General features: G+C 44.8%; 1 protein-coding gene across 1 annotated transcript; it reads left to right on the top strand.

Annotated features, from left to right (window-relative positions):
- Positions 1 to 9,822: 9,822 nt before the first annotated feature.
- Positions 9,823 to 41,845, top strand: INO80D (INO80 complex subunit D). The gene is made up of 11 exons (XM_066576082.1): positions 9,823 to 10,117; positions 27,743 to 27,831; positions 27,944 to 28,190; positions 30,347 to 31,086; positions 32,041 to 32,149; positions 32,510 to 32,734; positions 33,375 to 33,484; positions 33,830 to 33,963; positions 35,684 to 35,901; positions 38,740 to 38,897; positions 40,187 to 41,845. Exons 3-11 carry the CDS (start codon positions 27,973 to 27,975, stop codon positions 41,353 to 41,355), a joined length of 3,081 nt encoding a protein of 1,026 aa, XP_066432179.1. The 5' UTR covers positions 9,823 to 10,117; positions 27,743 to 27,831; positions 27,944 to 27,972; the 3' UTR covers positions 41,356 to 41,845.
- The last annotated feature ends 16,380 nt before the right edge of the window (positions 41,846 to 58,225 follow it).

Below are 58,225 nucleotides of genomic sequence, written 5' to 3'. Positions count from 1 at the left end.
CACTCACAGGACAACAGGGAAGAGACCATACAAGCTGTTGGGAGTAATGCCCAATATATACAGGATGACTGTTGGCTAAACGATCTGTACAAGCTGATGATGCCCCTGCTAGGTGTTCGCGCCCGTGTAGAATATTTAGACAGGCAGATCATCGCTGAGTATCGCTCAGTGCTTCACATTCCTATGTGAGCGGGGAGCGTTTATACGCAGCGAGAAGTGAGCGACAAACTAAAAGTAAAGGAATAAATCGTGCACGATGGCTTTGCATTTAGACACAGCGATTATTGCACATCATCTTTGTGCAACAATCGTTATGTTCAAATGGCCCTTAAGAACTCTGGTCAAACTCCGTGTACCAAGCAGATTAACCCCTTCCCGCCCCATGATGTATGTGTAAGTCATGAATAGAACGGGTTCCATGAAATGCCGTCCATTTACAGAATATGGATGGCATAGGCCCAATAGCTGAGCCTGTTCCATCTGCAGCGGAAACTAGCTGTGACCAACAGCAGGGATCAAAGAACAGACTCTGTTCTTTGGCATACCATAATTCTAATGGCCTGCAAAAAAAAGTTGTTATTCATAAGTTATCGCGTAGTGAACACTGTAAAAAAAGAAAAAAAAGCAGAACTCATACATTCTTTCACTGTATCCCCCACAAAAAAATTAAATAGAAATGAAAGCTATACATTATATAAACCAAAGTAACGTACCAATAAACACTACACCTCACCACATAATAGACTAGCTCTTCTATTGCTCTGTTGACAGAAAAAGGAAAACTTAATGGCTTTTGAGAAGTGGAGATCAAGGAGATGACCCCTGCTCCCCCCGAAAAAATAAATAATTGGGGGTAAGGATTGCTTCAGCTCCGGAGCTGAATACTTTGTGTACACAAGTGTCTCTAAGGCCGGATCCACAGAAACGCATTGGCGCAGCGTATTGAGCACAGAAAATTTACATGCGCAATACACAGGCAATAGAACCCAATGATTTCAATGTTTTTGTTCACATACCGTATATACTCGAGTATAAGCTGACTTTCAGAACATTTTTTTTATGCCTCAAAAGCCCCCCCTCGGCTTATACTCGAGTCGCGAGTTTCTCCCATTCCTTTCAATAGGGCCGCAGCTGCTGCTGGCGGCCCCATTGAGAGCAAAGGACTGCCGGCACCACTGCAGTGATTTTAAGGCAAGGGCTTTATATATAATCCCATCCCTAGCGTGTGTTAAAAAAAAAATTATATATATACACATACATACATACTCACCTGTCCGCTGCTGCTGGGGCTCAGGCGCATCTAGCTACTTGGGTCCCATCACTGTAATGAAGTTCTTTCAGCAGTCAGGGATTTAGAATCCCTTCCTGCTGAAAGGGCTACGTCTGTTTTGCTGAGCGCTCAGCCAATTACAGGCAGCGCTCAGCCATTCAATGAATGGCCGAGCACTGCCTGTGATTGGCTGAGCACTGTGACCAATCACAGGCAGCGCTCAGCTGTCATTCAATGAATGGCTGAGTGCTGCTTGTGATTGGCTAAGCGCTCAGCCAATCAGACGCAGCCCTTTCAGCAGGCAGGGATTTTAAATCCCTGCTTGCTGAAACAACTTCATTACAGTGACAGGACCCAAGTGGTTAGACACGCCTGAGCCCCGGCAGTGAGGTAAGTATAGATTTTTTTTTTCACATGCTCGGGATGATTTTCAGGGAAAGGCTTATATTTAAAACCCTTCCCTGAAAATCACTGCAGGGGTTGCCGGCAGCAGACACGACCTCCATTGAAAGCAATGGTGCAGGGACTATGCATTTTCCACCCTAGGCTTATACTTGAGGCACCTAATTTTCCCAGTTTTTTTGTGGTAAAATTAGGTGCCTCGGCTAATACTAGAGTATATACGGCAAGCGTATTTTGGGAACACATTTTGTTTGCTCAAAAAAAAAAATTACACAGCATGCTCTATTTCCTGCCTATTTACCCAGGGTAAGAGGCCATGTTGAACTAATTACACCAATTGCCCATTGCAATGATTGAGAGCATGGTTGCGTGTTTTTACGCAGTCAAATGCCCACAATGTGCAAGTGCAAAAAGTACGGTAAAACACGCATATGGGCAACGGAATGTGGAATCCGGCGTGCCCGTGCACGAGGCCTAAATGTGCTTAAGCCCGTGTGACATTGGCCTAAGGACGCTTTCACCAGTGAAATAATTCCGTAATATGTTTTGTAAGACGCTCAAAATTCTGCACCAAAATCCACATGTGGAACTGAGGGTTTTGAAGCAAAATTCAACACCAGCATATTAACCCTTTCCAGCCCAATTGCCCTGCCCCCCCACTCCCCAGCTCTTACTTATCTTTGGGTGGGAAAGCATGTTGTGGATTCCTTGGAATTACTCAGCAAAGACACATGATGAACTGACATGATGATTTTATTAGCATTTTTTTGTAAATTAAATGCGAGTTTTACATTGGGAAGATCATTTAAGGGGATCACTTGATTTCAAAAGCCCTCCACAGAAAACATTCTAAGATACGTTTTATTCAATACTAAAAACAGGGCTAATTGACAGACAATACATAACATATATCATCAAAAAAAAATTCCTTGGGGCTCAATAGCACAGAAGACCTCTGCGACGTGAGCACGCCGGAGCGGGACAGAAGAGGGCAGACTGCGCAAGCGCGTCTAATCCAGGCAGAAGAAGGCTTTGGTCGGCGCCATGCAGACGGGGACGCCAGCACCGGAGGGGGTAAATATATAACTTCTGTATGGCCAATATTTAATGCACGATGTATATTACAAAGTGCATTAATATGGCCATACAGAAGTGTATAACCCCACTTGCTTTCGCGGGACAACCCCTTTAAGATATCTAGCCAATATATATATACATATATATTTAAAGCCGCTTTCACACGGGTGACAAAATCACGCGATTTTTGCCGTGATGCGATAGCACGAGAAAACGCACGTATGTGAAGCCTAAGCTTTCCAAGGGGTTTCTTCACATGAGTGCTATTTTCTCTGATCTATCTTATGAGGGGAAAAAAAATAATAAATCGCAGCATACTCTATATTTCAGCGATTTGCGCTTTTTTGTAGCCCAGGTTTTCCTATGGAGTCTTTGTTTTTGTTGCATCACAATAAATGAAATAGTGGTTTTCGTGCGATGAGACTTTAACATTCTAAAATAAGCCCTACCCCAAAACTAAGCCCTAGCTGCACTACAAAAAAAAATATTCCTCCTACTGCTCTCCGGCGCTCCACCGGGCTTCCTGCAGCCCTTGTTAGCCCACAGAAGATTATTTCCTGGATGCTGGATTCATAAATCCTGCATCTAGGAAGCAATGGCTCTGATTGGCTGAGCAGCACGATGAACCAACCAGAGCCATTGCTTCCTAGAGGCGGAATTTATGAATCCAGCAACCAATAAGTGATCTGTGGGTGAAAGAGGACCGCAGAACACGCAGTGGAGCTCAGGAGAGCAGCGAGATGACCCGGACTTCCTTTTAGGTAAGGATTCCTTTTTTTTTTTTTTTTTTTTTGGAGTGCAGCTAGGGCTTAACCTTCCCGCGACTTTATTGTGGACAACAGCAACGCGTGATTTTTCACAGAAAAAAACCGCATTGCTGACACCGCAAAATTGCGGGGACAAAGCGGCGATATTGCTGTCGACCGTGGATGCCCCAGCTACAGTGGAAAAGTGTGTAATAAAAAAACCCCAAAACATGTGACTGTCCCCCAGAAGTCTTATATGACGTCATGGGGGGACATAGATATTTATGTAATTATTTTTTTCTAAGTAAAACAAAATTGCAGAATAAAATAAAAATACATACACAAAAAAAGAAAATAACCCAAAGCCAACCAAAACCATCGCCGTATGCGCCCTGTAATCCAAAACCCGTTCCCATACTTTATTTTAGCGTAAATATACTAATTTTAAAAAAGAACTATAAATTGTTAAAAAAAAAAATCTGTTTTTTAGTTCCCCCCCCCCCAATTAAACTAAAAGATGGGGAAAAATGTCAGTGGAAGAGATATTAAAAAAATAGCTGTATATTTCACAGAAAAAAAATAAAGCGCAGCAAAAATAATTTTGGTAGCTGAAGGAGAAAAAACAGGGCAGTTAAACCACCACATGGGTAAAATCCCTAAAAAGTGTCTGATCCTTAAGGGGTTAATTTAAAAAAATGGTGTGTGTGTGTGTGTGTGTGTGTGTGTGTGTGTGTGTGTGTGTATATATATATATATATATAGAGAGCTCTCAGGAAATATTTTATTACACCCTTCTATTTTCTGCCATCTCACTTTGTATTATTTGTTGCACATATGTTTATTTGTAACTTCTTTTATAGTACTTTGTGTAAACGAGTATAATTCAGCAACTTCCTGTATTTTGGAATGCACTATCATACTGTTTATGTTCCACTCCCTGGTAATTTACCCATGTGATAAACTGTTTCTGGTTCCTCACTGACCTGGCGCCCACTTTTTAGCCTTAGTGACATACTTCTGGTTGCACATACCATTGACCCCTTAGGCCGCCTGCAGACGGGCGGGTCGGATCCGGCGGCAAGAATTCTCGCCGCGGGACCCGACCCCAGCGCCTGCAGGGAGCAGCGCGTACTCACCCGCGCCTGGCGGCCCCGGCTCTTTCATGTGCCAGCTGCCGATCAGCCGGCGCATGCGCAGACCGGAGCCGGCGGCCGGGTGAGTGTGTGCCCCGCACAAAAATAGGACATGCCGCGGTTTGTTTGCTGAGTGACATTTCGCACGGCCAAACCGCGGCCGTCTGCATAGGAGTGCGTATTGTAATGCACTCCTATGCAGACTTTCAGTGGCGGAAATCCCGCGGGAAATCCCGCCGCGGGATTTCCGCCCGTGTGCAGGCGGCCTTAACGTCCACCAATACGTTTTTTGACAGCCTACAGCTGCAGGACATGTATGAAGGGAGATACATCCTCCATACATCGCAGCTGACGGCTGTTTCTTACAGCTGACACCCGGTGGCAACAGCTCCGATAAGCCGCGCAGCTCATCTGAGGTTAACCCTTTAAATACCACTGTTAATTCATGCAATGTCTTTAAGGTCCCATTGAAAACAATGAGCGAGGTGTTCTGAGGCAACCAAAGGACAGAACATGTTGCGATTTCGTTCATGTGAAGAAGCCCATTGAAAAGAATGGATTTCATATTTGCACAAGTTTTGCGCACATCGCAAAAAACTTGCACCAGAGTATCGCTTGTGCGTGCCAAGTCTTTAACCTCTTACCGCTGCAGGGCATACATTTACGTCCTGCAGTGTTAGGGTATGTATGAAGGGAGATCGTGCAGCGATCTCCCATCATACACCACGGGCAATGGCTGTTTATGTCAGCAGACACCCGACGGCAACAGCTTTGATCAGCCGCGCAGCTGATCAAAGCTGTTAACCCTTTAAACGCCGCTGTCAATTCTAACAGCAGCATTTAAATCGTCCCGTACGGTCCCCCGCATTGAGATCGCAGGAAGCCGTGCAGGTGTAATGGCTGTAATGGAGTCTTCTGAAAGGCCCCATGGCTGTCTTGGCAGAATACCTATCAAGTCATGCCCATGGGGTGGCTTGATAGAATGCCTGCCCGATAGCAGAATGATGTAATGCTACGGCATTACATCATATTGCAGGAGCAATCGAAGCATCACAAGTTGTTGTCCCCTCTGGGGACTAAAAGAAAAGTAAAAATAAGATCAATAAAAGTCTTACTATTTAAAAAAAAAAAGAACCCTTTGCCATATGTATAATGAAAGAATTAAATAATAAAACAAAAATACATATTTGGTATCGCTGCGTCTGTAAAAGTCTGATCTATCAAAGTAATTCATTATTTACCAAACAGGATGAATGTCGGCAGAAAAAAATAAAATAAAGAACGCCAGAAATGTGTTTTTTCGGTCACCCTGTCTCCAAGGAAAAAATACAATAAAAAGCGATCAAAAAGTCGTATGTATTCCAAAGGGATACCAACGCAAACTACAGGACGTCCCGCAAAAAATGAGTCATAGCACAACTATGTCAACTGAAAAATAAAAAAGCTATTGTGCGCAGAAGATGGCGACAGAAAATCTGGAATATCATTTTAGATTTTCCTGCAACAAGACCATCCCCTGAGCGCCACACATACACATTGTTTTTCATATAAACCTTGCACTGCATGCAGAGTGACCGCTCTCTGTATACACAAGCAAGGAGAGAAGTAGCCAGTCTTCATGCAGCAGGCAGGGAGAGGTCGGCGCGGCCCACCCCAGTGACTCAGAGCTCAACTCTATGTAAAACCTCAAAGTGTATTAATTCTGAAACACCACAATATTTCAGAATAAAATGCCTATGAGGGCAACAGGCATCCTTGTCCTGGGTTGATGATACCTGTGGTTTATGCATCATGAACCTTATGACAGAATGACAGAATCCTTTTACAGGGCTACACTGATGAACACACATTTTTCCATCACTGCTCCCCTCAACTGATTGCCGTCACACTCTGGAGGTCTCTGTGTAGTGCAGCCTCTAGTCTGATGCTTATCAGCTATTATCTTGAGGCTGAGATTTTTTTACTTTCAGTTTCACATCTATCCCATGATGCATCAGCACAGCATTAGCTGAGGGTATACCATTTATGCCTGCTGGGGGGACAGTTTAATTATCATTAGCTCCTATAGTTTTCTAACTAAGCTACAGACAATTTACACACAAAGATAATTGTTAAAAAAAAAAAGGTTTTAAGCAATTGTTTTGCATAAACTGTTAATGGACATTAGTGTCCATTAGCAGCTTATCACCTTCACTTGCATGTAAATGAGCCTCCAGGACCACTATGCCGAGAACAGCAGGTGGTCTGTTCTCTGTATACAGTTCCTTGGTTCTGAAGACAATGTAATCAGCACTCCCGTGGAGAATATAGCACCATGGACAGCAAACACAGCATGCAGTGTGTTTTCTCTTCTCTCCGGCTGAAGGATGGATTTTATGCTCACCTAAAAATCATCGTTCAGCCGAAGAGTGAAAAATGGGAGCATTTACATACAACGATTATCGCTCAAACTATGACGTTTGAGCAAATTTTAAGTGATAATTGGTGTGTAAATGGGCCTTAAGTGTACAGTCAGGAGGATAAGCTGTGATCTCTTCCATAATAGCTGTCTGACAGGAGTGTACAATCATCAGTAACTGTGATCGGAGTGTCTATCTCCTGTAGGCAGTTTCTGTGGTAGGGTTCATGCAACAGCATTACATACTCTGAGAATTTGACAAAAAAAATTAATACATAACCCCAAGTAGATCTGCCCTGGTCAGAATTAAGATCACATGACCATCTGAGGAGAAAGAAGACAGGAGCTTGAGATAGAAAGGAATAACTAACCAAGGTAACACTAGCTCACTTTTTAGCTCATTAAATGGCTAGCTACACAAAGAATGAATAAAGAATAATCACCAGAGTAGTCCTTTAGGCCTCATGTCCACTAGCTAAATGGAATTGCGGATTCCGCAGCGGAATCCGTAGTGGATTTTGCCCATAGGGAATCATTGGCCATCCGCAGTCCATTAAATAGATTTTTGCACCCGCGGATATCATTTTAAAAGAATTGCGTTTTTCACGCGCGGGAGAAAAAACGCGGCATGCTCCATTCTGCCACGGATTCCGCGCGGATTGGCAACATTGCTATCACATTGATAGCAATGTGTGCGGATATCTGCATGCAAAAAAATACCATTTAAAGCAAATCCGCGTGGAATCCACCACGGACATCCCATTGAAAAATGGAGATGGAAAAATACCAAAAATCGCTTGGTCCTCAATGCCAAAATCGGCCGTGTCATTAAGGGGTTAAAGAGGTTGTCCCACAAAATAATTTACCACTTGACCTATACATAGGTGGTAAGTGATTGGTGGGGATTTGACTAGGGGGTAATAGGTGTCTCCAATTGAATAGAGCAGTAGCCACGAGTGTGCACTACATCTTCATTGCTTTGTATGGGACTGTTGGAGATAGTAGAGTACAAGCGCTTGGCTATCTGCAGCCCTCCCATACAAATGACTATACTGTATTCAAAAATAATGGGGCAAAACTAAAGCCGAATTCTTCATACATGAAGTGACATACAAAAGCCGGAATGACATGAAAAGATAGAAGAACTCTGCAAGTTTGCAATGCACCTTACAGATGTTTGATGTGGGCGCCGCTGGTGACACCAGATGATCGAAAACATCAGTGAAATAACAGAGGATATGCCAGAACACAACTGGACTACTGACATCCGCCATGCCACCAGCGGCACCTACATCAAACATCTGTAAGGTGCATTACAAACTTGAAGAGTTAACTCTTTTGTGTCATTCTGGCTGTTGGATGTCACTTCACTTTGAAGAAATCCGTTGACTTTTGCACTGTTCTATATGACTCATCCTGCATTTTCTTGCCCAAATCCGCGGCGCAGGAACTCACCATCTACTTTCCTTGATTCATACCTGTAAGTAGAACTCCGACATCCATAAAAAGTGAAGGTCTGTGCATGAGAAGAATAAGGGGGCTTCATCCGCTCTGCCATCTACTGCAGTCTCCAGGAAGAAATCTGCTCCTGTAAGGTCAGCCTTCAGCATGTCCGTCATCTCCTCCATGGATGTCTGGGACTGTGACAGTCTTTACAGCAAATGTAGCACAAGAATCAACCAGCTTTACAAAATAGCAACAGTAGTAGCAATAAGTAACAAAACACACGATACAGATGTATCCAGGCAGTGACTGCAGGAATATATCCCTCACTAGGAACTCAGAGAAGGACATTACAAGGAGGGAAGTCAACCCATAAGAGGGAGGTTACAGTATATAGAGAGATGATACAGTATATATCCAGTGTATAGAGGGAGGATACAGTATATATAAAGAGGATACAGTATATATCCAGTGTATAGAGGGAGGATACAGTATATAGAGGGAAGATTTAATATATATCCAGTGTATAGAGGGAGGATACAGTATATAGAGGGAAGATTTAATAGATATCCAGTGTATAGAGGGAGGATACAGTATAGATAAAGTATAAATAAAGAGGATACAGTATATATCTGGTGTATAGAGGGAGGATACAGTATATATAAAGAGGATACAGTATATATCCAGTGTATAGAGGGAGGAAACAGTATATATCTGGTGTATAGAGGGAGGATACAGTATATATACAGTATATACATAAAGGGTACAGCATATATCCAGTGTATGTAGAGGGAGGATACAGTATAGATGCAGTACATATAGGGAGGCTACAGTATATATCCAGTGTATAGAGTGTGAATACTGTATATATCCAGTGTATAGAGGGAGGATCCAGTATATATAGGGTGGATCCAGTATAGATAAACTATATATAGGGAAGATGCAGTATATATAGGGTGGATCCAGTATAGATACAGTATATATAGGGAGGATACAGTATATATAGGGTGGATCCAGTATAGATGCAGTATATATGGGGAGGATACAGTATATATCCAGTGTACAGAGAGAGGATACAGTATAGATACATTGTATCCAGGAGTGAGATGCTACTGATAGATGGATGGGCTGACTTCTTGCAGGCGACCCCAGCGGCAGCCCAGAGTGTAGAAGTTACCTGCAGGGTGACAAGTGGTGACAGATGCCCTCAGTGTCCCCTCCATCAGCATTGTTAGCAGTGCAGCTCTCCAAGATGGTCGGGCAGTCGTTGTTGGAGGGCAGGAGCAGCCCCAGTGTCATGTCCTCTGTGCGCCGGTAGTGGTGCTGTAGGAGGCTGATGAAGCCGCAGCGGTATTTGCAGCCCAGCCTTCCTGCTGCTGGAGAATCTATGCGGGGATTCCCTTCCCGGCGGCCCCCCTGCTCCCGCACTACCAGGCTGGATTTTATGACCTCCACCCCCTCCCTTCTCCCCCCGTAGTAATTAATTCGGCTGCTCGTGCGGTTCTTCCAGGGTCCGGGCTGGAAGGAGGAGATCGGGCGGCGCAGCGCCCCCGGTCCTGATCGCAGCCGGCTGGGGAGGTCCTGGGATCTGACAGCCAAACAGAAAAGGGGGGAGAAAGGAGGAGAGAAAAAAAAGCAGCTTGAAAAGGTAAGTGGAGAACACAGGGCCACAACCGCGTCCCCGGCCTGCAGTGAGGGCGCCGGGCCGCCTGGCGGTGCACTAGTGCCGGCCGCGGCATGTACGACAGGCCGGTGATGCGGGAGGCCTCAGCAGGCCGGGGACAGGGGAGTTTTAGCCGCTTCTCCCACATGGCTCCGCGGACTTTCTAGCGCTGTTGGGGCCGGTAGCGCTCCGGTAGGTGCTGGAATAGCCGGTGCGAGGCCGAGGCCTCCCCGGAGGACGGGAACCGGCAGCCCTGCACCCCGCTGCGGCCGTGCGGCATTACCGTGTGTTCTGTCGGCCGCACTGCACCACAGGTGTGAACGGGCCCCGCCGAGGAGCGGCACACCGGGTACCTACCGGTATTGGCGGCCCCCGTGGTGTGCAGGAGCTGTCTCCCGGGACTACATGGTACTGAGAGGTCCTGGCAGCCCCCCCTGGGTGTAGGGGGGCTGCCACCATCAGTCCTGTGCCAGTCTGGGGGGATTTGTGCTCTGTAAATGGTGTATATGTCTGTCAGGAGGCTGGGAAAGCTGGGTAGGAGCGTGCGCTATAATGGCGGCCACTCGCCGCGCCGTACGACGCTGGCAGAACGTGAATATGACGCAGAGTGGAGTTTATAATGAAGAGGGTGGCTGAGGGCCCTTCACACCGCGTTATTGCCCCGTCCCGAGGTTATTGGCCCCGCCTGGGGGCCCCGCACCACCTTATTGGCCCCGCCTGGGGGCCCCGCACCACCTTATTGGCCCCGCCTGGGGGCCCCGCACCACCTTATTGGCCCCGCCTGGGGGCCCCGCACCACCTTATTGGCCCCGCCTGGGGGCCCTGCACCACCTTATTGGCCCCGTCTGCGTTTTTAAAATTTCAAAACCCGGCGCTGGGACAGGACCGATCATTGCAGTTAGTGGAAACTAATAGGTCTCCATTTCGGCATTTTGCGCCAGAAAGGATGGTTCCACACCTGCATCAGGCCAAACCGCGCCAGGTGGACCCCCAGTAGCTATAATGGGGTCCGGCTTTTGGACGCAAGAAGTGCTGCACGACGCACGTTTTCTTCCAGTATTTTCAGCTGCATCTGTGATGGAAGCTGCGGCCGGACGGCCCGATGCAGATGTGGAACCGGGCAGAGAATAACATGGTGGACGGCGCGGTTCTTTCCAGGACATAAATGCAGAAATGAAGGGAGACAGTTTCTCCATTTCAGCAGTTTTCATTTACGGCCATGCTCGGTTCCAGCCGGGTATCGTTTTTGGAATTTTAAATTAAAACCTTAGCGGGACCCGGACGTGGCCAATAATGAGGTGTGATTAGGCCTTATTTACACAAGCGAGTGCGGTCTGAGGGTGCGTTCACACGAGCGTAGGCGTATTTACGTTCGCACGAGCGCAGCGTATAATCGCCGGAAAGAACGTTTTTCGCCGATCACGACCAGAGCTAGAAAGCGTATTTTCATTTGTTCCTACTTTGCAAACTATCTTTTCAGCCATCGAATATGCGTTGGCGCGTATTTCGGTCGCGTATGTTCCGTTTTTTTTCGGGTTGCCGTTTTTACGCGCTGTAAAATCGCCCGTGCGAACGAATACATTGGAAACCAACGCCTCAGATGGTCACGTTTATACGATTGGGCGCAAAAATGCGCCGTTTATGCGCTCGTGTGAACGCACCCTGAGGCGGTGAAGTAGTACCTGATTTCACTATACCGGTGGGTTACAGCAGTTGTTTAGGTTTTGCGCTATTAACATACAAGTATCAAATGCCTAGAGACATCCCATCCGTGCGCTGTCCGATCCAAAAACCGGACCATAATAGGACATGCTGCCATTATTAGATTTTTTTTTTTTTTAACTTAAACTATTCGGAAAAGGCGCCCATAAGCGTGTGCCCTTAGTGCTCCCTCACACGGCCATATTTTGGAGAGAGTAGAACCCATTGATTTAACGGGTTCGTCTACATTTCCATATTTTATACACACATTTCGGTCGCGCAAAAAAACCAAACAGCATGCTCTACTTTTCTGTGCATTTACGCACCAAACATCACCAAAAAAGTCAATGAAGGGGTGCTCAGATGCACGCGCAATACACAAGGGGATGCGTAATACACTGCAGAAAGAACAATTTAGACTGATTGGCCATTACAAGTGGTGCGGTGTTGCCCCGTACTTCGGGATATGAGAGGCTGGTACCTGATGGTCGCCTTCTATAAAGTTGGGGTTTAGTAGGTTATCCTTCCCTCCTTTACTGCACTGAAAAACCGTATCAACACGCACTGACTGCCGGGGGCGCTTGTGCTGATATACAGCAGTTATATATAGCCTGCGGAATGGGCAGAGCTGCAGTGTAAAGCATGGGGAATGGGAACAGAAGCAGATCAAAGCCCTGATTAGGTAGTCAGTGGATTCCAGACTAAGGGCGCCCACCCACTGGCGATTTTTTTCCCTGCGAAATTCGCAGCATTTTTTTCTCTGCAGGGGTCTATGGGACTTGTAATGTTAAAATCGCGATCGCGCAAAATCGCAATTTACCGCGAAATCGCGATTTTGCGCGATCGTGATTTTAACATTACAAGTCCCATAGACCCCTGCAGAGAAAAAAATGCTGCGAATTTCGCAGGGAAAAAAAAATCGCCAGTGGGTGGGCGCCCTAAGGCACGGATTCCACTGCTGAATCCCGCAGTGTAATCTAGTTGTGCCCGCGGACATGGAGAGGAAAAGACCTTTTCTTTCCTGTGCAGATCCAATGCGGGTCTCCTCCGTGCCGGCCGGATCTTCTCTCTTCCGCATGGCGGAAGCATCTGGCCGCCTCTGGCAACATGCTGGACGCATGCACAGTGCACATTTTCTTTTTTTTTTTTAATCTGCTTTCCCAAGGATCCGCGGCACAGCCACAGTGCTGAGGATCGGGCAGCTTCCATTGACTTCAATGGAAGCTGTCCGCAGGAAGATAGTGCATGCTGCGACTTCTTCCCGCGTGTGCGATCTGCACGCCAGGAAAAATTCACATCTGCATGCTTTAAATTGCCTTGCTGATGCTAATGCATCCCTTTGGGCGGCTAGAGGTGCAGAACTCCCACAGATTTTATAATTAAGATCCGCCTGTGGACTTCGGGCCTAAGGGCTTATTCACAAAAGTGAACATCTTATGCAAGTTTTATGCACGAATATGAAATCCATTCTTTGAAATTGGACCTTAAAAGACGTCGCATGGCACCCGTATACCATGCAACGTGATGTTTCCCATTGAAGTCATCAAGATTTCCCATGGGGATTCTTGGCCCAATGCCATGCTCACCTGTATGAATGTAGCCTGAGGGTGCATTAGCACGGGCAAGTTTCACATGTGGGTTTCGTCCGATTGCAATATGGATAGAACTCGTATGGGAAAAGAATGTACACTTGTCAAAAAATATCCCTTCCCGAGAGGGAGTTATCAGAATGTAATGAAACCTTGTCTGTGTGATTGTAACATTGATATCAATAAGAGGGTACAGCATCAGAGCAAAAGGAGAATTTGTTGCGAAAAACTGAACACTTGAATGGAGGCTCTAGTACCCTGTTGTACCGCCTCTAGCTTGGATGCAAGATGTGATACAGGTGGGCATGGAGGCTCTAGTACCCTGTTATACCGCCTCTAGCTTGGATACAAGATGTGATACAGGTGGGCATGGAGGCTCTAGTACCCTGTTATACCGCCTCTAGCTTGGATACAAGATGTGATACAGGTGGGCATGGAGGCTCTAGTACCCTGTTATACCGCCTCTAGCTTGGATACAAGATGTGATATGGGCAGCATGGAGGCTCTAGTACCCTGCTGTACCGCCTCTAGCTTGGATACAAGATGTGATACGGGTGGGCATGGAGGCTCTAGTACCCTGTTGTACCACTTCTAGCTGGGATACAAGATGTGATACAGATGGGCATGCAGGCTCTAGTACCCTGTTGTACCGCCTCTAGCTTGGATACAAGATGTGATACGGGTGGGCATGGAGGCTCTAGTACCCTGTTGTACCACCTCTAGCTGGGATACAAGATGTGATACAGATGGGCATGCAGGCTCTAGTTCCCTGTTGTACCGCCTCTAGCTTGGATACAAGATGTGATACAGGTGGGCATGGAGGCATACAGGTTTCATTACACAAAGCCTGCCACCTTATTTTATGTGGCACTGTGCATCAAACCTAACAAGCTGTGCAATTTCATCCTGTAAATTTCAGCAAAATGCTGGATTGCTGGATGGGAATTATAAGACAGAAGCGTTCAGCCGTTTTCGGGTTTTTCCTTCCTGCTTTTAAATAACTCTTACTTATCCATCAATATAGCTGTCTGAGGGCTTGTTTTTTGTAGGATAAGGCTGGCTGCACACGGCCGTGACGGGCTCCGCTGTGAAATTCTGCGGCGGAGCCAGTCACGGCGCCCCCCAGGAGACCCCATACTTACCTGCGGATCCGGCGTCCTCGCTCCCGCATGACGCTTCCCCGCCCACCTCCGCCGTCACATGAGGCGCCGGCGGTGGGCGGGGAAGCGTTTTCACGCTATCTTCCGCTGTGCTACAGCGGAAGATAGTGTGAACGGACGGCTTCCATTAACTGCAATGGAAGCCGTCCGCGTGTACACCTGCGGCAAATAGAGCATGCCGCGGGTGAGGACGGGTGAATTCACGGTGCGGAATTCCGAGGTGGAATTCCGCACCGTGAGCACCGAGCTATTAGGTTCAATAGAACCTAATAGCTGCGGGCAACGCAGCGGATTTCCGCCGCGAATTACGCGGCGGACATCTGTTCGTGGGCAGGAGGCCTAAGTTGTAGTTTTTCAATAATGTACCATATAATGTAGTGAAAAAATCATTAAAAGTTCCAAGTGGAGTGAAATGGAAAAGAGAAACAAAATTCCGCCATCTTTGTGGGTCTTGTTTCTACGGTGTACACACTGCAGCAAAAATGACATAAGAGCTATATTCCTTGGGTCAGTACGATACCAAATTTAGATATATTTTTTTATTTTTTTGCTTTTTTAAAATAATCTTATTTTTTTCCAAAGATATTTTATTTTCTGCCACCATCTTTTGACCGCCATGACTTAAAAAAATTTTTTTTCATCGTCATAGTTGTACGAGGGCTCATTTTTTTGCGGGACAGCCTGTAGTTTCTATTGTACATATAACTGGAGTACATATGACTTTGTGATATGTGGGGGACCAAAAAAGCACAATTCTGACGTTGTTTATTATTTTTTTCTGACAGCGTTCACCCTGCGTGGTAAATAATGCATTTGATAGATCAGACTTGTATAGATGCAGCAATACCAAGTATGTTTTGGGATTTTTTTTCTTCATTTTAAATTTTTTTTTAAATTATAAATATGGCAAAAAGAAGAGGGGGCGGATTAAACTTTCTTTATTCCACTTTTTTTTTCTTCTAATCATTAATGGAGATGAGCGAGCACGCTCGGATAAGTCAGTTACTCGAGCGAGCCTCGCTCTTCTTGAGTAACTGCATTCTTGTCCGAGCGTGGTGGCGGGGTTGGCGCCTCTCTCACTCTCTTCCCCCGCTATCCTCCGCCGACCCCCAGGCACGCTCGGACAAGAATGCAGTTACTCGAGAAGAGCGAGGCTCGCTCGAGTGACTGACTTATCCGAGCGTGCTCGCTCATCTTTAATCATTAATAAAACTTTTTACAACTGATTTTTCCATTTTTTTTTTTCTCTTTTAGTCCGCAGAGGGGACAAGAACTTAGCGATGGTTTGATCGTTCCTGCAGTATGATTTGATACTATAGTATTAAATTATACCGCGATCTGACAGGCTATCTATCAAGCCATTGATAATCTACAATGGCAGCCTTGGAGGCATTCAGAAGATCCCCAGCTGCCATGGCACCCGCACTGCACTCCGCAATCTCATCATGGGGAGCATTTCGGGACCTCTGAACCCTGATCGGGGTATTTAAAGGGTTGATAGCTCCGATCTGCCCTGGTGATGATTGGAGCTGTTGCGAGCAGGTGTTGTAGGTAAGAAATAGCTGGTAACTAGAGATGAGCGAGCGTACTCGGAAAAGCACTACTCGCTCAAGTAATTTGCTTTATCCGAGTATCGCTGTGCTCGTCCCTGAAGATTCGGGTGCCGGCACGGAGCGGGGAGCTGCAGGGGAGAGCGGGGAGGAACGGAGGGGAGATCTTTCTCTCCCTCTCTCCCGCCCGCTCTCCCCTGCGACTCACCTGTCAGCCGCAGCGGCACCCGAATCTTCAGACCCGAGCACAGCGATACTCGGATAAAGCAAATTACTCGAGCGAGTAGTGCTTTTCCGAGTACGCTCGCTCATCTCTACTGGTAACCCCATTGTATGGAGCGGAATCGACCACACAACCCCATCCATACAAACCTTGAACCTTCATGACATAAATGTACATCCTGTAGCGTTAAGGGGTTAAACTAATTGGCCATTTGGCTGAGGGCATCGGTGTGTGTTTTTTTTTTTTTGTTTTTTTTTGTGCTTGCAAAACGTACACTAAAAAGCGTTGTACGCGCAAATGTGCAACGCCAGATGTGCAAAAGTGTGGCGCAAATGCACACATATACTGTACTTCTTGTGTGACTCAGGCCTAATACATGCCCCCTGCCCAGTAATCTACCCAGCGTTGTACCCTAGTATAATCGTTTCCTCTGCCCCTCCCACTGCGGTATAATCAACCTTCCTTATTGCCTTGTTGATTTTCTTTAGCGGTATATCTACACATACCGGCTCAATGGAGAAGGATTAGAGCTTTATGGACGTGCTACGCCGCACGCTCTCCTCAGCTTATACGCTAAGCACACCTCACTAATCACATGTGAACAGGACCTATAGCTCACTTAGGTTTTCCTTATTGGATCCTATCCATTTCCGTACATGTTTACAATAATGGCGCACACACACGGCCGTATTATGTTGTACACAACTGTATTTCGGCGCCCATAGAATGGCGTGGGACTGCACTACCTCCGTGTGCCACAGATTTCATAAAGAGGGTTTTCTCTGACAGACTGGTGCAGAATTTAGTAGAGAAGAAATGGTGGCATATTCCATGTAGAACCACCCTAGGCGCCCACTGTGCCATCGTACAGTCCTCGGGCACATGGTGCCAACACATGTTCTGAGGTGCCTCTTCAGGCAATATAAGACTGATGCACATTTACCTCACAGAAGCACTACATTCGCACGGGTGAGTGTGATATGGCGCTCGCCAGCATGCATTTCACAAGCGGATGTTAAGCGTTTTTTATTCAAAAAGCGCCTCCCTTCATTTCTGTGAAATAGCAATCCTCAGGCGTGTTTCACGCGCTTCAGAGGGCCGCAAGTGTTTTTCATTAGTTTCAATGGGAAAGATCACATCACATCGCACTGCACCGGAGTTCCATGCCATGTCTTTTTAGGCTGGGTTCACACGGAGCGGATTTGCCGCGGAAATTCCGTGCGGAATTTCACCGCAGCAAATCCGCATGCGGCCGCTAATCCCGGGATTAGCCAGCCATGTGGAAGAGATTTCTCAGAAATCTCGTCCACACGGGACGGCAAATCCGCTGCGGCTAAGCCGGCAGAAGCCACTGCTGCCGTGCGGATTCACCGGCCGCAGTATGTCCATTCTTTTTTTCTTTCCACTGCGGCCGCGCTCTCCTCTATGGGAGCGCCGGCCGCAGCGGAAGAGCGAGCGGCCGGGCTGCTTCAAAGCCGCCGCGGGTTTTTGTCCGCGGCGGAAATCTCGCGGTTTTTGCTGCGGCCAAACCGCGGGATTTGCGTCGGGAATCCGTCCCGTGGGAACCCAGCCTTAAAGGTCCCATTGACAACAATGAGCGAGGCATTCCGTAGATAGAACATGCCGCCATGTTTTGCCTCGCTGTGAGGTAAAAATCATTGAGAATAACTCCATTCAAAAGAATGGAGTTCATATTTGCGTGAGATTCACACAAAACTCGCACGAGATTTATACTTGTGTGCGTGTAGCCAAAGTCGTCAGCATTTACAGAACAAGCCATGTGGATGAGAGTTCAATCAGTCCCTCCACGTGGCACGAAAAACATCTGTGTGGAATCTGGAGGGGATTCTAAATCTCCAGCATATCAAGTGTTTGTGGCGGAATTCGCCTTTTACAATATACAGGGTGAAATCTGCAGGAAGATCACAGACAACATTCACACGAGCGCATATACGGCGCGTTTTTACAGCCAATATACACGACCATCTGAGGCATTCGTTTCCAATGCATTCGTTCACACGGGCGAATCTACGGCGTGTAAAAAATGGAACATATGCGGCGGAGATGCGGGCTCGGTGATTATTCGGTTGGTAAAACCTAGTTCTGGTACTATCTTTTGCCCGATGTACACCGGCAGCTCCCATAGACTCCTATGGGAGCTGGACAAAGAAAGGGAATGGGTGGGAGTCTATTAGCGTCTAACACTGCGAACAGCTTACAGGTGCCTCTATATAGGCATTGGAAGGCATCCCGAGGATTTATGCTGAGCGAGGACTTTCTGGGGTGCGACTTATTTTTCTGCTAAAAACAATGCTCATGGTTGTGTGAATGGACAAGAAAACGCTAATTATCTCTGGCCATTCATGCGGATATACGGCGTTGTCGAGAGAATGTAAAAACGCATGCGGTGGTGTGAAAGAGCCATAAGTCGGTATCTGTGGTGTTCGGCTTTGAGAATAAAGACAAACAACGTAAATAAAGGAAGGCCGTGCATACAGGTGGAAACTCAGCCTTACAGCTGTCTAACCCAGTAATGGGCAACCTTTTGAGCTCGGTGTGCCAAAATTCGCCAAAAAACCGAGCATAACTCAGGTAGTGTGTCACTTCGAGAAAAAAATCCATAAATTTGCGATATTTATAGTTTAAATAACAAAAAATGTATAATTGTTATATATAACTGTATTTAGTAAACCTAAAACACCCATAGCACAGGCCCTCGCCTCTCCCAGCCTTCCCCTCACTTACCTTAGTAATGATGACCCCCAGCAGCAGCCTCCCAGCAGCCACAGCGGACCCCCCCCCCCCCCCCAGCGGCTCCCCCAGCAGCAAAAGCCGCTCCCCCCCCCCCCCCAGGAGCGACAGTGGAGTGGACCCCCCAGCAGTGGCCCCCCCAGCAGCGACAGCAGACCCCCCCCCCCTTCAGCAGCGACAATGGCCCCCCCAGCAGCGACATTGGCCCCCACAGCGGACCCCGACAGCGGACCCCCCCAGCAGCGACAGTGGCCCCCGACAGCGGACCCCCCAGCAGCGACAGCAGGCCCCCAGCAGCGACAGCGGTCGTCCCCCCCCCCCCAGCAGCAGCGACAGTGACCCCACAGCGGACCCCCCAGCAGCGACAATGGCCTCCACAGTGGACCCCCCCAGCAGAGACAGCAGACCCCCTCCCCCCCAGCAGTGACAGTGGCTCCCCCAGCGGACCCCCCCCCCCCCAGCAGCGACATTGGCCCCCACAGCGGACCCCGACAGCAGCGACAATGGCCCCCACAGTGGACCCCCCCCCCAGCAGCGACAGCAGACCCCCTCCCCCCCCCCAGCAGCGACAGTGGCCCCCCCCAGCGGACCCCCCCCCCCCAGCAGCGACATTGGCCCCCACAGCGGACCCCGACAGCGGACCCCCCCAGCAGCGACAGTGACCCCACAGCGGACCCCCCAGCAGCGACAATGGCCCCCACAGTGGACCCCCCCCCAGCAGCGACCGCAGACCCCCCCAGCAGCGACAGCGGACCCCGAGACCCGCGTACTCACCCCATCCACGTCCTGAAAGTTTCGCTCCTCCGGCCTCCACGCCCTCCAGCAGCGATGATCTCCGGCGCACACTGTGGCGTCAGTGTGTTGCAGGACGCCTTCTCCCCCGGACGCTCCCGCGGAACCAACAGGTAGGAGACGTCGGGGGACGGGGGGAGGAGGATCCTGGTGCACACTGACATCACAGTGTGCGCCGGGATTAGTGCTGTTGGTAGTGCTGGTTAATGAATACCAGCAGGGGAGCCGCGTATACACCAACGGGGTGAATGGCCGACAGCGGCTGCGTGTCAGTGACTATGGCCACGCGTGTCAGTACTGACACGCGTGTCATAGGTTCGCCATCACAGGTCTATCCTCAACTAAGGCCTCATTGCCACGGGCGGATTTGCTTTGCGAAATCCAGAGCAGGATTCCGCAGCAAATCTAGCCCGTAGCATGCTATGGCAAATTGTGATTTCCTGCCCACGAGTGGAAACCGATTGTGGGATACGCACTGCCGATTCCCATGGAAGTCAGTGGAAGCCATTCATGCCGCGGCACTTCTGCAGTGAGCACTGCAGAAGTATTGCGGGATCCGTGTCACCGCAGAACGCCAGCAGCTAATGTGCTAGTGTGACGGAGTGCCAGAAGGCACATCCACAGCGCTGAACAGAAGCCGTTGGACAGGTACGCAGAAGCCAATGGCTGGGCGCGGGGTCGAACTCCTTTGCGAGAATCCTGCATCTGGTGTCCGACCTGCCTGTGGGAAGGAGGCCTAATTATATAATGCACTTGTATGTAATTTATTGCACATCCTTAAGGATTTCACACGGCTGAGAAAATCGCACAAGATTTGTGTGTTGCGAGGCACACAATCTCGCATGAATTTGAACTCCATTATTTTAAATGAAGTCATATACATGAGCAATCTTTTTTTTTTTTTTTTTCCCCAAATCACAATGCAGGAAAAAAAAAAACTGCAACATGCCCTATCTTTGGGCATTCCATTGGAACGTATAACCCATTGTTTCCAATGAGGTCGGAAAAAGCATCGCACAGCTTAAAAACAGTGGGAAACACTTGCCGATCCTCCAACGCGGCTGTCTGCTGCACCAGAGGATCGCTGCCTACCCGAAGGATTCCTCCCCTGGTGCTGAAGAGATTTCCCCGCCGTGGCTATCACAGCCACGGCAGAGGACCGCAGAGTTCTGCCATTGAAAATAATGGGTGGTATTTAGAGATGAGCGAGCATACTCGCTAAGGGCAATTACTCGATCCAGCATTGCCCTTAGCGAGTACCTGCCCGCTCGGAAGAAAAGATTCGGCTGCCGGCGGGGAGTGGCGGGGGAGAGCCGGGAGGAACGGAGGGGAGATCTCTCCCCCTCGCTCCCCCCTGCTCACTGCCGCAACTCACCTCTCATTCGCGCCGGCAGCCGAACCTTTTCTTCCAAGCGGGCAGGTACTCGCTAAGGACAATGCTCGATCGAGTAATTGCCCTTAGCGAGTATGCTCGCTCATCTCTAGTGATATTGCAAAAAGATAGGGCATGCAGTGATTTTTTTTTTCCCCCACTCCACATCGTATGAGTGGAAACATTGCAAATGTGAGGGAAACAATTTTCATAATTCTGTGTCTTCGCTCTTACATCGCTCAAAAAATGCGTGCGTTTCTCACAACTGTGAAGGCAGCCTATGGGTAGTTTCACGCGAGAGCACATGAAAACACAGAATTATGAAACCCATGCTTTTCAATGGTTTCCTTAACATTTTTGCGATGTTTTTACTCATGCAATGTTACGTGAAAAAAAATTGCAGCATGTCCGAACTTTCTGCGTTTCGCTTCTTTTTTTTTGTAAGTGCCCATGTTTCGCTATGGAGCCTTTGTTTTATCGCAACACAGGAACCTGCGATTTTCGTGCGATGCGTTTATAACATTAGAAAGTCCTGTTGTCTTTCTCGCAATAAAATTGCTGCAAAATTGTGTGGAAAAAAAGTGCGAGAAGATTGCAAGCGACCGCTTGTTTTTGCAAGATAAGAAAGCAGGGCTGATGCTCCAAAATGGGGTTAACAAAAACTCGATTTTGCCATAATTTTCTTGCAGCAATTTTGCAATCGTCCTTGTGAAACTACCCTTAGTCTACATTCACACGGCCGAACACGATAGTGGACTAAGAAACCCGGCCCGATATCGTGCTTTTTGATGTGCGTTTTTTACTCGCGGATGCAAGGTGTTTTTATGCAAAAACTCCTCGCTTCACTTCTGTGAAATTGCGATTCTCTGTTGCTTTTTTTTCACGCATGTCCGAGAATCAGCAAGTGTTTCCCAGTGATTTCAATGGGAAACCTTACATTGCACTTGTATGCACATCGCATGGCATGCAGGTGCCACGTGATGTCTTTATAAGGTCGCATTGAAAACAATAGGCGATGCGTTCAGAGGAATGCCAAAAAATAGGATTTATTTTTTACCTGGCAGCATGGCTCATGTGTATGGCTCTATTCAAAAGACTGGAGTTCATATTGGCGTTATCGTTCAGTATAAGAGGGCCCTCAGACTATATTCACACAGACGATATTCCCATGCGAATTCTATCAGCGATGGACAGAGTTTGCACGGGAAAAGAACCCTTTCATTTGAACAGGTCCATTCACACTGACCGTTTCTCACTCTGAGGCCTCGTTCGGACGAGCGCTGTTTTAGCGAATTATAGACGTGTGAACAGATGAATTCCAACTACTTGAATTAGCCACGATCGGAGGTGCGTGTAATCCAGCTCCCATAGGGGTCTATGGAAAGCAGGCACCAAAGCTAGGTCAGGTCCTATCTTTTCCTGCACCCCTGACCTGTCCTATCTTGTTTAGATGTGCAAATTTAGTGTGTCTAAAATTCTTTCATGTGAACGCTTCCATAGAAAAGCAATGGTTCTTAGAGAAGCGCCTTCTCTAGTGCGCACCCACAGCTCTCGTGTGAACGAGCCCTGATCGATAGTCCGAGTTTGATAAATCACTGCCTGTTCTGGACTGATTTCTCATGCGAGAGTAGGGCATGCAAATGTGCAGGCTCTTAAATGGTTGCACCCATCATGAGTGGAAAGGGGCTACCGCTATGTGCATGTTTAGGGTCCTTTCTACATTAGGGTGTCTTTATTTACTGTTTTGTAAAAAAAAAAAAAAATCCAGCCCCTCGAAGTTGTCATTTTCTGCAAAACGTGGCCTGCAGTTACATCCGAGACTGATATGTAAATTATTAGAGTTGTGGTGTGATTAGATGAATGGTCCTGTCATCTGTATTAACGTTACAGTCAGGGCTCCCTCACATTGACGAGAAAATCGCACGATTTTCGCCAGTGGGACTTAAGAGTGAGTGAAAACGCCTGATTGTGAAACCAATGATTTTCAGTGGTTTCATTCTCATTTGCGATGCTTTCACTCCTCCTATGCTGCATAAAAAAAATCACAACATATCCTTTCTTTTGCGATATCACCCATTGTTTCCAATGGGGTGGGCAGCAGCGCTGGCCCCATTGAAAACAAAGGGAGAAAATCGCGGTCCTCTGCTGTGGCTGTGACAGCTGCACCAGGGGATTCCTTCATCCCTGCAGGGATGCAAAGCTGTTGCATCAAGGGGTTTCCACACGTTCCCAATGGGGCCGGCAATAGCATCACCGGTCCCGTTCTTTATGAGTATGTGTTAGATACGCTGTCATACTCAACGATAGCCGGCTTGCACAGACTAGTCGTGTGAATGAGCCCTAAGGCCAGGCTCACATGGGTGTATGATTACCATGTATTACGCAATTGCATTGCTTTACGCAGTTCGGATCACATTTGCGTGTCGGAATTGTGTAATATGCGAGTGCAAAATAGAACGCAGCCTATTGTTCTTTGTGAGTGCGTATTAGTTGTCAGGAAAATGTAAACAAAAAACAGGTGTACTGCGAATGAGAGGGTGTGTAAGAAACGCTGTCATGCGCAGTACACTTTCACCACCCAATGCAGCAGTATGTCGGGTCACCACCGGCTCCAGAGTTGGTGGAGTTAACATGACTGTGGTGTCTATATGTTGGTGGGGTTATCATTACTGGTGTGTGTGTGTGTGTGTGTGTGTGTGTGTGTATATATATATATTATATAAAATATGTGTGTATGTGAAGGGAGTTGGTGGGGTATAACATTACTGTGGTCTGTGTGGAAAGGGAGTCGATGGGGTTATCGTGTGTGTGTGTGTGTGTGTGTGTGTGTGTGTGTGTGTGTAGTTGGTGGGGTTATCATTACTGTGTGTGTGTGTGTGTGTGTGTGTGTGTCTGTGGAGTTGGTGGGGTTATCATGTCTGTGTGTGTGTGTCTGTGGAGTTGGTGGGGTTATCGTGTGTGTGTGTGTGTGTGTGTGTGTGTGTGAAAGGGAGTCGGTGGGGGGATCATTACTGTGGTGTGTGTGTGTGGAGTTGGTGGGGTTATCATTACTGTGTGTGTGTGTGTGTGTCTGTGGAGTTGGTGGGGTTATCATGTCTGTGTGTGTGTGTCTGTGGAGTTGGTGGGGTTATCGTGTGTGTGTGTGTGTGTGTGTGTGAGAAAGGGAGTCGGTGGGGGGATCATTACTGTGGTGTGTGTGTGTGTAGTTGGTGGGGTTATCATTACTGTGTGTGTGTGTGTGTGTGTCTGTGGAGTTGGTGGGGTTATCATGTCTGTGTGTGTGTGTGTGTCTGTGGAGTTGGTGGGGTTATCATGTCTGTGTGTGTGTGTGTGTGTGTGTGTGTGTGTGAAAGGGAGTCGGTGGGGGGATCATTACTGTGGTGTGTGTGTGTAGTTTGTGGGGTTATCATTTCTGTGTGTGTGTGTGTCTGTGGAGTTGGTGGGGTTATCATTACTGTGTGTGTGTGTGTGTCTGTGGAGTTGGTGGGGTTATTGTGTGTGTGTGTGTGTGTGTGTGTGTGTGTGTGTGGAGTTGGTGGGGTTATCATTACTGTGTGTGTGTGTGTGTCTGTGGAGTTGGTGGGGTTATTGTGTGTGTGTGTGTGTGTGTGTGTGTGTGTGTGTGGAGTTGGTGGGGTTATCATTACTGTGTGTGTGTGAAAGGGAGTCGGTGGGGGGGATCATTACTGTGGTGTGTGTGTGTGTGTGTAGTTGGTGGGGTTGTGTGTGTTATGTATAATAACCTGCCTTCCATCCCTTTATTGAGAGTTCTAGCATTAAGGTTGCTTCACATCTGCGTTGGGGGCTCCATCTGATGGCGGAACCTAACGGCGCCAAGCGGACAGCATTGCTCAGCTGCCCGGCATCTTACCAGAAGAAGCGCTGTGTGTAGTAATTTTTCTTCTGGTATTTTGTGCTGGATTTGCAACAAAACCTCCGACTGGAGGGTCCACAACTGATGTGAAGGCAGCCCAATATAGCTAAAATTCAAAGTTTCTATCAATTCCAATTTTAGTGCTGTTTTTATGTAGCCGTTGTAGAGGAATAGTAAAAGAAACAAAAAGCCTGTGTATTAACAAAAATAGCTTTTTAGATTGTGTTAGTTTTTTAACATGGGGAAAAATGACAGCATGTAAAAGACCTTCCCCCACCCCCTCTTCCCCAGTATTGCAGGTGTAGCTCCCATTGAACTCCATGCACCAGCCTATGGTCAGTGGCTTCCCATTGGAGTTCAATGGGAGTTCGATTATATGTCGGTCATCAATAGAAAAAATAAAAAATTCTGGGGCGCACAGCGTGTAGTGGTCTATTGAACCTAATAGCTTTTCTGATTATCAGTGCTCACATGCGTGATTCTGCCACGGATTTCCGCTGTGGGAAAAAACATAGCGGCATGTTCTATTTCACCGCGTTTTTCTGCAGCTGAGGTCTTCATTAATATCGTATTAATGGAGACCGTGGAAAAACACATGTTTTTCCGCGATTACCAGTGGGCACTTTTTGTTTACCACCGCGGTTCTACCGTGGCGTAAATCCGTGGGTATATCCCGCTCCATCCGTGGGCATGAGCCCTTAATGTATGTTCACATAGCAGAATCACTGCAGTGTTATCTATGTGAATTCCACATCTAAGGGGGGTTCACACAGGGCGGATTTGCCACGAAAATTCCGTCCGGAATTTCCGCGCGGCAAATCTGCATGCGGCTGCTAATCTCGGGATAAGCCAGCCATGTGGACGAGATTTCTCAGAAATCTCGTCCACACAGGACGGCCAATCCGCTGCGGTTAATCCGGCCGAAACCACGGCTGCGCCGACCGCAGCATGTCCATTCTTTTTTCTTTCCGCTGCGGCCGTGCTCTCCTCTTTTGGAACGCCGGCCGCAGCGGAAGAGCGAGCAGCTGGGCTGCTTCAAAGCCGCGGCTGTTTCTGCGGCGCTTCTCCCAGTGGAAATCTTGCGTTTTTTGCTGCGGCCAAACCGCGAGATTTCCGGCGGGAATACGCCTAGTGGGAACCCTACCTAAATCTAGAGGCAAAATCTGTGTCTGACTGCTGCAGTTTTTGGCAAGGATCCATGCATGAATTTGGCCCTGTCAGTGGGCAAAATCCTCATGCAGAATACTGATGCGTGTCATTGCATGGATCCCACGTGTGGATCTTGCTCTCTAACTGGGCCAAATCCACTGTAGAAAACACGGACTTTGCAGCTCTTTTTAGAGGTGTAATTCACGTGAATTCTGCCTTGTGAACATAAGCGAACACATTCATCAGCGGTTCTGTGCTTGAGCTGACTTCCCCAGTCAGCCATATTTACTCAGTGTATGGTTCATATATATAACATGTATAATTCCCAAAGCTAACGTGTTAAGACTGAGTGCAGGATGAAGAAATGCTGAATTTCAAAATGCCATTTGGGTTCCCATCCTCTTATTTTTTGGGAAATTCCCTGAATAGAATGAATTGCATAACTTGATTTTTGTTCGTTATTGGTCATCTAGAACTCAATATGTCAGGACACGACTAAGGCCTCATGTCCACAGGCGGGTCAGTTTCCACATGCTGGAGGCTGCAGCTCAGTCCGACCCTGTCCGGGTCTCCTGTTTTCTATACTGTGGATGTGTGCGGAACTGCTGTCCGGCGCACGTGCAGTACAGTATTTTACATTTTTTTTAAACTCCTGCTATTGTCAACTGTGGATGGGCCACGGATCAGACGGCTTCCATTGACTTCAATGGAAGCCGTCCGCACGGAATCCATATTAAAATTTAATGCTGCAATTTGTTGATCCAGGGATTAGTCTGATTGCCATTAGGGAGTCGGGAAGGAATTTTTTCCCCCAAAAGGGCTAATTGGCTTCTGCTCTTGGTTTTTTTTTGCCTTCCTCTGGATCAACACAGGAGAATAGACAGGCTGGACTAGATGGACGTTGTCTTCATTCGGCCTAACAAACTATGTTACTATGTATGCGGAATCCATAAAACAAATGCGCATGTGTAAATTGAAGTGCGGACAGCCGTGCTTCCCAATGGGCGGGTTGAACTGCGGATTCCCCAAACCAAGTCCGCCCGTGGACATGAGGCCTTAATGTGGCTAAGGCCAATTTCCGATGAGCGTATTGTAACACATCCTTAATACACAGCCGTATTACAGGTAACATTACAACCGTATGTCATCAGTATTTGATCTATTTTTGCCTTTATATATTATATTTTCTACTAATCAGTGTTTGCCCAGTAGAAAATAATAGCAACACGGAGGCAAAAACGGAAATGGGTCGGAGTATGGAGCTAAAATACGCTCATCTGAAAGCATCCGTAATGTCGCGCTGCCTGCATTAGGACTCTTGTAGACTACCGTTGTATGAGGCTATTGTCAGTAAGCCTGCGCCCTTCTACTCTTCTTCCTGTCTTCTTCTAGTATAAAAATATTTGATGGATTGGCTTCATATGTTTTTGTTCGGCTTTGTTTCTGCAGGGCACCTTTTTGCAGCTGGCTGTGGTAGAAGCCTTTTTGCGGGACACGTCACCTAATAAGCAGATAAAATGCATAAAGTTTAAGATCAGGTAGGACGCTCGTATTTGGCTTGCTGGATCATGAAGTTGGTCCCCTCAGGACATCCTATTTCACACAGTGAGCTAATGTTGACTCCAATCATTGTTCTTGTTGTTTCTGCAGCTGATGTTCACAAGGAACAGAGTCACGTGATGTATGAAGGCAAACACATACACTTCTCTGAGGTTGATAATAAGCCCCTATGCTCCTACAGTCCCAAACTCTGCAAGCAGAGAAGACTTAACGGCTACGCCTTCTGTATCCGACATGTTTTAGAGGACAAGACAGCCCCCTTCAAGCAATGTGAATATGTGGCCAAGTACAACAGTCAACGCTGCACTAATCCCATCCCGAAATCAGAGGACCGTAGGTAAGTGGATCGACCTCCCTTGCCACTATCGGGCAGCCTGACAGTAAGGTCCCTTTACACAGAGGTAACTTCATTGCAGATTCTGCTTCCAAATCTACAGTTAAATCTGGACCATTTTTAGCCTTCTACTGAATACTATGGAAATCACCGCCGTAGTCCATATATTGTGGATTTTTTTCTGTGCCTGGATTTTGAAACCTGCTTTGTGATTAAATTGCCTTTTCCATTCTTGACACAGTTGCAACATGGAAACACCTGAATTTTCCCATTGACTGAGGCTGCCTGCAGACGAGCGGGTCGGATCCTGCGGCGAGAATTCTCGCCACGGGACCTGACCCCAGCGCTTGCAGGGACGAGCGTGTACTCACCCGCGCTTGGCGGCCCCGGCTCTTTCATGTGCCGGCTGCCGGGCAGCCGGCGCATGCGCAGACCGGAGCCGGCGGCCGGGTGAGTGACGTTTCTGTGCGAGGCTCTGCGAGCCCCGCACAAAAATAAGACATGCCTCGGTTTGTGTGCCGCGCGAGATTTCACGCAGCCAAACCGCGGCCGTCTGCATAGGAGTACACTCCTATGCAGGCTTTCAGTGGCGGAAATCCCGCGGGAAATCCCGCCGTGGGATTTCCGCCCGTGTGCAGGCGGCCTGAGGCTTAATCTGCATTATGGATCTACATGAAAATCCACAGCAGAACTCCAGCATTCAGCCTTGGATGAAAGTGTCAGATCCAGGCCATAAAAATCCGACTGGGATCTAACACAAAATAATCCTGTGTAAATGACGGCCATAGGTGCAGAGGTAGATGAAAATGGATGATTTCAGTCAAAATGATCGTTCATTTAGACTAAAATGTGTATGGCTGCACCTGCAAACTATTGTTCCCAGACCATTGTATGTGATGTGTATGGCCAAGAATTTACATTGTCACAAGATTAGACATTAATGAGAATCCCTCTAGCTCCACCCTGCTCTCGGGGAAGCCCTGGGAAAGCCCTCCAGCCCCGCCCCCTATCTCAAAATATGGGGAGATATATAAGAGATCCCCCCCTGTTGCTCCATCCTCCTCTCTCTCTTCTCTATGGGGGATTTTTAGGCTGCTTCGCACTCTTCTGTTGATTTCATGGGCGAGATCGTAGATTTCTCTTAGCGCTGCGAGGTTTGATTGAACACATCACATTTGAGAATTATTCCATTGAAAATCATTAGTTTCATAATCGTGTGTTTTCACTCACTCTCACACTGCAGGAAAGTCTATCGCCAGCGGGGAAGAGCCCTTAGCACTTACATTTTTTGCAGCCCCTTAGAGGGTTTTCCAGGCATTTATTACCGCTTGGTAGGTGTCCGCTGCTTGGTATCCATGCCGATCAGCTGATTCTTTGGCCCACTGTCAGTGCAGTGGAGTCAGATCTCCGCATTGGTGTTAGACTGGAAAATGTAATAGACTTCACTCCCGTTGAAATCAGGGGGAGCGATGCCTTCTGTCATACTTCCAGCTCTGACTACAATGAGGTTGTGAACCTCCTAAATGAAGTCCACCCCCTTCTGTTCTAATCGGAGAGACACTAAACTGCTGCTCTGTCCAATCTCTTATTACATTGTTGGCCATTAAAGTGCCTGACATAAAATACAACAGTTCTTGCTGCAAGGAAGATATACCGCTAACTGCAGCTTCAGTTGCTGGAGCTGCGCCCTCAGGGATCAGCTGCTCACCAGTCCACCCTCCAGCTTCACTGGCAGAAAGCTTCAAAAAGTTGTATTTGGAGAGTAGTATTGCATTTTGTGTACCTTCTAGCTTCACCCTTTCAGGTTAGATCAGATGTTCTGATTCTCGTTAATATCCGAGGTATCCTACAACTGAAATTGTTTTGAGGTACTAGAGACCATGCTGACACTGGTGGCCATTGTTGTAGGGCCTTTCTGCTCCCTGTAGGGGTCCATCTTTCCCTTTTTCTTCGTGATATGACTTTATATTTCCAGACATGTCAGGCAGTCACTGAATGCAACATCCTTCCCTTTCAAGTGCTAGAAGTAATCAATATCATCTTTATAAAAGCTGATTTACCTAAATTTATAAGAGCTGATTACCTAAAGGCCAATTTTAGTCCTAAACATTAATTTTGATTTCCAGGCTGATGACTACTATATGTCTTCTTTTTACAAGGTACTGCAACAGTCATCTGCAGGTACTGGGCTTTATCCCCAAGAAGGAAAGGAAGAAAAAGAATGATGCACTGGAGGAAGTAAAGGCTAGGCATCAAATGGAAACCGTGGCCTTCAGCTTAACAGTGCCCACCTTGGCCTTGAAGATGCCCAATGGACTAGACGGTATGACGCTTTCCCCTCCTGGTGCCAGGCTTCCTCTCCACTACCTGGAAACAGACTTGGATGATTCCTTCACGCTTGAAGACGAAGAGGAGCTTAAGAAAGGAGCGTCCATTAGGAAGAAGCTACAGAGCAAGTTGGCCCAGAATCGGCAGCGACAGAAAGAGACGGAGATTATAAAAGTTCATCAAGAGCACTTTAGCCCTCAACCTGCACCTTCTCAGCTGCAACCTCTGTCTCTTCAAGAGCAGCAGATGCTGGTGCAGCCGGCGCCGACATCACTGAAATCCACTGGCCTAACCCAGAGCCTGGCGTGTACGTCACCGCAACCTCAGAACACCAGCTTACCAGTACAGGGAGCGTCACCCATAGCGCACACATTAGCACAACTAAAGACTCCGTCTATTAAGAGACCACTTCCCGCCCCGCCGCCATCCATAGATCCACCACGTTCAGACAGGATTCAGGTGACAGCCTCAGCCTTACCAACTTACTCATCCTGTGTCAGCCGGCTGCAGAGACTAATGAAACTGGTCACACAGAAGCACCAACTGGACGCAGATTTGTTTCCACATTTGGGTAAGTCCATAAGTGAGACCAAGTTAATCACTCTGCTAACTTACTTAATCGCTGTGCTGATTTGTGATTAAATGTTGGTTTTGTTTTTTGCAGTCTTGTTGATGCTTGATATGTAGTAAATGTTTGCGGTTTTATTAAACTCTGTTGTAAGGATATGTTCGCACCGAAGAATCTGATGTGGATTTTATTGCCCCCCAAAACCACATCAGAAATCTATGGCTAAGCCATAGGTCTCTGCCTCAGCTGTGTACATGTATACCAGCAGATCCGAATACGGACTTGGCGCTTCTCAATGGTGCAGTGCAGAATCCACATCAAGATAGTTTTGGTTTTTTTGCACATGTGATTGAAATTTATGGTTTCTGCAAGAAAGGTCCTATCTCAGGGACCTGCACCTGTGTTAAGTTCTGGCCCCCAGCCCGGCTGAATGTAGGGGTTGCAGGCATGTTAACTGTTTCTGTAAGGGCTCCTTTACACAAGCGTATTTGTGCTTGCAATATGCAGAGATCATTTTTTTTCCTCTCCTTTAGTAAAGTGCCATACACCATGGCAGAAATTCAACAGAATCTATTAAAATCAATGGCACAGCTGTCCCTTTCCTTGTTCTGCCCCTACCGATTTTGTTTGCTAGTTGGTGATGTTCCATATACAGACTGACCCCTGCGACCTGTAACCAGGGCTGGCAAGCAGACTGGGTGCTGGGATGGTGGGGGGCGCTTGGAGCTCCCGTGTACTTCTTCTTTTGTTGGTTTTCACAGTTGCCTGCTGTTTGAAACAAACAAATAAATAAATTGAAAGCCGGGATCCGATTTGATATAAGCAACACTGATATGTTTCCTCTTTATTTTGATTCTTTGTATTTTTTTTTAGATCAGTGGAACGATCCCAAGCGCTCTTGCATCTAATTTGCTTCGATGTATTGGAGCTTTCTGAAAATGTTTTGTTTCTCCTTAGGGCTTGACTGGTCAGAAGACAGTGCAGAGGAACAAGATGACTCTGATCGAGCATCTCCTTACCAAGTTGCATGGTCATTCCGTGAGAGTCTCCAACGTGACTGCAAAAAGTAAGTGGTGTGTGTGTCCAGTAGGTGTTACAGTATGGCAGTTAAGGCAGCCCTCTGGTTTCAAATATGTTTGGAACCAGCAATAACACCTTGTAGGGCCATGTCCAGATTGCTGTGCTTGCGGGAGGGGGATAATGAATGAGTACCTGCAATACCAACCCGGGCCATTATATATAGTCCTGTCTGCTTGTGGCAAACCTGCTGCATACACTGGAGGATCAGCTGATCGCTGGGGGTCCTGGGCAGTGGACCTCTGCCGATCTGCTATTGATGATCCATCCTGAGGACAGGTCATCAGTAGTCAGGATGTACATCACTATAATCTGTCATTTAATGTTGTAACTTGCCTTGTGATTCCAGGTATGATGCGGAGGTAGCACACAGCAGGAGCTCCAGGGTTGCACAACTTTGCACTTATTTTCAACAAAAATACAAGCACCTCTGCCGCCTGGAGCGAGCAGAATCCTGTCAGCGAAAATACCGCCATGCATTCCGGAAAGCTTTGCAGAAAGCAGCCCTCAGAGAACCTGAGACAGCTGGGCAGCTAATACAAGAATGGCGCAAAGCTGCACGCATGAGGTCCAGGTAGGGAGTCGCTAAGTACAAGTTATTGTCTACTTGAAAACTGCTGTATAGTACTATAAATCAGTCATTTATCCAGAGAAGCCTGCTGGAAACGATGGAATGTCAGGCACTACCTACAATTAGTATGTGGGAAGTTGTGAGGCAGAAGGTCCAATCTAGGGAAACGGAAGCGTAATTTGGATTATAGAAATAAAATCCAGAACTAAGAGCTTTTGGAAGAAATGTAAAGTTGTCTCCTATGGAGACTAGACAACTATTCACACATCTGGGTGAGTGACATCCTGGGGAAGCTGAAGTTAGCATATTGGTTATTACACTTTCCTAGAGGCTGATGTAGCTTAAGGCCCCTTTATACGATTCTCGATTACCTGAACGGACAGGCTGGTGACATCACCAGCTCATCCGCGCTTGTGTGGCTTGTTTAAACTGCATCATTCGCATTGAAACTGTTTAAAGTGCACAAGCCGGCGCTGGTTTTTATGCTGGTAAAAACTGAGCGAGAGATGAAAGCTCACGATTCTTTTTTATCGTTCAGTCGTTGACTCGCGATTATCATTCCGTTTTGCTCGTTTGAACTTGCAGTGCAGGTAGAATCTAAGTTAAAATTAACATTTTGAGTGTTTTTTTTTTTTTCTTGCAGAACTATTCAACCAGAGCTCAGAGGAACAGAAGCAGCACTTTGCAGTGCCACTGTGAGGAGCGTGTCTTGCACAAACCGAGCCCTCCCATATACAAGACATTGTTTTCAGCGTATCCTTTTCCATAGCAGATGTTCTCTTTGGGCTCAGTCATAAGATGCCTGAGTACATTATTACGATTAAAACGTCCTGGGTTTTTTGTTGGTTCCCTTTTATACCAGCAGTGGTTTGCAGTGTGAATAGACTTGGCTTTTTATTTCGGTCCGCTCTGTGATTGGGTCCCGGTCATATCTAAACATTGACTTGCTTCACCGACACTTCCCGTTTTAAATCAGTCTTCAAAATACTAATGTTAATTGTTCATCCTATGTATTGAATATTGTCTGATTTGGTGACTTTTCTGTTGTTCTCCTTTGATCACCATTTAATTTATAACTTTTCCTTAATGAAAGACCAGATATCTTGTCAAACACCTCTCAGCAGCTTTTTACCAGCTGCACAGCAAAATTCGCGGATGGACAACAGTGCTCTGTGCCGGTTTTTGACGTTACTCATCAAACGCCTCTATGTGAAGAACATGCCAAGAAAATGGTATGTTAAAGCAAAATGATGCACTTGTATGTTCGTACACCTAATAAACCTATTGAGGCCCCCCCATACATGTTAAAAGTCATCGCTCACTACAACAGGACTGGGCAGCTGTTGTGTATGTGGAACTTCTGACTTTCTGCATTATCTGTTGGGGAAAAGAAGGATTGGACATGTTGAATTTCAACTGCCGATCCTATGTTCTTCCGGGGAACAAGTCGGAAGACTCTGCTGAGAGTTCATGTTTATGGGAAAATTAGGAAAAATGAATCAGACAAACCAGTGGTCGCCTGACGGCTATTGAAGGTGTATGGGCATTTTTACACCAGTCTATCAGGTTTCTGGGTTCACCTAAAACACTTTGGCCTGGCTCACACGGGCGGATCGGATTCCGCATGTGGGAGGTCTGCAGCGGATTCCAGCTGTGAGCCCAGCTGGTGGCCTGCATACCTCCATTAACCGCAGTGGCTCGCAGGTTGTCATGCGCATTACAGTTTCTTGTTTATTTCCCATGCCATTGCTTAGTGATGATGCGGGTACCCGTAGTCCGTACGCAATGTTAATTGCATATGGGCTGCGGGTCGCACGGCCTCCACTGACATCAACAGAGGCCGTCCTTGCATGTTCTACAGCAAAATAGAGCATGCTGTGATTTTTCTTCCGCTCACAGAATATGCAATGTGTATATGCAAGTGGGAACAAAAAAAATCGAAAATGCATGTGTTTTACCATGGATCGTCTACTCGGACGGCGATCGCAAAATCCACAATACAAATCCGCCCGTGTGAGCCCAGCCTTTAAGGTTGGAATCACACCTACAGTTTTCCAACCAAACACATGAGCAGTATGAGGCTTTCTTTCTTTTTGCATCCACTTCTGGCTGCGGCTCAACAAGCGGCAGCATACACTGCATGTAGGATTCTGGTCTTAGAGTGCTTTCACACATCGCTGATTTGCTACGGATTATGGTGCAGATCTGCAGCAGATTTCACCCCCTTCAATTTGATTTTAGTTAAAAGGGTGAAAATAACTGCAAATCCGTGACAAAATTCACAGCTAATCGGCAACGTGGCCCCCTTATGGTTTTGTGTTGCAGTAGAGACGTTGGAGGAATACATACAAGGTGCTTCCTAAAATACACATTAGATGTTCGCCTGCGGGTCTTCGCCATCTCCATGAGATTCACTCGCAATATATTTCTCACACAACTTTTTATTTTCCTTCCCAAGGATGGAATATTTTACAAGCCAGTGAACTTGTGTCCACAGCACCATTGTAGCACAAGACTGCAGCCTTAGGGAACAAGTTCTTAGACAAGGCTGTGTGATAAGAAAACACAGTCCTTTCTTGGCAGCAGTCTGACATTAAAGATGCAGCTCTGATAGATTGAGACCAGGATAATGTGCGTACAGTATAGGACGATGCTCATGGCACCCCGAGGAGCTTTAATGCTTAGTAACGCTGGACTAGGTCTTTATTTCCCCATATATTTCTTAGCTTTCTGTTAAATTGTAACACATACAGATGTTGGTTCATTACTGCCCACAATGTAGAGTTACAAAATTACAGGAAATTACAAACATTTCCTTAACTTTCTCTGTAAATTCTGGTTAATTTCACCTACTGTCTTTGTAGATATGAGGCGTACCCTAGTGAATATATTGCACTTCTCTCTAAGATTCTGAGACTTGTAAACAATTCCTATCTTTTGTGGTGTTATCAGGATAACTTCCTGCGCGGGGACAATTCACGCAAAGTTCAGCACCAGCAGCAGAGGAAACCCAGGAAAAAGACCAAGCCTCCTGCACTTACCAAAAAACATAAGAAAAAGAGAAGACGGGGACCCAGAAGGCCTCAAAAACCCATTCCACCTGCAGTGCCCCAAGGCAATCTCTGTATGCCCAGCAGCCTATCACTGCCAGTGGAGGTCACTAGTATAAGGTCAGTATTTGGATTGTACGAAGAGAATATTGGTATCTACTTATTTGCCTTCTACCATTTGCACTTGCTATCAATGAGGTTATTAATGGTGGTCTGAGGAATGTTCTGCCATGTTGAATGCATCTGGGCACGCAAATCATAAAGATGTGCTGCTGGCAGCTCCCTTTGCAATTGATGATCAGTGATGTCCCAGATGTGCTCAATGAGAGACCAGGCCAGAGACACTGCAGGCCATGGTAGCACGTTGAGGCCACGCAGACTGCTCACAGTTGCACGAGCAACATGAGACCTGGTGTTGTCATGGTGAAAATCAACTCCTGGGACTCTTCAGAGAAATAGCTGTATGACTGGTTCCACAAATAAATCAACATAATGCCAAGCTGTTAGTGTACCTGGAGTAAAGACTAGAGGGGTCTGGCTACTGTACATTATGCCACACACACCAAAATCCCAGGGGTAGGACAAGTGTGACATTCCCTTGTGAAGGCTCTTCCATGAGGTCTCCAGACCAATCTCGGGCTATCATTGCATCCGAGACAAACATGGGACTCCTCACTGAAGAGGTTCGGCCTCCATTGCCGTCTTGTTCTGCACCATCATAACCTTTGAGAGCGGTGGTGTAAGGTCAGTGGAATACCTGTTAATGGATGTCTGGCTTGTAGCTTAATCTTGTGCAAGTGCCTACTGATAGTTTGTGTAGACACTGTTCGATGCCCTAGGCTTGGGATGTGACGTCCTATTTCACACCTAGTACAGAATGGATCACTATAGTCTTCTAATCTGACAATTCGTCTGTGCAGAGGTTCAGCTTTGTACAATTTTTGCTGTCCTTTAAGTTCATTGTCACTACCCCAACCACTGGGACATACAACATTGAACAGTGCTGACATCTTGGCCTAAGTGCGTAGTGATCTGTCAGTGATGAACCAAAATCTCTCAGTTCAAGGATTCTGTCCCACTCTTTGTACATCATTGAATGGCTGTGATTGGTTAATCCAGCGCCGGCTTTCATTGGCTGACGCGGCGCTGGATTAACCAATCAGAGCATTAGCTTCCTGGAGGGGGGGTATTTCAAGCTCTGCTTCCAGGAAAAAATGCTCTGTCGGCGTGGAGGAGGACGTGGCAGCCTGCAGCAGTGCCACAAACCATTGTGAAGACCGTAACGCCGGCAGTGGGTGAGTATTGATGTTAGTTTGTTTTTTTTTACATGTAGTGTAAAATTTTCCCCATTGAAATGAACTGGAACGTAATAATGGCGTTTCAGTTCATTTCAATGGGGAAAATTGATTTGACTTACGAGTGTTCTGGGTTAAGGGCTTTGTCAAGGAACAAATTAAACTCTTAACCCAAGGCACCACTGTAGTAAATAACTACTGATGATCCTAACACATCCGTATACCCTTAGACATGTCCTATGTGCCTACAGCAACCCGAGCCCAAATCCATATGCTATTAGCCCCCCCACCTCCCAATGTTTTTCAGCCGCTGTGCGCGTTATAGTGTTTTTTTATTTTTAGCACGGGCTACTGTAGGCACAGCTTTATTATAGAGACATGCAAGTTACTATCCTGAGGCACAATTGGCCACCAGTGATTGCTGGCTTCACATAAGGAAGCAGTAGAGTTCTTACCTTAACATTGTTACTCACATTTTTTATTTTAACTATGAAGCGTTGTTGGAGAGGGAAGTAGTCTTTGTAATCTTCAGTTTAACATGTTCTTTATAATTTTCTTATCCAACAATGCTAACAACATGTAACGTAAAATTCTAATGCAAACATTGATAGAATTATCCAGTACATTACACTACTACCCACCAGAGTTCCACTCCATTTGCAAATTCTAGGTTGTACCTTGTCATTCTTTAAAATATTGTGACTTTGTTTCCCTTATAAGCAATATTTAGTGAATTTTTTTTTTCTTGTGTAAAATTGCAATTTTTCTATTGCTGTATACTAATCAATTAACTGCTCTAAAAATTACATATTTTTGGATCTAATTGAACCCTTATCAAAATTCCAAATGCATTCCCCCCCCAAAAAAGGTGCATTTCATCTGCATCCCTCATCCACATTTGAATATCTTAAAACGTTGGGTAGGGAGCAGAGGGAGAAGTAAAGCAGAGCTAGACTAAAGGCTATGTGAGCAATATATCTTGAGGGTTGGCAATAGAGATGAGCGAACGTACTCATTTCGAGTAATTACTCGATCGAGCACCGCGATTTTCGAGTACTTCAGTACTTGGGTGAAAAGATTCGGGGGGCGCCAGGGGACAGGGGGAGGCGTGACGCGGGGGGTAGCAGCGGGGAACAGGGGGGAGCCCTCCCCCCCCCCCCCCACTCCCCGTTGCAACCCCCCACTCACCCACGGCGCCCCCCGAATCTTTTCGCCCGAGTACGGAAGTATTTGAAAATCGCGGTACTCAGGTGAAAAAGGGGCGTGGCCGAGTACGCACGCTCATCTCTAGTTGGCAACCATTTGTGTTTTTTGTTTTTTTTTTCTCTAGTGGGGTCTAAAACTTTTTTTTTTTTTTCTTTCAACCCTTGAATCGACTTTAGGAGAGGTCCTTCTCAATTTTTGTGGCAAGAATACTTTGTACATTATACTAATTTAGCTTTTTTAAATGTGAACCTTCAGAACTCGTTCTATCACAGAAGGAATATCATAATCCTCAAACTACTGTTCCTAGACTTTATAGGCACAGTATGCGAAGGACGCAAATAATAATACTTGCCACTTGAGCATGGATTATTTGCTTTACAGCATATCATAGTCTTGTCATTTTCAATTTAACATTAGAAGATGTGCGAATCATCATCAGTAATTTGCTTGTATATAGGAGTCCATCCACTCCAGACCTGAGCACCGAAGAGCTACCTGATGACATCACTAGTGAGATTACAGACATTCCCCATGATTTGGAGCTGAATCAGGAAGACTTTTCTGATGTTCTCCCACGTTTGCCTGATGATCTGCAAGACTTTGATTTCTTTGAAGGTATTGTTCTTTTACTGGATGTCTTTAGAATCTTGAACTGCTCATTTTATCATAAGCTGCAGCGATACACGACACTGCATCCATTCCACTTTACTAATAAATACAATAGCCGTAATATTAATGTTAACGACATCATCACAAAAAGGTAGCTAAGGGTCTATTTACACAGGCAAGTCTCAAGCTCCATTTCTCCAAGTCACAAATAAAAACCCATTGTTTAGTGTGAGAACGAAAAATCGCAGCATGTCCTGATTTGGGGCGACTTTGCTAAAGAATTGCTCATTATTTCATATGGGAGCCAAAATAACTTGGATTGCACTTGTAAGTAAAAGCGATTTTCATGTGAGTGGGATGAGATTTTGTACTTTTAGGCCCCCTGCACACAGGCGAAAAATCCACGATTGGATTTCCCGCAGACCCCGCCCGGGGAAGCTGCCATAGAATTGCGTTAGAAAACGCAATCCTATGCAGACGGGCGCGATTTGTCCACATGAAATCTCGCACGGAAAACAAATTGTGGCATTCTCTATTTCTGTGCGGGGCTCTGCTAGCCCCGCACAGAAATGTCACTCCTCGGGCGCTAGCTCCGCTCTGCGCATTCGCCGGCTGGGCGGCAGCTGGCACATCACGGTAGCCGGAGCCGCGGGAGTTGGTGAGTGCCACGCTGGTCTCGGCAGGGGCTCGGGTCGGGTCCCGCTGCGAGAATTCTCGCAGTGGGATCCGACCCGGCCATCTGCAGGTGGCCTTACTATTGGAACAACATGCAATTTTTCAGGCGTGTGAAACTCAAATGAACATCGATGCGTTTGTCTTACCGTCGCATGTAAAATCGCAGTCAAATTTTTGTAAATACACTCTAAGGTCTCTGTCACACGAGCGTATTTGTGCATGAAAATTTGGCGCGTACAATACGCAGAAAATAGAAGCCATTGATTTCGATGAGTTTGTTCACAAGCTCGGATTTTGTGTTCGCAAAAAAAAAACCAGCATGCTCTATTTTCCTGCGTATTTGAACTCCTTAAACTAATGACCCAAAACATCATACAACAGTTGTTTATAAGTGCTTAAAAAGAGGAGGCACTCAGTGGTTAAATATAATACTTGGTGGCCAGCTCTGTAGGCATAGCTAACAAAAAATGTACTGTAGCAATTAGATTGGGAGTTACAAAGTGAAGAAATATCAAAACACCATACCTGTAATGGGGTTGGAGAAATAGCAGAGCCTGCTTATTTGAAATGCACAATGTTACTGTACAATTCTTTTCTTTTTTTTTTTTTTGCCTTTAAAGGTAAGAATGGGGAACTTCTCCCTACAACCGAAGAGGCAGAAGAATTGGAGAGGGCCCTTCAAGCTGTTACATCTCTGGAATGTCTAAGTTCCATTGCGGTGCTGGCCCAATCTGATAGTGTTAGTAGTCATGACCTCTCAGAACGTGGCCTAACCTCATTCTCTTCAGGTGCTGGAAGCTCCGAAATCCAGCAGTTGACCAGAGAAGATCACGCAGACCTTGGAGAGCTACTCAATGGGAGAATGGTCCATGAAAATTTTACCAGTCTAGAATTGGATGAGAACCTTCTTGGTCGTGCAACTTTATCTAGCTCCTCTGCACCTCTGAGTGGGCATGTTCAGAGGCAGTTTTCGTCCTCTGCCAATGTTGGCCTTACTTCTACCACTCTAATAAGCCACAGCTCTCTTGAAGGGAGGCCTTTCGCGGGTTCATACCATGGACTACAAGAAAGCAGCCATGCATCCCAGAGGCCTCTCCCAGGAGAGATATTGAGCAAAAGAGAAGATGGAATCCCCTCACAACAGCAATATAGCAGCGACCATTCACATTCATCCCCTCATGGAAGCCATTATGATAGTGAGCATGTGCCATCACCATACAGCGACCAAACAACATCCCCACATGCCACCTCTTTCTCTGGTGATGGTTTAACATTAACATTTTCTTCAGAGGTTCCCATCATTACTCAGCACTTGCTCACCACCCAGCTGGATGTACCTCTAAGTGGGGTGGTAAATCCCCGAACTCACTGGGGAAACCTTCCTGTGAACCTTAGCGATCCATCAACATTTAGCACCTTCATCAGTTCTGATGGGCATCTACTCTCGACGTCTTTGTCCACCCCTCAAGCTGCCTCTCATTCAGAGGTTACACACCCTACTTTCTCCACTGTGACCCCTAATAGCTCCAACATGCTTCCGGGGTTACCGCAGACAAGTTTCAGCGACCTAAGCCCCCCTTCTACAGAACTCATGGATTCCACATCACCCAAACAGCAGCTCCCTCAGTTCATAGCAGCGTTTGGTCATCAGTTATCTTCTCACAGTGGCATCCCCAAAGACCTGCAACCTAGCCATAGCTCAATTGCACCTCCTGCAGGATTTACTGTATCAGGTGCCACGGCTACCAGTACCAACAACTCCGCCTCCTCTTTCACGAGTCCTAATTGATATCTTTTCTTGTTGCATAAACTGGATGGGAAGTGACTGCCGCTCTCTGCTCCTTGCTTTTACCACATTTTTCCTGGGATGTTCCTTTGTCATTTTGAGGGAGGATCTTGCTCACCACAATGTCCTCTTTGTGCTGTAATAGCACTGGTGCTCCTATTCTTGTTTGTCTGCTTTACTGTTTTTATTCCTTATGGAGGGATATTGGGTTCCTACATTAACTTCTGATACCAGGTTAAATGCCTAGCTGTTTTTTTTTCTTTTACTACCGGATATCCATAGACCCTTTTGAGTTATGGGCAAAAGGCGAGGTGGTTATATGCCGGTAGACTAAGCCACTAAGGAGGATGCGTGATACACTCTTATTTAATGCAGTATGAACCCAATGTCCCTTTCTTTCTTGACAAATTTAAGCTATTATAATCTTGGTTCCTTTGTGTGAGTGTGGGTGATTTTGTATGTTTTTTATTAAAATCTAGAGAAGTCTTGCAGATTTGGGCTGACTCGGCATGAAACGTTGCTTCCAATAGCTCCATTCCATGTTTTGTTGGCCTTACTATCAATGTGTGGACCATGATGTGGAATAGAAAAGACATTATATTGTGTGAACAGGGCATAAAAGATCTAGATGATTGAATAAGTGCTGCATATTATGTGTTGTTTGGTTCCGTTAACTATAAACTGAACCCTGGAAAAATTTCTATTTTCATTCCACCACATCATGCCTGGCATGTGTGCTGCTTCACAACTTTTGCAGTTGGCCCACATTAAAGGGGTATTCCAGAGACTGAAAGTTTTTCCAAGTTTTTACCCATGCACTGAATGGATACAAACTGATAGATCGGTGGCGGTCTGATGGCTGGGACCCCCCACGATCTCTAAGACAGGGGAATCGTGTCTTCCTCCTCATTTAGGGGCTGCTTCCCCCACCTGCAGTGATGTTGGATTGAACAGAGAACTAGCTACTCTACCACTCCATTCATTTTAATGGGGCTCTTGTCAGCAGTCCCCTTGAAAATGACTGGAGCAGTACTGCACATGAACGACTGCTGCTCTATTCAGTCTGACGACGATGCAGGTGGGAAGAGCAACCTGATACTTAAGAGGAGGAGGGGTCCCCTGTTTTCGGGATCAGTGGTGGGTACCAGCAGTCTGACCCCTACCGATACATCAGTTTCACCTATCCAGTGGATGGGTGAAAACCTGAAAAAAACTCTGTCTTCGAAATAATGTTCTAATTCTGAGTAAATAAGATGAGGATGCTACTGATTCAGTTGATGGAAGGTTAAGATGATTCAACTTGGCTTTTGAATTTTACTCGTCGGTGGAATTCCTGCATGCGGTCGGGTGGGGAGGGGGAATACAACTGCAGATTAATAGTGTCTATGACTGAATGTATTGGTCGTCAGATGGTAGATTGGTAGATGTGATGGAGCCTATTCTCCCATACGGTGCAGTCATTGGTGCTTGCTATGTGTCAGTATATAGGGAAGCCTTACATCTATTTTTTTTTAAGAGGCAGTGTTCCTAGTTTAAACCTAAAATATGTAATTTCTGAACCCATGAAAATGTCATCAGGTGTTTTTTTTTTCTTCCCTTTTCAAACATGAATCAAACTTTATTTGGTTTGGTGCAATCCTTGATATATTTCATTGGAAATCAAACTACAAAACTTCCCTACATTTAAAAGTAAGGTAGGACAAAAATGTATTTTAACGTCCTAACTCAATGTTCTTGCTCCAAATACTGTTTAGTAAAATGATAGAGGCGACAGGTTGTAATACAACTGGGATAGTAAAATGTTTGTGTAGATAGAGTGAAATCTTGCAGAATATGATATGGAAAAATATATGACAAATTAATAATATCTCGAAAAGACAAAATATCTGTAGAGCTGACTGATCAGAGTGAGTAAGATCTAATAAGACTTTTAGACTGTGGTATAAAAGGATTCCGTTAGGCTAGACTCGTGTAGCTGCCCCGGGTGTTTGTGGGGGATAGTCAGTTTGCACTGTTGCTCTTCCAGTTGGTGGATTCCGTTGAAAAAGAGCTTGCTACTACTTGCACACGGCAGATTTGTTTCTGTGACTGTTTGATATGTCTGAATGTGGTTTGCAAAAATCCATGCACAGAAAACTACCCCATTCAGACGTATAGAAGAGATTTCTGAAACCAATTTGGCACACGTGAACATACGCTGATGGTGTCCTACAGTTGTAATTAGGGGGATTGCAGTGCAGATTTGCTCATAGCCTTCGTTCCAAATCAGCAGTGAAGAAAGTATCCTGCCTTAGTTAAATATTTTCTCATGTTCCTAAATACCACGGGAGATGGTGAGTTCTCCTTCAATGGAAGTGTTCAAACAAAGGCTGGACAAATAACTGTCTGGGATGATTTAGTGAATCCTGCACTGAGCAGGGGGTTGGACCCGATGACCCTGGAGGTCCCTTCCAACTCAACCATTCTATGATTCTATAATATATCTAACCTCCCAAGTATAAAATGTATTCTTACATTTGATCACTATTTTACAGTGTGAGCATATATATTTAGCTTACATTTTTTTGGCTTGACTAGACTTTCAGAAACCTCTTGACATGTCATAGTCATGTGTCTTGGTTTGAAGACCTCCCCTGATCACTAAAGCCAAGGGACAGAAGCACTCTTCTGAGCTGTGTACCCACTTGGCTCCATTCAGCTCTTTTCAGAATGGTGTAGAAAGCCTGAGTCCATACTTTGCTGAAGGGACACAGTCCTTGACGGAGTGCTTCTGCTCTGTCACTTTAGCAATCATGCGGGTCTCAGAACACCCAGGCCCCACCAATCAAAAGTATGACATGTCAAAGATTTTTTTGAAAGTTTAGTTAAAGGGGTTGTCTCGCGGCAAACATCAAAATTTTACATTAGCCCATTCCCCCTGTCACCCCCCTGGCATAAAATAGCATTTTAAAGCGGGTTTTAAACCGCTTGCTACTCACCGATGTGATGAAAGATGAACTTATAAAATTCTTCTCCCAAGATGGCCGCCGGTCCTTTCCCAGGGATGCACTGCGGTTTTCTCCCATGGTGCACCGCGGGTCTTCTCCCATGGTGCACCATGGGCTCTGTGCGTTCCATTGCCGATTCCAGCCTCCTGATTGGCTGGAATCGGCACACGTGACGGGGCGGAGCTACGCTATGACGTGTAGAAGGGGGCGGAGCCAGAACGACACTCGTGCCCGGACCGTCCAGAAGGGACAAGACCCTTCTGCGCAAGCGTGTCTAAAAAAGCCAGAAGACCCCGAAATTAGACGGAGCCATGGAGACGGGGACGCCAGCAACGGAGCAGGTAAGTGTATAACTTCTGTATGGCTCATATTTAATGCACGATGTATATTACAAAGTGCATTAATATGGCCATACAGAAGTGTATACCCCCACTTGCTATCGTGAGACAACCCCTTTAAACTTTAAGTAATTTTGTTAGTTCATTGAATTACTTATCTTCTACTCCTCCTGAATTACAGCCTGTATTCAAGTTCAGTTCTGCTAGTTGGTGTGGGAATCGGTCAGCAAGCTTTTGGCATGCACATTTCCAATAGCTTCGCTTACCCACCCTTACTATTACAGAGGGACATAGCAAGCTGTATGCAGATTTTAGTCCGGCAAGTTGTTTTCAGAATTTACCTCCTCTGAATCTGGTAGAATTGTGGATTACACTCTGTATTACAGACTTAGTACAAGATATGTAATACAAAGTATTTACAGTCTTGCTTTGTATGTATAGAATGAAAATGGTGATCGTTTTCTTTAAAGAAAAAAAGGATAGTGTAATATCTCCCAGTTGCACATAATGCTCTATGATGGTCAAACTCTAAATGAGTTGTAATTGTCAAAGTAAAAGGAAGTCTAGTACTTGATGTTTTGGTATTAATTTGCCCATATATTTTAGCTGAACAGCTATTTCTCTTGAGTCCCGCATACACAGTGGCGAAAATGCAATATGCCACTGCCAGATACTTTTTGGCAACAGCTTATCTTCCCCGGAAACAAAGGGTTGGGCGTGTTGAAATCCAACATCTCCACTATTTCTTTTCCAACAAAAAAAATGCACACATTCGACCCAGTGTGGGTCTTTGTCAAGCTTGACCGAGACCCACACCTGGTCGAAACGTTGCGCATTTTTTGTCACAGAAGAATAAAGATGGTGGATTGAGAAACCTGCACCTGCACCTATCAGGAGAGTATCCTGTCACACCCATTCACTTTGGATCATCTCTGTTAATCTAGTGCAGTGTTCCCCAAACTTCAGTCATCATGGTTTGAGGATATACTGTAGAGAGAACATCTGTGACAATGTCTGAGGCACGGACAATAATGACATCACCTGTGCTATACTGTGGAAATCCAGAAAACCTGACCTGTTGGTGGTGGTGAGGACTGGAGTTTGGGGAACGCTGATCTAATGTGTTTAGGCACTTTAAGATTTTATATAGAGTCTAATTTGATTTATTGCAAAGAAATGTGGGTTCCACTGATGGATCAGCTTACTTGACAGCAGTAGAGTTTTGACTACCGTTGGAATTCTTCTGGCCAAGTGCATAGTTTTTTTTTAATTGAGTTACTCAGCATCACAGATCTGAAACCTGGAGTTTTTAATCATAAATATAAATTTTCAGACAAAACTGGATTAAAAAAGAAACCTAGAAGAAAAGCCTGTCAAAAATGAAAAAAAAAAATAAAAGTCCAAGTTGGTCTGCGTTCACATCTGTGTTGGAGGCTCCCAGCCTGCATCTCGTCCATGAAGACACTGGGGAGTATGATGAAAGCCCTATTAGCCACATTATAGTTAACGGGTGCATTGGGCTTTTTTTGTTTTCATCATAGGGTGAATCTATTGTCGACTTTTTTCTGTTCCCTTGACATAACAGGAGATCTGAATGCTTGTGTCCACAGAGGCTTACTGTTGAAATTCTTCATAAATCCCCATTGGTTCCATATATTTACTAGGTCTCAGTAATATTACGTCCATAGTGATATAATGTGACATGACTGTGTCAATCAGTGATTGTAGGCCTCAATGACTTTTCAACTTTAAGGGGTTGTCCCACTTCTAGGTGCAGAAAGTCGGCAGTTCTGTACATTGCGCAATGGCCAGAGTTGGTACTGCAGGCTGAGTCTGATTCATTTCAACAGGACTCAGCTGGCAGTACCAACCCGAGTCACTGTGCAATATATGGAGCTGTCTGCTTTCTGCAGTAAAACATCTAGAAGTGGGACAACCCCTCGAAGTGACGTACTGTCCCTGACTGTATAACGTTATGTCATGATCAATGCCTAGCGGATACACGGGTACAGTGGAGACAGTGCTAAATCTAATTTTAAAAAAATAGAAGTTTTAGAGTAACTTTTTCATCTCTCAGATAATGGGGATAACAGGTTTTCATTTTTCTGGAACAGATTTTTTTATTTATGAACAAGACTCTTTAGCGTATTGCGGTGCCTATGCTGCAGTAAGGGTGATCACTCCTATTATTTAACGCTACAGTGTGTATTGCTTTGTGACCTGTAGTAAAAGCACTCTATTTCTCTGATCATCTTCAGCAGAGCCAAATGAATGGCTATAATAGACCCGTGTTAGAAGTTGCAGCCCGTTGCTCTTATATAAGTTCCTTTGTGTTCAATGCTTTGTAGGGCAGAATAGAAATGTATAAAACTGGACATGATGATATGAGAAGTTTTTTACCTATTTGATTCTTTTTCCAAATCAATGATTCAAAGTACGATTTTCAAAAGTCTTGAAGCTGCTTAATTCTTCGTAGTGTACCATCAAAAGTCCTGCCGCTATTTCTAATGATACCCAATAAAATCGGGTGCTGATTGTGTGGGTATTAATGAGAATTTAGCCTCATATATGATCAGAACCTCTAAAAAGAATCGTTAAGAAATAATACTAGTAAGATGGCATCCAGAGAGAATATGGGCAAGAGTTCTGAGAGGAAAGCTTTGTCTTTATCCCCCCTCCGGGTTCTTTGCCATTCATTTGGCCTCCTTCCCACGAGCGTGACGGGGTCCGCCGCGTAATATTACGCAGTGAAGCCCGTCACGGCGCCCCCCAGAGCCCCTATACTTACCTGCGGGAGATAGCGTGAAATCGCTTCCCCGCCCACCACCGCCGCGTCACCGCCCGTCACCGCCCACCACCGCCGCGTCACCAGCCGTGTCACGTGCACGGCCGGCCGTGTCACGTGACGCGGCCGGCCGTGTCACGTGACGCGGCCGGACGCGTCATTTGGCGTCATATGACGCGCGGCGGTGGGCGGGAAAGCGTTTTTTCACGCTATCTCCCGCTGGTTACAGCGGGAGATAGCGTGAACGGACGGCTTCCATTGACTTCAATGGAAGCCGTCAGTGCGTACAGCCCGTCCTCACCCGCAGAAAATAGAGCATGCTGCGGGTGAGGACGGGAGAAATCGCGGTGCGTAATTCCGCGCTGGAATTACGCATCGTGAGCATTGTGCTATTAGGTTCAATAGAACCTAATAGCTGCGGGCAACGCAGCGGATTTTCGCCACGAATTACGCGGCGGAAATCCGTTCGTGGGAAGGAGGCCTTTGTCTTTTCAAAAAAAATCTTACAAGGGATAACTGAGATGGGAAATGCTAAATTTAAAATCAATGGGGAAAAAATGATCAGTTTTTATTTCAGTTTTACTTCAGTTTCTCTGCTTCAGAAACTCAACAGAAATGCAAAACTGTAAAAAGGAAGTGTGGGCAAGCCCTAAGTGAGGTGCATTTAAAAAAAAAAACTTGGGGTGGTTTTGCAAACAGCAAAATTATGTTATTTTTCCTAAAACAAACAAAAAAAATTCTGACAAAAACTAAGGCCACGTTAGCTGTAGGGAGTTATAAAGCGTGCAAACAATGTGAGTTTTCATGACTTTTTTTTTTTTTCCTTTACTTTTGGGTGCTTTTTTTTCCTATGGAGTCCTTCCTCCCCTTCTCTAAAAGGCAGCATGTTCTAAATATGAAATTTTTGTTCCGATGCTTTCCTATTGACTTCTCTATAGAATAAAACTACGTATTTGCATGGAAAAGGCTAACAAAGCTTAAGAAAAAAAATGCATGAAGTTCATGATGTTTTTACAATCTAGTTAAAAAGCCAGAAATAATGACTTTTCTGATGTTTTCTCTTTCAAAATCTGCTAATCATTTTAAGGATGGTGGATATAATACAGACATGATGGTACATAATGGGGTTAGGATTCATCAAAACTGGTGCAATGGACAAGTAGAGCGGTTGCCTACGGCATGCAATCTGCCTCTCATTTTTGAAAAGGACCTTTACATAACAAGAGCTAAAATCTGAGGAATTTTCCTTTGCACCAGCTTTACTCTCTCCAGTGTATCTTTACATATAAAGGGGGCAGACCATCTTAAATGAGCCTCCCGAAAAGAAATGTTATTTTCTCTCAACTTCCTGGATTGTCTTCTATGGATGTTGACCATATCGCTTGGCGACATAAGAAGTTGAGTTGATTGCTGGTGATCAAATTGGATCCACAGTATTCTGTCCTGTTTAATTGTTTTAAGGCTTTTTAGGGATCCCACCTATTCTGTTCTATACCTTGCAGCAATTTTGGAGTGTTGATGTACAGTATGGCTTATGGGATTATGTGCAATTTCTTTAAAAGTGTCTTAGTTACTTTTGATGACTGCATAACAGATTCTCGACTTCTACATTTATTGCGGTAGGTACACATCAGATTAAATATGTTGTATTACACCCTCTTCCTTGTTGATGTACTACTTGGCATTGCTTACAATGTTTAGATGACTAAAGTAGGTCTTGTACCTCTAGTAAAAAAATTGATGCCAGAGAGTCAGGAGTGACATTGATTCAGAATTCGTATTTATCAGGATTAAGTTCTTCAGACAAGGTGTTTTTCCTTCTATTGTATCACCTTTGTTACTCAGTTAATTTGCATTGACACGTTACAGCCATGAACAGATTGTTTATGGCTGATAAATTACTGAGCAATATGCAAGGAAGCGAAAGATGCTGCACCTAAACTGCTACTGAGTAGTAACGTTAGTGCAAACAGGATGTTCTTAGAACTAGACCTATAGCTTAGAAGTGCAAGAAAGAATAAGTAAACTATTTTGCAATTACCTGGATTTCTGCATAAATTGTGGTCTGATTGTTATCAATGTCACAACTCTCGATAAACACGAAATAACTAAACTTATAACACGCAAATAATTGTACCATCCATATCTTTTATTGAGTAAACATCCAAAGTTCAGGGTTAAAAGTGAACCCTTTAAAATAACAATATGCACATCCCTCTCTCGTAGCAATTCTCTCCATTAAATGTTTCCTGTAGCCGCAAATTAACTTTGCACAACATCGAGGAATTTTGGACCATTCCTCTCTGGAAATGTGTTTTTAGTTCATCAATATTTCTGTGATGCCTTGCATACAAAACCCTATTCAGGTAGGAATAAAGAGGTTGTCCGGGACTTTTCCTATTGATGACCTTTCCTCAGGAGAAACCATAATACTTCCTGTGCCATACTTCACTGTTGGGATGACGTTTTGATTTTGGTATGCAGTGTTCTTTCTCCTGGAAACATACTTGTGCCTTGGTGCTTAAAAAAATCCACTTTTTGTCTCATTTTTCCATAGAATGTTTTCCCAGAAGAATTGTGCATCATCTAGGTGAGATGGGATGAAATGTTATTTTGGGACAGTAGCTGCTTCCCTTGTGGTGTTCTTCCATAAACCCCATTCAGTATTTATCTAATATTGGAAAATGTGATTGTTCTCAGTAAGAGAAACCAAGTAATCTTGTAGATATGATACCTTTTAATGGCCAACAAAAATAATGAAAGCTTTCAGACTTCACAGAGTCTTTCATCAAGGCACATGAATAGAGGACTTTGTAGAGTCTTCTGTAGGTTTTTTGCTGTTATGCATTGGTTCTTTTTCACCTCTTGCACGGTTGCCTGTTGTGCCCTTGAAGTGATCTTAACAGGATGCCTACTCCTACGGGAAGTAACAGTCCTAAGTTTCTCAATTTTTAGATAATTTATCCAACGGAAGAAGTGATGTACACATGTACAAAAAAGAAAAAAAACAGGTGCTTAACTTTGTTCCATTCCATGCTCTTAGTTCTTGTTTACATTGGAGTGCAGAGGACAACCTGCAGGTTTCAAATTATTGAACAAAATGTAAAAAATGCAAAAGTACAGCTCTTGTGACTCTCTATCATTACCAAATTTATTGAATCCAATTGAAAAATAAATAAGTACTGGAGATTTTTTTTCTCATTTTGTAGACTGATGTACACCCAGGTTTTTAGCTATGGTTTTGCAGCCCCTTTAATTTCTATAACACATTTCCTAATGTCTTCTGAAAGTTGTTTGCATTTAAGCATTGATCACAATGACCAGTTTTTCTTGAAAATAACAGACTTGTCAGTAATCAGGCTTTGTGTGTCTTTATTTATTGAGCAAAGCCCCTGTAAAACCCACACTTGCAATTGCATCTCCTTAATTGAAATGCCCATTTTCAATTAGCTCTTGGAGAAATCTTTAACGCAGAGGGAGATTTACTGGTGTACACTGTAAAAGACCTAAATGGTACAACTATTTGTGTGGTGTTATTAGATTGTGTTTGTCTGGAATTGTGAATTCAACGGTCGCAGCATCTGCAGTACCAACCCGGGCTGCTACACTATGGGCAGCACTTTCTTTTTCCTGGCCTAACTGCAATTCTAGCAGCCCCGGGTATCAGCTGATTGGCAGGAATCTGAGCATTGGGTCATCAATAGAAAAAAATAAATGTCCCAGAATACCCCTTTTAATGTTAGTATAGTTGTATTTTGAATGGAGTCATTGTTGTAACTACGCCCTTCCATAATTGTAGCACTGGCACATATGGAACACCTTTTACATCCTCCCCTATTCCGTTTGAGACTTCACACATGTACATACTTAATTCTAGACAGGCAGCAGTTTAATATGCCATAAACATTAGGTTGTAATGCTCTTCTTGCTGTTGAGTTTCTGGCAACTACCCCTCAAGACTGCAGAAATACAGTCTAGAAGAAATGTAACTTTATGGGACAAGTAATGAGACAACCGTGTGTTTTGTTTGTTTTTATTGTCCTCTTAGGTTTATTATTGCCTGTGATACTATATTCTAAAAATAATAGATCTTGTTATTCGTATAGCATCAACTTATTCCACAGCGCTTTCAAGTAATTTATTTATTACCCCCCCACCAAGCTGGGTACACATTTTACCGACCTCGGAAGGATGAGTGAACCTTAAGCCAGCTACCGGAACCATGCAGAGATTGAACTCGCAACCTTCAGGTCATGAGCAAGAGCTTGGGACTGCATTTCTATTGCCTTAACACACTGCGCCACACGAGGCTCTTCTAGGTATATGTATCCATCAATTGAACAGAAAGTTGCAGTGTAACAACTTTGTTTCCGCGTTGGAGGCAGTAAAGACGGCACCATAGTTCTTTTGACTTTGAACATTACTACTAAGTAACTCTTTATTTTCCTTTTTTTAATTTATTTAGCCCTGTAACAGTAAAATGTGATGCACTTTTTGAAAGCAAAGTGTATTCATCCAAGTAAACCTTCAGGATTGCAACCTGCTACTTGGTATTCAGGCTTGTTCATAATAGAAGTCTAAGCTATGGGGTTCCGTAAATAGAAATAATTCTCATGATCTGGTGGTGATCAGCATTTTTCCTTTTTCTTTTTGCAGAAGCACGTTTTATTGAAATAGTCTAAAAGCATTTAGAAGGAGGGATTGCAGCACTAATGACATTAGACTGGAGCACTTCTTTACTAGGACTATGACAGTGGAGGTAATTTACTGATTAAGTGGGAATCGCTGAATTGGTTACTTTCCTGATTTATAACAACATATGTCTGTCTATAGCCAAAGTGTTGCGTTTTTTTTTTTTTTTTTTCCATTTTCCGATGATCTGCATCTTCCTAGGGTGTTAAAGGTCCAACTGTTGTGCCCTGGTAGCTGCCGTAGAATTTAGTATGTCTCAGGGATTCCCTTGGTGGAAACAAGGGCAGTTACGATGTTAACAAAAAAAAACTTTCAAAAACTTTTATTAAGAATTGTATGAGTGAGTCTATAGTGTGTCTGTGTTTTTACCCATGCTCTTTTTCAGGTTAACATGTAAGCAAAGCTCCCTATATCCCCCCCCCCCCCCCCCCCCGTTTGAGCTTTAATGTTTTATTTAAGGATATCCCTCTGTATGTTCCCCTGTCTTGAGCTTTCTGATAACCTAAACTAGATTTTAAGAAAAAAAAAAGTTATATTAATTTATGCTAACATTGCCTCGTAAATTATACATTTTATACTAAAGCTGTATTGAGTGTACTGAATTATGTTGCATACGTGTAATTTGATAGCTATATTAAAAATATCTATATACAAGCTTCTTATTTTACGTTGTAAAGAGATGAGAATTTTACACTGGAGTTACGGAATACCGTGTTGAAGGTGTAAATGCGTTCCTTGCTACCTTGCAGATCTGCTTTGGAAATCTGTTCCTCTCCCAATGTATGGATATGCAGTCGGATAACAAAAATGACTAATTTATTATGTGGCTTGTATCAGTTTTTAGCACATCTGTAAAGGTTTAGATAAGTTTATATACAGATGGATGCAATGTTTATAAATGTGATTCTAGAAGCTTTGTAAGAATGTGTTGTATTCCAGTGGAAATTGAGATATATGAAGAATAGTAATAGAGAAGAGAAAAAAAAAATCACACCTACAAATGAGTTTTTGTTTTTTACCCAAATTTAGCTATACAAATGGAATCCTTTAAAAATGTGTATGTAAAAAAAAACAAAACAAGTATTGCAAACAGTAGATTTAACGTTGTTGTGAGTATGTTCCATAGTGAATGTGTTAGCTAATAATGTGTGTGTACTTATAAGGCTATTTCCAGAGCACTGATTAAATAGATGTGCCAAATCCTGAAATATCCCACATTATCACAGCAGTATTCTGTGACCATGTCCCCTCTTTAGCAGTTCCTAGTATAATGGGAAGGGGGCATTTCTTAAAACTGGTGCATAGGTGATTGCAGAAAAAGTGCCTTAATCTGTAGCATCAGCCTAGAATTAAACTACCTTTATCCTTCATTTACTATGTATAAAGGAATGGTTGCTATAGGCTGCAGCGCCATTTATGCACAGTTGCACTTAGGCTTCATGCACATGGCGGATAACCCCCGAGAGCCATAACACGGCACCTATAGACAATTACAGGGCCCAACTATGTATCTTTATGTCTCAGATTTTTCTTTTAGATTCCATATGAATCCAACAAAAAAAAATAAAAACTGCATACCGCATTGGACGCTGTATTAGGGGCTGTTCACATGTACGTTTATACATTAAACACACTTGGATATGTATTTTTCATGTACCTGTCAGTTTTAGCATACTTGTGCTTTAAGACTAGAGATGAGCGAGTAGTGCCTTAGCCGTGTATCTCCCCGCTCGTCTCTAAAGATTCGGGGGCCGCCGCGGGTGACAGGTGAGTTGCAGGGGGGAGCGGGGGTGGGGGGGAGGGAGCGGGGGGGGGGGGGGGGGGGAGAGATATCCCCCTTCCGTTCCTCCCCGCTCTCCCCCCGCCGCTCCCCGGCCCCTGAATCTTTAGGGACAAGCGGGGAGATACTCTGCTAAGGCACTACTCGCTCGAGTAATGTGCCTTAGCGAGTATACTCGCTCATCTCTATTTAAGACGTATGCATTAAACTGATAGCCATTCTATTTTTGTATATGTTTGTGTCCGTTTTTATATTTAAAAAAAATAACGTTTTTCAATGTAAACTTTTTGGCTTAAAGTTGAGAACACTTTTTTGCCTTTTAAGGCATTTGATGGCGAAAAAGCATATACGTTAGACGTACAGACACATACAGCCATACGTTTTCATGTGTTTGTTGTGGGGTTTTTTTACATTACTTTTACATTTTCCATACTTTTTTTTTTTGTGGGACAGAAAAGCGTAGTAGGCTGTTTTTTTTCATCCCAAAAAAGAAATTTTTTTTTCAAAAGTGTGCATTTTTGAACTATATTTGACCCAATCTAGCCCAAAGGTACATGAATCTATATTTTTAATTTTAATTTTTTTTGTATAAAAATGTATGTGATTCGCAGATGCTCAAATCCTAGTGTGAACAGTCCCTCACAGAGTGATTCGTCCCTAGTAACCTTGTTTTTAGGGATAAATAACTCTGTAACAAGCTGCCATAAGGAGCACAATACAGAAGCGCACTGCATGCGTGCCGTATGACTGATGCCCAGTGTTACTACTTATAAATGGCCCATTTTGAAGAAAAACAACAAATTTAATATACCTAATCTTTAAAAGCGCTTCACCCTTAAACGTTTAAGTTAATGGTGTTTCTGAAAAAACACATACAAACAGAAAACGTTTTGTTTTAAGTTGGCGTTGTCCTATTTCCTGTGCCCTGAAATAATTCTCTGCTGGAGAGTTCATGCCAAGGCAGAAACTCATGTGCCATTCTAACACCTCCATCTTCCTGTTGCCTAAGGAAATAGTCCATCAGCGGCATCCGGAGACATATGGGGATCATTCAACACATTGGCCAAAATGGACTTTCCAATGTCCGGGTGCACTTACATTGATGTCCTTTGAACTATGCCATTTACCAAGTTCTCCACTTATTTTATATTATGCAAAGAAAATGTCTACTCATTGCAATCCACTGAAATAGATACACAGCAAAAAGTGGCACTGACGGGTTTCCATGACGACGACGTTCTGTGAAATAACTGCATGGTAGCAAGGATACAAGAATGGATTTATGTTTTATGTCGCACGTGTCTGCTGGAGTTTGTGTTAACCATTCAATTTCCAGAGTAGCCTATTACACACCATTCTGCAGTGTGGTTGGTGTATTTTAGGTTTATATGCCCATACGTTGTTTTATTTTCCTTACAAAAACTCACGTATACAGATGGCTAAGTGAGGGGATAATATTTTACTTAACCCATTTCACTGATTAATATTTTTGTACTTCTCAATGCAATTAATGGTCGTTTTTAATATGACAAAAAATATGTGGGCTAAAAAAGTTTAAAGAGGCTTTCTAGGCCTCTGACATAGAGCTATGGACCCACTCTATACATGGACTCCCATTTATGGACGCACATGTGCAAACAAACACTCTTTGCAAGAGCCTCCTATCGACCTGGGTGTGCCATATGGCATTGAGCACTCTGTGTCGTGAACCAAACGAGGCCTGTGTTGGCATCTTTGAGAACGTCTTTGAGCACCTTTTTAAATTAACTGCATCAACTAAAATGTAAATAATTGAAAAATGTATTGAAGTTTGTTTTGGCTTTTTTTTTCAAATCTCACTTATTGGAGACTGGCTTATTTCCATGCACACAGTGAATGGGGTTAATGTAAATTGTGTCCTCTTTCATTTTCGCACCTGCCTGAATAACACGGTTTTATAAAGGAAGTGTGAAATACTCTTCCTATAGTTTGCTTTATAATGCAAGTTACTGACCATTTCACGACTATTCTGGCAGTGAATGTACCATCTTGCCATTTAAATCCCCCCCCCCCCCCCAAATAGCTGAAAAAAATCTTTTGTTATTTGGTCTTTGTTTAGTTGTTTAAGGGTTTTTGTATACAGAAGTTTACATTTTTATGTATATTTTCTTGTGTAAAAAAAATAAAAATTAAAAAAAAAAGGAAAATGGGTAAAAAAAAAAAAAATACAATCCCCAATGTAATATGTGTATAAAATGTGTATTATCTGTATATAGTGTGACAAATGATTCTTTTCTTTTTGGATGTATTAATAAATCTTGCTGTGAAGTTAATTGCTCTTGGAGTCATTAAGTTAACAATTGATTTTGGTGAAGAAAAAAATAAAAATTATCCTATTTATATGCTTATTTCTGTACATTTAACTTAAGGCCCATTTACACGGAGCGATGATTGCTCAAAGATCGCTCAAACGACCGTTTATGCAAAATGATCGATCAAAGTTGTCACTTAAACTTTTAAGTAGCTACTTAATAGCTTATTAGTGTGCAAATGAAGCCTTTAGCTGAATGCAGTTAACAGCCGAGGGCTCTTATCTGCATTCAGCTCCTTTGTTCTCCGACAGGTAACAATGCTATCAGCACTACCCGCGGAGTACTCAGCGTGCGTTCATGATGAGACCGCACGACGATTTTTAAGTCAGCCTGAATTTAACGATCAGCCAGCAGTGCATGATGGCCGCGCCTTTAGACGCAACGATTATTGCTCAAATTATCGCTTTTTAGCGTGTTGTTTTTTTTTTGTTTTTTTTTTAGGGATCGCTCTGTGTAAATGGACCCTTAGTTTCACATTTGACTATACTCCCTTTAAACCCTGGTTAGGTAATTCTACTATTCCTCTTTAGCGCTGTAGTCCCTCCACCACTTTTTTCTGTATTTCAAATGAAGGTGGCTGAGATCTAATATTGAGTATAGCTTATGATGATGTGTAATGTCATTGTTGGAGGGAAAAAATGACCCTTTTGTTCCCTAATCCTGGACAATACCTTATTACACCTGTTTACCCTTTAAGGGTACTTTTACTGGGGCTGTCGCCTGAGAAATCGCTTAGACAAGCGATTTTGACTGATAATTGGTCCATGTAAAAGCGGGACCCTATGGTAGCCCCTCTGTTCCTCAGCCCCAGCAGTATGAGCCTGCACAGTGGACCAGGGGGGAGATGCAGGTCCCAATTGGAGGGACACCGCCAGAGCAGTGGGAGATGGCCACCGCTGCTGCTGCTACTCCTACATCAGGAGTGAGTGCTGTCCGAGACAGCACTCCTGGAGATTTCTCCAGTCTTTCTCCTCTCCAGCCCCAGTAGTTTGGGTGGCCACATAGACCTAAGATGGCGCCGACTGCTTCTACCAGCAGGTTCCCTGTGGCACAGATAAAGGCAACTCTTCCAATCAGAGCTGAGTGTCATTAGATCTGCTTTCCTGATCTTCAATCATGGACCCCCTTTAAAGGCAGGAAGATAGAAGCAGCCTGATCCCTATCATACACCAGGCTCCCAATATACACCATGCATGCAGTGGTCCCCTTCATCCTTCAGTTCCTCTCCACCTTCTACTTCTGCAGTGGGCAACCTTCCTTATACCTCAGGCCCAGCAGATGATGATGACTGGGACCGAAAGGCTCATTTAAGAGCTATTCCAACTAAAGTAGAACTAGACAGCCTTGTTGCCCATCTAGCTACCACACATAAGCTGGCCATGGAATCTCTACAAAAAGAAATTAAGCACATAGCCCACCGCTTAACAAAGGTAGAGGAAACTCAAGACCAGATATACTAGCATATTAATAACCATCAAACTATCTTACAAGTGCATTCAAACCAGAAATCTGACATACTAACTCATTTGGACAATATTGGAGACCACCATAGGCAAAATAATATCCGGATCAGAGGCTTGAGTGAGCAGGTGGAAAATACATGTTTGGAGGACTGGGCACAAAAATGTTTTAGCAAGCTTCTACAAGGAACCACAAAGAAACACAAAGTAAAAGGTTGCATCCTACATCACATCACAAAGTATAAATATTACAAGTTACATTACATCATTAGCCAAGTGTAAGAGTTACATCTTATATCACATTATTAGCTAAGAGGTTATAGTTTACATGATACCAAGAACATCACTGGAAAGTTCACTCTGAACTAGCAATCGGGGAAGCCAAGAGTGCTAAGATAAAGGATCTTCTCTAGTAGACCGATGGGCATGACACCTCATCCCATCGAACTTTCAGCATGCATTGCAGCATTATCTAACTCC

This window comes from Eleutherodactylus coqui, chromosome 8 (assembly GCF_035609145.1).
Source record: "Eleutherodactylus coqui strain aEleCoq1 chromosome 8, aEleCoq1.hap1, whole genome shotgun sequence".
NCBI classification, from domain to species: domain Eukaryota; kingdom Metazoa; phylum Chordata; class Amphibia; order Anura; family Eleutherodactylidae; genus Eleutherodactylus; species Eleutherodactylus coqui.
This window is presented reverse-complemented; position numbering and strand designations above follow the sequence as displayed.

Coding starts and splice junctions, on each gene's coding strand:
- INO80D (XM_066576082.1), top strand. CDS start 27,973: ATGTATGAAGGCAAACACATACACTTCTCTGAGGTTGATAATAAGCCC. Junction 33,964..35,683: donor AAGAACATGCCAAGAAAATG/GTATGTTAAAGC, acceptor TGGTGTTATCAG/GATAACTTCCTGCGCGGGGA. Junction 35,902..38,739: donor GTGGAGGTCACTAGTATAAG/GTCAGTATTTGG, acceptor GCTTGTATATAG/GAGTCCATCCACTCCAGACC.